The 72,089-nt window shown below is 46.1% G+C and overlaps 1 protein-coding gene, 1 long non-coding RNA gene and 3 pseudogenes across 2 annotated transcripts; 3 read left to right on the forward strand and 2 right to left on the reverse strand.

Annotated features, from left to right (window-relative positions):
• The first annotated feature begins 16,028 nt into the window (after window positions 1-16,028).
• LOC125524033 (cation transporter HKT2;1-like) lies at window positions 16,029-18,056 on the forward strand (annotated as a pseudogene).
• Window positions 18,057-18,971: 915 nt separating this feature from the next.
• Window positions 18,972-33,286, forward strand: LOC125519143 (putative cation transporter HKT2;3; annotated as a pseudogene).
• On the reverse strand, window positions 29,007-31,344 carry LOC147960692 (uncharacterized; annotated as a pseudogene).
• Window positions 33,287-61,272: 27,986 nt separating the features above from the next.
• LOC125523903 (uncharacterized) lies at window positions 61,273-63,369 on the reverse strand. The gene is made up of 3 exons (XR_015611303.1): window positions 62,906-63,369; window positions 62,146-62,795; window positions 61,273-61,347 (listed from the first exon to the last, which is right to left on the reverse strand). It is a non-coding gene; the product is annotated as an uncharacterized LOC125523903 (long non-coding RNA).
• Window positions 63,370-64,452: 1,083 nt separating this feature from the next.
• LOC147960693 (uncharacterized) lies at window positions 64,453-65,250 on the forward strand. The gene has a single exon (XM_087533496.1). It carries the CDS (start codon window positions 64,453-64,455, stop codon window positions 65,248-65,250), a length of 798 nt encoding a protein of 265 aa, XP_087389622.1.
• Window positions 65,251-72,089: the final 6,839 nt, after the last annotated feature.

Genomic DNA, 72,089 nt, shown 5'->3' on the forward strand with positions numbered 1-72,089 from the left:
GGTTCTGATTTGACTTGGCGATAGTCCATACTCAAGTCAAAGTTTTGACAAGGCAATAGATCCAACAACTGATCATGAGGACCAATCGATGGAGATATCATCTTTCTTCAACCCACACACACACACAAAAGATATCCCTTTGGAATGAACTAAGTTGGGCAAGCTTTTATCTTCCAACTCTCCAGGTTGTTGTTTAGCTTAACCAACTAGCTCAGGGGTATCCAACACGGATTCTTGGAGAAAGGGGTGGTTTATAAGAAACCAATTTGATCACGAACTCAACATAGCGGTCAGGTGACAACCTGGTAATACTTCCGAGAAGATATTCGGAATATCACGAACCACCGATATGTTATTAAGCTCGAAAACAATCTTGCTTTTCAGATCAAGATGATATGATCAAATAAGTAAGGGATTGAATAATCCTAACTCATTGATCGAAGAGTGCACTGTAAATAAGGACTAGGTAGCACAATCTATCTTAGAATGATGATTCAATAACCAACACGCTAAGAATGAGAATATTGTCCATTTACTACCAAGCAACTAGTTGCTAGGAGTATTGATTTCACACATCACGGTTCACTTGTCGGTATTCCAGTTACAACAACATGGAACCGAGGAATGAAAAATGATGGCAAGAAGTATCACTAAATCAAGAATTCATAGGAGGTGGTACAATTCTCATGACATTCTTGACATAAGATGGTAATACTCCAGGGTAGAACAGAACAAAAGCTGGATTGGCATTTTGATCTGCGGGATACAACTACTTTGACCCAATCCTAGAAATGGATGAGGTACTGGAGTTTGTTTCTCCTAGTCATTCCGGAATAGAATGGCTTGACGGATCACATGAATAATAGGCATCAATAACACCAATGCACAACTACTCTTGACTAACTATTGATGGACGAGGGTCAGAATACAACTAAAGAGGGACAACTCAAAGGAACATATAATCTTCTGAGTTATGGATGCATGGATTAGCATGTTATTTCTTCCGGACAACCCATGCAGAAATGTTGAACTGGCAGAGTCACAATATAGAATGGAGAACTCCTCAAGAGTACTCTGATTGTGATATTTTTGTTCAAGAGAACTCCTGCCCTATTGGTTCATGGTATTGGAAGAACATTGTACCATGGACCTCGAGGACTATTGCAAAGGTTACTAATATCCTAAAGTAACTATCAAACACTATCAACATGAGGTAAGTAGGGTGAATCTCGGGTTCAAGAACCCATGAATAGAACGCCTACCACTAAGTGGCATCACAGGATGCTTTCGAGAATGGTGGCCAGAATCATCACACCGGGAACACAAAGCATTTCTAGATTACTAGGTGATTCCCTAAAACACCTAGGGTCATAATAGTAGCTCCAACATATATGTCGAGGCAACAGAGTACCTCAACTCACCGATTAGTGTGGTTGAACTGGCCCAAAGGAACATCGGGAACGGAAAGAAGCGATTTGCAAATGCATCAGACTATTTAGAAACCCGGGATGACTCGGACAGCATAGCGGCTGTAAATGCTCAAAATGATTTGAGACATCCTGCAAAATGGTGGCATAACCACTTAACATCACAATATCAAAGTTCTAGGATGAACTGCCAACACACAGAAGTAGTAGGAACCGAACTCGGGCTTAAACTCAACAATCCTAGGCAACTACGGTTTAGTAACACGTCATCCTGATAGATAGATGAGAAGGCCTAGTTCTTAAGCCCTGTAGAAAAGAAGAGGTTGACTCAGATCAGAAGGAGAAAAGGTAAAGGAGTAAAAAGAGCCTTACATTCCCTTCCCCAATCAATTCCCTTATATAACTAAAGCATTTCTAGACTCAACTTCGACCAGTTTGGCTTGGTAATCCTACAGGCAGTCAGGCTCTGATACCAACGCTGTCAGGACCCCAATTCCAAGTCACATTGATCTAGCCGGTAACACCTCATATCACATTGCGGCCTCACGCACGGTATCCCCATGGGTGTCGCCTTACCATGGCCAGGGACCATTTGCGCCTTTTGGCTCACATATATTATAGTGTCGCTAGCATCCATATGACAGAGAACCCGGGCCGACATGGCTAGTCGTGAACCCAAAACGGCACAGACCTATGGGGACAGGCATACATGAATCACATCGAGCATGTCGGTCATCAGCGAGTGAATCCGGGCTGTAGCACCGGGCTAACATGACTCCGGGGAACCCGGGCTGTAGCAGGCTAGGCAGGACTCCGGAAGTCACGGCATGACATTTCCCCAAAGGGACAGACATATGAACGAAATGAAACACATGCCGGCCAGTCAAGTGTCCTGAGCAGTAGTGCTGGGCTAGCAGGACTCCGGTGAACCGGGCTGTAGCGGACTACTATGGCTCAAGGAGCACTAGACTACATTTCCCCATAAGAGAGGCTGCCAAGGATAAACAACTAGATTGTCGGATCCCACACATACCAAGCATTTCAATCATACACACAATATGCTCGATATGTGTAAGTACAACATGGCATCACAACATAACTCTACGACTCAAGTATTTATTCAGTAGGCTCCGAGGAGCAAGATATTACAAACATGGGTATCATGACCCAACAATCATAGCATACAAATCAAAACACATGCGGAAGCTTAACATGTCTGAGTACAGACATCTACAAATGAAAAAGGCTAAGAAGCCTGACTATCTACCAGATCCTGCCGAGGGCACAAGATCGTAGCTGAGGTAGCAAGCTAAACGATGAAGCCCACACAGAACTACTAGCGAGACTAACGTCTCTCTGCAAAACATAAATTAAGCAAACATGAGTACAATTGTACTCAGCAAGACTTACATCAGAACTAACTACATATGCATCGGTATCAACAAAGGGGTAGTGGAGTTTAACTGTAGCAAGCCAGCTTTGACTCAGTGGCTAACCTGAACTACGACAGCAAGCAACTCTTTTGAGGTGGCGCACACGAGTCCACGTATTCACCATATCAATACACCACTATGGATCCGCTCCCGTCTCCCTACGAGAAGGCCATCCATAGCACTCACGCTTATCCTGCGAGTTTTAGAGTATCCACTTTCACTTGTCTATGAACTATGCCAGGGGTCCAAGTTTCCATATCCGAGGAATCCGGCTATTCGAATAGATAATGATAACCCTGCAGGGGTGTACTTCTTCACACACGCTCCCACCACTTATCATCATATACACGTCATGTATCTCGGCAACCTTCAAGCGGAAGCCTGGCGAGGGTGTCGGCCACAGCCTACCTAAACACTCAAGTCTCTAGTCCAGGTTTATCGCCTATCTAGGTTCCATCCGCAGGGAGTCCGGCCGAGGTTTCCACATACGACCCCGAACGATGTGAACAGGGTTCCCGAGACACCAAACGGGCGCCCGGTACACCGTGCCACGATGTATCTACCGCATCATAGCCCACCCCTAGGGTCAGCGCTACGCATGGCCACAAACACATAACCTACAAACACCAGAAACTAGTTGCAACTCCTGGATAAGTACTAGGGTGATTAAGAAGCCGAGAGGGTCAATTAAGGATCCCAATGAGTGGTAGTAGCTGTTCATGGATCACAGACACAGAACTTAGTTCCTGAGGACGGTTTCAATGAGACAACCCACCATGTACTCCCACATGGCCTCTCACCGCTACCTTTACCAAATCGTGTTCACACACTTAGCTCACACACAGTAGGACATGTTTACACACCTCAGATTCATCCCCGATGAATCAGACCTGACTCAACTCTAAGCAATAGCAGGCATGACAAACAAACGTGAATGAGTAGGCACATCAGGGCTCAAACAACTCCTACTCATGCTACCGGGTTTCATCTATTTACTGTGGCAATGACAGGTCATGCAGAGGAAAGGGGTTCAACTACCGCAGCATGTAACAGTTGAATCGTTGTTGTCCTAATGCAGTAAAAGAGAGCAGGAGCGAGAGAGTGGGATTGTATCGGAATGAACAAGGGGGTTTTGCTTGCCTGACACTTCTGAATATAATATAGTTCTTCATCGGTGTCATCGATCACGTCGTTGGAACCACGTCTATCGAGAGGGGACAATTACCGGCAAGGGAACACAAACAACATTCAATTAATGCAATGCACAAGCGAATGAATGATATGACATATTAAGGTACTGAATTGACCTAATGCAATATCTAGCCAATTTAATTGAAGTGGAACTCAAACAAGATCAAATTCCAACTCCAAATGTTATTTCATAAGTTGCCCTAATCATAATTTGTCCTATTCAATGAGGTTAACTTGTTCAAACATGCATGATCATGGCATAAACAGATTCTTCATATTTTTCTGATCATTTTTCATATATAATTTATTTCATTTGGAGTTACGGTTTAATTTCTATGAATTTTGGAAGTTTTGGGCATTTTCTGGAATTTCCTGATTATTTCTAAAAACCAGAAAATCATTAATTGCGTCAGCACTGCGTCATGCCTGTGTCAGCAGTCAACTGGGTTAACCCAGGTCAAACCTGACATGTGGGGGCCACACTTCAGTGACACAGGGCTAATCCCGGTCAAACCCAGCGCTGACTGGGGTTTGACCAGGCCTGGGGCCCGCTGTCAGCGAGACGGGGGGGGGAGGGTTAATTAGGCGCTAAAAGAGCTGGTGCCACGTCAGGGAACGGCGTTTTGCCGCCGGTGGCCAAATCCCGCGGCGGTGGCTCGCCAGCGTTGGTCGGAACGGCGCTACAGGGCACCGTTTCGCGCGTGGTTTGCGGCTACAGGTAGCTGGGGGTGCGGCGCATCCAGAGGTGGCGGCGGCTGGAGTAGGGGTGGCCGGGGATTGCTGGAACGGAGCTCGCGGCGGTGGCCGGAGTTCGGGCGTCAGTGAGGACGACGCTAGGGTGCACAGAGGGAGGCTTGGGTGGTGGCGTTGGGTTTCTTGGGAGGTCCTGAGCATGTTCTAGTGCTTGGACGCAAGCGGCGACGGCTGTGGCCACGACGGCATCGAGGCTAGCGGCGAGGAGCTCACGGCTCCGGCGGCTAGGCGGGTTAGAGGACGAAAATGACAGCGGCGCTAGAGGGGAAAGGTTCGTGAGCTCACAGGGAGGCGGAGTAGTAGGTCAGCACGCTCGGGGGCGCCCGGGAGCCAGCGAATCGACAACGGGGAGGTCCGGTGACCGGTGGTGGAGAAGATGGCGATGGCGCCGCTACGGTGCCTCCGGGCTCGCCTGCTTCGTTATGGAGTAGCCTTGTGTCGTCGCGGAGCTCTGGTCACGGTCGAAGAAGCGAGGGGGAGGCGGTGGACGCGGCGGTGCATGTCGGTGCCCTCAGACGCGAGCGAGGAGAGCGGGGGAGAAAGGCGGAGGGAAGGAGAGGGACACGGGAGAGAGAAAGAGAGGGCCAGGGGTGCGTGGCAACGCCTAGGGAGACCCAACACGTCGAGGAGGCAACCAGGCAGGCAGGAGGTGGCCGGCGCGCGGCGACCAGGCGCCCTCGTGCCTTCTGGCACGAGGTTGAAGGAGGCGGTGCTGTGGCAGGGCCGCTACAGTGGTGGGCCGCAGCTGGGCTGGACAGGTAAGCCAGGTACAGTGCCCTCTCTTTTCTTTCTGTTTTTGTTTTTCTATTCTTGTTATTTTGTTTTGATTTAGTTTATAGCCCAAATCATTTTAATAAATTCTGTAGGTTATTATATGGCTTGCTAAAATATATACAAAGCCACTCACAAACTTCCAGAATTATTGAAGTTATATTTAATATATATTAAATATAAATCCAAAGCAAATAATTATTGGATTAATTCAAATGGCGAAAATAAATGTTTCTGAGCTCATAAAAATTGATGTAGGGTAGAGACCCTAATCGCCCGATCTTTCACGAAAGGAGCGGATCCCGGGGAAAACACGAAGAATACGGGGATGAACGGAAGGAAAACACAAGAGAAAAACACTATACTGACACGAATAAGTCACACATGGGCTAGATCCTCGAGTACATAGGACGATACATGAATCCACGGACAACTAGGGACGATACACGGTAACCGGTTCTTCTCTGTGAGGAGGTCTTGAATCCACAAGGGGATCTTCCCGTAAAGGGGTCTTGAATCCAAGGTGGATCTTCTCTGTAGAGGGGCCGCAGTCTCTCTCGTGGAGTAGATCCGATATGTATGAGCAATGCTCTATCTCTCAAATGAGCTAAACCAATGCTAACCCTAGAAAGTTGTACGGGATAGAGTATTTATAGTCTAGGTAACAAAAGGGTACACAGGCCTTGTCCCAAGTGACTGCGCGCAGGCAGGGCCGGCAATACCGGTCAAGGGGGCGGTTGTTCCGCTGGGAGCTCATGCATGGCGGAAGTACCGGTCCTGGAAGGCGGTAGTTCCGCTGGGAGGTCTGGCGCTGGCTTGCGGAGATGGACGTCGAAGGGGCCAGCGGTTGTACGGGTTGTCGGGGCGGCAGTACTGGTCTTTTGGTAGTTACCGGTACATCCGGTGTAGTGCCGGCCTTGCACCGCTCGATCATAGAAGGTAGACCGGTTGTTGGGCGGTAGTCGGCCGGTTGTTCCACCCGGGCGGTGGTCGGTCGGTTGTTCCGGTCCTTCAGGGCTGGGCAGAATGTCTCCATGTTCTTGATGTCCATCTTGCACCGTTCCATCTCCTTGGTTGCTTACATGGTACCTAAGCACACAAAGCAACTCCGATTGAGGTAGTAGCCATGTCTCACGTGGGTCAAAGGGAAGTTCAACAAGGAGAGAGTTAACCTCGTTCTCGATGGCTCTCGCACGGGCTCTTGTCATGGGTCCAAGTGGTGTCATGGGAGATGTAGGTAGGTCCATGGGGATGGCCTTGGGATGCCCCGCATCATCTCCCCTCCCTTGGGGAAGATCCGTCCTCGGATCAAATTCTTCATCACCATGGAAGGGAGAGAGATCTTTGACGTTGAAGATGTCGCTCACGTTGTACTTGTCGCGCGGGAGGTCAATCTTGTAAGCGTTGTCGTTGTAGCGTGCAAGCACCTTGAAGGGTCCATCCGCTCGTGGTCGAAGCTTGGACTTGCGTTCTTGTAGAAAGCGGTCCTTGCGAAGGTGTAGCCACACGAGATCACCAGTGTTGAAGACCATAGTTGCTTGTTGACGTTGAGCTTGGTCGCAAGGCGTTGTACTTGGCGCTCGATGGTGTTTCTTGTATCTTCATGCACCTTCTTGATATGGGTCGCTCGTGCACTTGCGTCCAAATTGATTCTCTCTTGGAGTGGTAGAGGTAGAATATCCAATGGTGACAAAGGGTTGAATCCGTATACGACCTCAAAAGGGGACTTGCCGGTTGTTGAGTGTCTTGCTCGGTTGTAGGCGAACTCGGCGATGGGTAGACACTCCTCCCACTCCTTGATGTTCTTCTTGATGAGTACTCGAAGTAGAGCGGAGAGTGTGCGGTTTGTCACCTCCGTTTGGCCGTCGGTTTGAGGATGGTATGCCGTGGAGAAGAGTAGCTTGATTTCGAGCTTGGCGCATAGGGTCTTCCAAAAGTAACTAAGGAACTTGACGTCGCGGTCCGAGACGATAGTCTTTGGCACACCATGTAGACGCAATATTTCCCTACAAAAGAGATTAGCCACATGTGAAGCATCGTCTATCTTGTTACAAGGAATAAAGTGTGCCATTTTTGAGAAACGGTCCACAACGACAAATATGGAATCTTTCCCATTGCGAGTCCTAGGCAAACCAAGTACGAAGTCCATGCTAATGTCTTCCCAAGGTTGGTATGGAATTGGTAAAGGCATATAGAGACCATGAGATTGAGCTTTGGACTTAGCTTTGCGACATGTAGAACACCGGTTGGTGAAGCGATTGACGTCCCGAAACATCTTTGGCCAAAAGTAGCTCTTTGAGAGCATGGCGAACGTCTTGTCGCGTCCGAAGTGTCCCATTAAGCCGCCTCCATGAGATTCCTGCAAAAGCAACAAACGAAGCGAGGACTCGGGAATGCAAAGTTTGTTAGCTCTCATAAGGTAGCCATCTTTGATGTAATAGCATTCCCAAGATGTATTCGACAAACACTTGGCATATGGAATGGCAAAATTCGTATCATGCTCATATAAGTCTTTGATATGCTCGAAGCCAATGACATCTAATTCAAGTTGCGTGACAAGCATGCAAATGCGGGAAAGCGCATCCGCCACAACATTTTCTTTACCCTTAATGTACTTTATGGCATAAGGAAAAGACTCAATAAATTCACTCCATTTAGCATGACGCTTGTTCAACTTAGTCTGTCCCTTAAGATACTTGAAAGTCTCATGATCGGTATGAATGATAAACTCATGGGGACGAAGGTAGTGTTCCCATTCATGCAAAACACGGACTAAAGCATATAGCTCTTTGTCATAGATGGGGTAATTGAGTTGCGCTCCAGAAAGTTTCTCACTAAAGTAAGCTACGGGGCGCTTCTCTTGCGTTAACACACCTCCTATGCCATTACCACTAGCATCGCAATGAATTTCAAAGGGTTTGTCGAAGTTGGGTAAAGCAAGCACGGGAGCATGAGTAAGCAAATTCTTAAGCTCATTGAATGCGGTATCTTGGGATGGTCCCCAAACAAAAGGCGCATTCTTCTTGCTCAAATCATGCAAAGGCGAAGCAATGGTGCTAAAATCCTTTACAAAGCGACGATATAAGCCCGCAAGGCCAAGGAAACTACGCACTTGATGCAAGTTGGTTGGTTGTGGCCAAGTCTTAATAGCATTGATCTTGGACTCATCTACATGAACACCCTTAGAAGAGACAACAAATCCTTAGAAAATGAGCTTATCAACACCAAAAAGGCATTTCTCCATATTAGCATAGAGACGCTCTTTCCTAAGAGTTTGCAAAACGGTGCGGACATGGGTGACATGCTCTTGTATAGATTTGCTAAAGACAAGAATGTCATCGAAGTAAACCACAACAAATATACCAATGTAAGGGCGAAAGACATGATTCATAAGGCGCATAAAAGTGCCCGGTGCTTCCGAGAGACCCATAGGCATGACTAACCACTCATACAAACCAAACTTGGTTTTGAAGGCGGTTTTCCATTCATCTCCCTCTTGTATGCGGATTTGATAGTAACCACTCTTAAGATCAATTTTGGAAAATATAGTGGCACCGCTAAGCTCATCTAGCATATCATCTAGGCGTGGAATGGGATATCTATAACGAACGGTGATAGCATTGATAGGTCTACAATCGGAGCACATGCGAAAGCTACCGTCACGTTTTGGCACAAGAATGACCGGTACGGCACAAGGACTCAAACTTTCACGCACATGACCATGGTCTATGAGATGCTTTACTTGCCTTTGAATTTCTTTGGTTTCTTTGGGGTTGACGTGGTAGGGAGCTTTGTTCGGAAGCGGTGCTCCGGGGATGAGGTCGATTTGGTGCTCAATGCCTCGGAGAGGAGGTAGTCCCGGAGGTAGCTCATCAGGAAAAACATCTTGAAATTCCTGCAAAAGAGAAGACAACACTAGAGGAAGAGTGTGAGAGGTGTTAGTTTGTGGTGCATTGTCCTTGCACACGAGGTCGTAGTGTAGGACACTAGATGGGTTCTCACACACTTCTCTCATCTCAAGTTTGGTGGCAAATAGAACGAAGTTCTTGTTTTCGCTCATCGTGGAGGCACTCAATTTGGGCTTGTGGCGCTCACTCTATTTTTGGTGGCTCACTCTCTCACCATTCTCTCCACGACGGGTGGTATGCATGTCGGCGATCATTTGACTTGGCGACATTGGACGGAGGACGTACTCCTTGCCCTTCATCTTGAAGATGTAGTGGTTCGTTCGACCATTGTGGGTGACTCCTCTATCAAATTGCCATGGCCGTCCAAGGAGAAGATGACAAACGGTCATTGGAACAACGTCACACTCCAAGGTGTCTTCGTATGCGCCGATCTTGAAGGAGACTTGTACTCGGTGCTCGACTTGGATGGTGCCGGAGTCACTAAGCCATTGCACTTTGTAAGGATGTGGATGCTTCGTCTTGGGCAATTGGAGCTTGGAGCAAAGTTCTTCACTTGCGAGACTGTGACAACTCCCTCCATCGATGATGACCTTGACGGATCGTCCATTGATGCCGGCCTTGGTGTGGAATATGTGGCATCGTTGGTCTTCTTCTTGGTGATGTTGGAGAGTCAAGACTTTGGAGACAACAAGTGCGGGACTCGAGTCTTCATCACAAAAGACTTGTTCTTCTTCATTGTTCACTTGGCGGTGCATGGCGACTTGCTCAAGTGCTTCCATTACACCTTCACTCATGGAGTCATAAGTGCCATCGTCGTTGAAGACCATGGTTCGCTTGTTGGTGCACTCGTAGGACTTGTGGCCTCGGCCTCCGCAAGTGAAACACTTGAAGGAACTTGTCTTGATGGTCTCATCGGTTGGGGTTGATGATGATGAAGCTCTCGGCTTGAAGTTGCTCGTAGGAGGATGACTTGTAGTTGACGAAGCTTTCTTGGAAGTTGGCTTGTCGGTGTTGGAAGTAGACGTTCTTGTAGTCGGTGTTGGAGTTGTTGAAGCTTGGTTATTGGAGAAGCCATAGGACTTGGATGAGAACTTGGCGTACTTGAAGTCATCTTGCACTTGGTGTTCCACTTTGGTAGCTTGGTGCACGAGCTCGATGAGATTTGAGTATGGTTGGAAGTCGGCGATCTTCTTGATAGGGTGATTGAGTCCATTCAAGAAACGTGCCATAGTTTGCTCATCATCTTCCGTCACATTGGCTCTTATCATTGCAATCTCCATCTCCTTGTAGTAATCTTCAACGCTCTTTGTTCCTTGCTTGAGTTGTTGGAGTTTCTTGAAGAGGTCGCGGTTGTAGTAGGTAGGCACGAAGCGTGCTCTCATGACATCCTTCATTTCTGCCCAAGTAGTGATGGGTGGATCACCTCTTGCCTCGCGGCGCTCAATGACTTGTTCCCACCAAATGAGGACATAGTCTTGGAACTCAAGGGATGCCATCGCGATCTTCTTCTCTTCTTCATAATTGTGCAAACGGAAGATCTTGCCAACTTTCAATGCCCATGAAAGGTATTCTTTGGGATCATTGCTTCCGTTGAACTTGGGCATGGTGAACTTGAGCTTGCCGTAGCGTTGCTCTTCATTGTGTTGGGGTCGGGGATGATGACGCCCATGTTGTAGATGATTGTTCAACTCGTGGTGCACTTGTCGCGGAGGGTTGTCAACCTCGTGTTGCTCTTGTCGCGGAGGGTTGTCAACCTCGTGTTGCTCTTGTCGCGGAGTATTCCCATTGTTTTCATGCTCTTGATGAACTTGATGGTCTTGGCGAGCTTGTGGAGGAGCGCGTCGAGCTCGAGGAGGAATTTGATGATTCATGCGAGCTTGAAGTCGTTGTTCGAGAATTTCTTCGCGAAGTGCTTCCTCTTCTTCACGGGCTTGACAGCCTCGGTCGGCAACGGCTCGACTCACATCGCGTAGAACTTGTTGCGCCTCAAGTGCTTGAGCGTCATGGAGTTGTTGTTCTTTACGTTGAGCCTTGACATCTTGTGCATTTTGGTGTAGACGCGCGCGTTCTTCCTCTTCATGTTGGCGTTGTTGTTGTCGTTCTCGAGCTAGCGCAAAGGCTTCTTCGGCTTGACGTCGTCGACTCTCTTGAGAGTTGGTGTCTCGAAGTGGATTGAGGTTTGCTTGACGGTCGGTGCGCGCGGCTCGACGAAGAGTGTTCGATGTCGGTGTACTTGAGCCAGAGAGGGTAAAGTCGGAATGGCGACTTGAACGGCTCCTTCTTGAAGTGGAGGAAGAGCGGTTGAGCAACAAAGCGCGAATTTCGTCCATCCTTGCGTCATTCTCTTGCTTGTGATCATCGAGCTTGTTGTCAAAGTAGTCCCTCGTATGTTGCTTGGAGAGTCGTAAGTCGGCGGCAAGGTTGTCAATGCGTTCACTCATAGCTTGTTGCTCTTGATGTAAAGCACGTTGTGCACCAAGGAGGTGACTCTTGGTGACGAAGGAGTTCATGTCGTCATCTTGATCCATGAAGAGTGGGTTGGTAGAATTAATTGGCCTATCCATCATTCCAAGACAAATGTGAGTGGTAGAAAGAGAAGAACGAATACCAAATGTACCTTGACCGAAGTTGAAAGTGAATCGATGATCACTCCAATGTAGGACAAGGAAATAGCCCAATTGGTACGAATTCTCGTCGGTTTCTCACACCTACACAAGTAAAAGCTTATGGTGGAGCTTGGTTAGGATGGTGGCACAAAAATTTGATGCAATTTGTAAGTGAGCTTCAATAATGTTGGAAAAGATTCGCAAGATGCAATGTAACAAGTAGACCAAGCATATAAGGTACACAGAAACACGCGCGCAAAAAGATAAGTGGGGTTGTGCAACCAAGGGTGAGCCAAAGTGTGGAATCCACAAAAATGCTCTTGTTGCACAACACTAGAGAGACGCTAGCATGATTGCACGATAGGCGGATACAAGAACTTGTGCACAACCTACTTAGCAAAAATGCAATGACTTCTATCCCAAATATTTTGTATGCAAGGTGTGGCTATGATACGATCCAAGATGATCGAGTATGACAATCTTAATGTTGTATGATGCTATGGTTCTTGCTTAAAAGCTCTTTGCTTATCTTTCCTCTTTGCTTAAAAGCATGTTTGGCTCTTTGATGTTTGAGCTCTTTTCTCATGCAATGCTTGACGAACCAAGATAGCAAGTTAGTATGCGATGACAATTTGGTGACACAAGAGATGATACCAATATAGGCAACAATGACATATGTATGCTATGGGAAGTATGATCACTAATGTGCACAAGTCTCGTTGCCGGCAATACTCAATGGCTAGTCTCGATGGGTAAGCAACGCAAATGAGTAAGGCTACGATGGCTATCAATGTAATGGCAAGAGTGATATGTCCAATAACAAGATGAGGTTACCGGTCTTGCTTCCGGTATGGTGTCAAAATGGTGGCAAGAATACCACGATGTAGTCGAGGTGGTCGTTGTTGATGACGCGTCCGTGGCGAAGATGAGCGGTAGTGGTGTCGATCTCGAACCGTACCTAAATAGCCGAAACACAAAAGGATACGGTACCACAACTCAAATTCTCAAACCTCGAAGTGGCAACATGTGTCGGAGTGTGAAACGGGCACAAAGGGGGTAGTATGCGGAAGTGGTGATGGTGTATAAGTGGTTGGCAAAGATGCCAGTTGGTTTCAACTGAAACTGGGTGGGGCGGTAGTACCGCTTGTGAAGGCGGTGGTACCGGTTGGTGCCTTAGCGGTAGTTCCGCTCGTGGGGGCGGTAGTACCGCTGGGGTCGGGAAAATCACAAGATCTGGATCGGGGATGGGTTTTTGGGACGGAAAGGGATGATTTTGTTGTCGAAATTCGAGCGATTTCAAGGATGGAATGTGGAGAGAAATGGGGAGATGCTAGATCCACTTGAAACCAAGCAAATCCACGGATCAGATCCAACAAAACATCAACACACCAAAAAATCACAAAAAAATTTGGGGCTATTTTTGGTGGGGATTTTCGAATTTAGGACGAAAAATAACAAAATAAGGCTAGCAACACAACGGGGAGGCTCCAAAATCGTGATCAACCTTGCTCATGATACCAAGATGATGTAGGGTAGAGACCCTAATCGCCCGATCTTTCACGAAAGGAGCGGATCCTGGGGAAAACACGAAGAACACGGGGATGAACGGAAGGAAAACACAAGAGGAAAACACTATACCGACACGAATAAGTCACACATGGGCTAGATCCTCAAGTACATAGGACGATACACGAATCCACGGACAACTAGGGACGATACACGGTAACCGGTTCTTCTCCGTGAGGAGGTCTTGAATCCACAAGGGGATCTTCCCGTAAAGGGGTCTTGAATCCAAGGTGGATCTTCTCCGTAGAGGGGCCGCGGTCTCTCTCGTGGAGTAGATCCGATATGGATGAGCAATGCTCTATCTCTCAAATGAGCTAAACCAATGCTAACCCTAGAAAGTTGTACGTGATAGAGTATTTATAGTCTAGGTAACAAAAGGGTACACGGGCCTTGGCCCAAGCGACTGCGCGCAGGCAGGGCCGGTAATACCGGTCAAGGGGGCGGTTGTTCCGCTGGGAGCTCATGCATGGCGGAAGTACCGGTCCTGGAAGGCGGTAGTTCCGCTGGGAGGTCTGGCGCTGGCTTGCGGAGATGGACGTCGAAGGGGCCATCGGTTGTACGGGTTGTCGGGGCGGCAGTACCGGTCTTTTGGTAGTTACCGGTACATCCGGTGTAGTGCCGGCCTTGCACCGCTCGATCATAGAAGGTAGACCGGTTGTTGGGCGGTAGTCGGCCGGTTGTTCCGCCCGGGCGGTGGTCGGGCGGTTGTTCCGGTCCTTCAGGGCTGGGCAGAATGTCTCCATGTTCTTGATGTCCATCTTGCACCGTTCCATCTCCTTGGTTGCTTACATGGTACCTAAGCACACAAAGCAACTCCGATTGAGGTAGTAGCCATGTCTCACGTGGGTCAAAGGGAAGTTCAACAAGGAGAGAGTTAACCTCGTTCTCGATGGCTCTCGCACGGGCTCTTGTTATGGGTCCAAGTGGTGTCGTGGGAGATGTAGGTAGGTCCATGGGGATGGCCTTGGGATGCTCCGCATCAAAAATATTTGTTTGAAATTTAGCTCTTGCCAATAATTCTATGGAATAACAGGAACATTTTATTGGACTCATTTGAGAAGATTTTTAAAATTGGTTATTTTTGAACTGATTTCTTAGGGTTTCAACAAACCTCAATTCAACTTTCAGAAATTAGACATGATGCATGGATGCTCTCTTATGCAACTATTGCAAACAATTCTAGGGCTGTGACAGTTTTTCTTGGGAAAAGAAAAAAAATTCGCTGTTGATTGACTGAGAGTGTCACATGATTCTATTGGGCTTGTTGTCTGATGATCAATTTTTAAATCAGAACTAGAATCATAGGATTAAATTGGTCTCCTCACTGCACCAAGTTAATGATGCAGCGCACTGTGGGGTGCAAGTGCAACCTTTCATCCACAGTTGCACACATCAGCCTGTACATGAATCACCCCCGAATCATTTGAAGGATGATCACAAATCCACCTTCAGAACAATTTCCTGATGACACATGTGTTTGCAGTACCTGCAGGATTTCCAACCAAGCAAGAAAAAAAAATAATCAGAAACTTGGCAGGTTGATGGCTCAAGTCCAAATATCGTAAAATGGTCAGATACCCATGTCCAGGTATTCAAGCTGCCTACTGAATCCTAACATTCAAAACCACGTACAGGCCAGCGGAAAGATATTTTGATAAGATAAACCGAAAAGAAAGCACATAATTGAGAAATAAAAAGGGCCGTAGTGGATAAATCTTTCGAGACTGGGCAGCGGCGAATTGGAAGCGGACAGGCCAGCGCACCGTACAAATAATCACTCACTGCCTCATCTGCCCTGAGCTCAACCGGCAAATGCAAGGAAGCAACTTGGCTTGTATTACTATATCTATCAGTCTCTTTGTACAGAATATTCTTTGATCCTAGATTCCCAGTCTGCTATAGTATGAAGCTGCTATCTTGCTAACATGTGAGCGTGTACGATGTAGCTTGACCATATGCAATTATTCGAAGACTCTCCCTCCTGATTGGCCCGTTTCTGCAGTTGCACATGGGACTGACTCTTTGAGATGCTACAATGGATATTACTCTTCGCCAACGTCCAACAAACATTGGTGCATTATTGTGATTATTAGCTGGTGTTCGCACCTCATGTGCCCTGATGACAAAAGAGAGTTTAATACTGCTAACTTAGTGCCTAAGACTCGCCTACCAAATGTTTTTCTTGGAAAAGAAATCAATGCTATTGATTGATTGAGAGTACATCGTGATTGTATTTGATTTGCTCTCCTATGATAGATTTTAAAACCAAGACTAGGATCAGAGGATTAAATTGATCTCCTCATGGTATCAAGCCAATGATGCAGTGCGCACATATAAGTAGCACCAGTATGAGACCTATCTTGACACGGATATATGCATTTGTTTCTCACACTCATACATAGCACCATGGGCCGGGTGAGAAGATTTTACCAGGATTTCATCCATATCAAGCTGCATAGCTTCTGCCGTATCAGTAGATATGTTGTCGATCCAATAGCTTTTGTCTACCGATTTGTTGCATTGCATGTTCACCCCTTCTTGATCCAACTGTCCTACTTCCTTGTCATTGCTGTACTTGGTTCGGTCCTCTTGATGTGCTGAAACCAAGCAATCCTGACTTCAGCCCTCCTTACATTGACATGTTATTCTTGTCAACTTCTTCTCTAACAATTTCTGGCCTCAGCACCATCACGATGGAGGATCTCTCAAGCTCTCAAATTGTGGTCTTGACGCTGTTCATGCTTGTAGGAGGGGAGATCTTTGTTTCACTCTTAGGCCTCATGCTTAGAGTGAACCATCAAGACATGCAAGATCTTCCGAATGTGAAGATCAGCTCGGTTCCCGTCGAGCTTGAAGAGATAGACTCGGCGAATAGCGCGGCACAAAGTGATGAGTCACAGCTTGAAGAAGCAGCTCGTGCAATTCCACCCAAGAAATGTACAGAGTTGAAGAGGAGTAGGACTGTCAAGTGCTTAGGATATGTGGTCTTTGGGTACTTTGCCGTGATCCATGTCTTGGGCTTTCTGCTGGTTTTTCTGTATATAACTCATGTGCCAAGTGCAAGTGCCCCACTGAACAAGAAAGGGATCAACATCGTGCTCTTCTCACTATCAGTCACCGTCGCCTCCTGTGCGAATGCAGGACTCGTGCCCACAAATGAGAACATGGTCATCTTCTCAAAGAATTCAGGCCTCTTGCTGCTGCTCAGTGGCCAGATTCTGGCAGGCAACACATTGTTCCCTCTCTTCCTGAGACTACTGGTATGGTTCCTGGAGAGGCTCACAGAGATGAAGGAGCTGCGGCACATGATCAAGAACCCCGAGGAGGTGCATTTTGCTAATCTGCTTCCTAGGTTGCCAACTGCATTTCTCTCCTCGACGGTCATTGGCCTTGTAGCAGCTAGGGTCACGATGTTCTGCGCTGTTGATTGTAATTCTTCAGTGTTTGATGGGCTCAGCTCTTATCAGAAGACTGTCAATGCATTCTTCATGGTGGTGAATGCGAGGCACTCAGGGGAGAATTCCATCGACTGCTCACTCATGTCACCCGCCATTGTAGTACTAATATTCATTGTCATGATGTAAGTTGATGACTGCATGACACTTCATTAATTGATGTTTCATTTCATATCATTTGATAAGTAGTAGTACTTACTTGCTTTAGAATCTCAAGATCCATGTGCGACAATTTACTTTTTGGTCTTAGGTATTTGCCATCAACAACAACACTTGCACCACCCAATGGAGATATTAAAACCACCGATGAGAACACGAAAGGCAAGAGAGGCAAGAGAGGGTCGTTGGTGCAGAAATTGGCATTTTCACCACTCGGGTTTAATGCGATCTTTGTGGTAATTGCCTGCATCACTGAAAGGAGAAGGCTCAGAAACGATCCACTTAACTTCTCAACCTTGAACATGATATTCGAGGTCATCAGGTGTGTTTTTCTTTGATATAACTGAAATATTTCATTATTCTGCCGGTTGGCAAAGATGGAGAAAAGACAACACGGCAATGGTTGCATAGACTAATGGTAAATAGCAGTTGCAGCATAGCAGAAGAGTGAAGTAAGTTCATAAACAAACCACTTTGTGTTTGCAAGAGCTAAACACGATATACTAAACTAAACTCTCTTAGGACACAAAATCTAACTCGTGAATGCCTTTAACTAAGGTGAATAATTTTGTATGCTTTGTTTTGCAGCGCATATGGTAATGCAGGGTCCACTGGTTACAGTTGTTCTAGGCTGCATCAGCTGCACCCAGAGATCATCTGCCAGGACAAGCCATACAGCTTTTCTGGATGGTGGAGTGACAGAGGAAAGTTTGTGCTAATCTTGGTCATGCTCTATGGAAGGCTTAAGGCCTTCGCAATGGCCACGGGTAAATCCTGGAAAGTATGATACAAGTGGCCAAGATTACTTGGAAAGGCAAATGTACCAAAATGGTATAGCTGTCGCTAGTGTACTGCCTACAGAATCGGGTTTCTAATTGGATTATAGTTTGTGCATGTTGTGCTTGCAAAGGACAAGCTTCGGTTCCCCTGATCAAGTCATCTTTGCATTTGGCAGTCATCATCAAGGTATCAATGCAACTGAAGAACTGAGCCATCTGTTGATGTGTTGCATGCTAGATGTAACCACATGAGTTCCCCGCAATTGCAATTGTAGCGAAAGAGAAAGCAAATATTATTTGCATTGTTGGAGTGGAGTTAATATTATTGCACACAATTTACAATACAGATAAATTTTGTGTTGCTTTGCCGCTTTGGCACCATGTTTATAGACACGAAATGATAGTGTTGCTTATCACTGTGCTACATAGAAGTTCAAGGAGAAACTAGAAAAAAGTTTGGTTAATTATCAAAATTCAAAGCCTAAAATTTGCATTCAAATAATGCCTCGGTATATTTGTTGAGGTCTTTGAATAGTGTTCCATAAAGTTAATTGACCTTACTGATGAGTTAATCAACAGGCTGGGCTAACATGGAAACCCAGCTAACAGGTCTGAGTTATACGCTAATGCTTAAGTGCTTTGTATATTTATTTGAAGAAATAACTCTACACGCAGATCACTTAAGGCCAGTAGGGAGGCCAGAGTCAAAACAAACACACAAATCATGCAAGTGGATAGAGCTATTGAGTTTGCTAAGCCTTCTCTGGTGTCTTTTTTGAAAGTAGTAATTCATTACCATCTTCATAACAGTAACAATTACTCGGTTTAGCTCGAGCTTTCAGTCGAGCAACGCCTTTCCATTTGAACAATCATCATGTTCGCATGTCGGCCCTAAGAGCAGTCCCAGTCGTATGCCTTAGCACATGCATGTTTCAACTGCAAGAGATGTTTTAACAAGGAAAGGTATCAACTCCATGATTTTCTTTATATCGGTCACTGTCTCTTGTTTCACCAATGGAGGACTGATGCGGCCGATGAACGAAAGCCTGGTGGTGTTCTCTTGGGACCAGGGCTTCACTGGCCAGATTCTTGTAGGAAAAATTGAAACACAGGGTTTAGGGTTTTGCGTGGGTGGTTGACATCCAGCCTCACGTCTCAATAGATAGATGATCACAATTACAATTACATACGTGTACAAGGACAATATACTAGACCCTATTTTACATGCCCCCTCAATCTGAACAACATACAAGATTCAGATTGGTTCTAAAACGGTCTAGCATCTGTCTAGTAGCGGGTTTAGTAAATACATCTGTTAACTGATCATCTGTAGAAATAAACCTGACTTCCAGTTCACAAGCAGCTACCCGTTCTCTCACAAAGTGAAACTCAATCTCAATGTGTTTAGTCCGAGCATGAAACACTGGATTCGCCGTCAGGTAAGTTGCCCCTAAGTTATCACACCACAATATAGGAGTGCGTGATGTCTACTACACAACCTTCTTCTTGTAGACGTTGTTGGGCCTCCAAGTGCAGAGGTTTGTAGGACAGTAGCAAATTTCCCTCAAGTGGATGACCTAAGGTTTATCAATCCGTAGGAGGCGTAGGATGAAGATGGTATCTCTCAAGCAACCCTGCAACCAAATAACAAAGAGTCTCTTGTGTCCCCAACACACCCAATACAATGGTAAATTGTATAGGTGCACTAGTTCGGCGAAGAGATGGTGATACAAGTGCAATATGGATGGTAGATAAAGGTATTTGTAATCTGAAAATATAAAAACAGCAAGGTAACTAATGATAAAAGTGAGCGTAAACGGTATTGCAATGATAGGAAATAAGGCCTAGGGTTCATACTTTCACTAGTGTAAGTCCTCTCAACAATACTAACATAATTGGATCATAAAATTATCCCTCAACATGCAACAAAGAGTCACTCCAAAGTCACTAATAGCGGAGAACGAATGAAGAGATTATGGTAGGGTACGAAACCACCTCAAAGTTATTCTTTCCAATTAATCCGTTGGGCTATTCCTATAAGTGTCACAAACAGCCCTAGAGTTCGTACTAGAATAACACCTTAAGATACAAATCAACCAAAACCCTAATGTCACCTAGATACTTCAATGTCACCTCAAGTATCCGTGGGCATGATTATACAATATGCATCACACAATCTCAATTCATCTATTCAACCAACACAAAGAACCTCAAAGAGTGCCCCAAAGTTTCTACCGGAGAATCACGACGAAAACGTGTGCCAACCCCTATGCATAGGTTCCCAATGTCACGAAACCCGCAAGTTGGTCACCAAAACGTACATCAAGTGGCACGTGGTATCCCATTGTCACCATAGATATCCACGGCAAGACATACATCAAGTGTTCTCAAGTCTTTAAAGACTCAATCCGATAAGATTGCTTCAAAGGGGAAACTCGATTCATTACAAGAGAGAAGAGGGGGGAAGAAACATCATAGGATCCAAATATAATAGCAAAGCTCGCGATACATCAAGATCGTATCATCTCAAGAACACGAGAGAGAGAGAGAGAGAGAGATCAAACACATAGCTATTGGTACATACCCTCAGCCCCGAGGGAGAACTACTCCCTCCTCGTCATGGAGAGCACCAGGATGATGAAGATGGCCACCGGAGAAGGATTGCCCCCTCCGGCAGGGTGCCGGAACGGGTCTAGATTGAGTTTCGGTGGCTACGGAGGCTTCTGGCGGCGGAACTCCCGATCTATGTTGCTCCCGGATGTTTTTAGGGTATATGGAGATATATAGGCGGAAGAAGTACGTCAGGGGGGCCACGAGGGGCTCACGAGGCAGGGGGCGCGCCCAGGGGGGCGCGCCCTCCACCCTCGTGACCTCCCCGGAAACTTCTTGGAGTAGGGTCCAAGTCTCCTGGATCACGTTCGGTGAGAAGATCACGTTCCCGAAGGTTTCATTCCGTTTGGACTCCGTTTGATATTCTGTTTCCTCGAAATACTGAAATAGGCAAAAAAACAACAATTCTGGGTTGGGCCTCCCGTTAATAGGTTAGTCCCAAAAATAATATAAAAGTGGAAAATAAAGCCCAATATAGTCCAAAACAGTAGATAAAGTAGCATGGAGCAATCAAAAATTATAGATACGTTGGAGACGTATCAGGCATCCCCAAGCTTAATTCCTGCTCGTCCTCGAGTAGGTAAATGATAAAAAGAGAATTTTTGATGCGGAGTGATACTTTGGCATAATTTCAATGTAAATCTTCTTAATCATGGTATGAATATTCAGATCCGAAAGGTTCAAGACAAAAGTTCATATTGACATAAAAAATGATAATACTTCAAGCATACTAATCAAACAATTATGTCATCTCAAAATAACATGGCCAAAGGAAGTTCATCCCTACAAAATCATATAGTTAGGCTATGCTTCATTTTCGTCACACAAAGATGTTCCCAACTTATATACCCCCGATGACAAGCCAAGCAATTGTTTCATACTCAAATAATCTCAAACTTTTTCAACCTTCACGCAATACATGAGCGCGAGCCATGGACATAGCACTATGGGTGGTATAGAATATGATGATGGGGATTGTGTGGAGAAGACAAAAAAGGAGAAAGTCTCACATCAACGAGGCTAATCAATGAGCTACGGAGATGCCCATCAATTGATGTTAATGCAAGGGGTAGGGATTGCCATGCAATGGATGCACTAGAGCTAAGAATGCTCAACAAAAGAAAACTAGTGGGTGTGCATCCAACTTGCTTGCTCATGAAGACCTAGGGCATTTTGAGGAAGCCCATCGTTGGAATATACAAGCGAAGTTCTATAATGAAAAATTCCCACTAGTATGAACAAGACAACTTATGAGACTCACTATATGAAAATCATGGTGCTACTTTGAAGCAAAATATATGAGACTCACTACATGAAGAACAAGGTGCTATTTTGAAGCACAACTGTGGAAAAAGAGATAGTAGCATTGCCCTTTTTATTTTCTCTTTTTTGGGCCTTTCTTTTTTTCTTTTTGGCCTTTGTTTTTTTTTGATTGGGCAATGCTCTAATAATGATGATCATCACACTTCTATTGATTACAACATAATGATTACAACTCGATACTAGAACAAGATATGACTCTATATGAATGCCTCCGGCGGTGTACCGGGATGGTGCAATGAATCAAGAGTGACATGTATGAAAAATAATGCATGGTGGCTTTGCCACAAATACGATGTCAACTACAAGATCATGCAATGGCAATATGACAAAAGTAAAGCATGTCATGATGATGATGATGATGGTGGAAGTTGCATGGCAATATATCTCGGAATGGCTATGGAAATGCCATGATAGGTAGGTATGGTGGCTGTTTTGAGGAAGATATAGAGAGGTTTATGTGTGAAAGAGCGTATCATATCACGGGGTTTGGATGCACCGGCGAAGTTTTCACCAACTCTCAATGTGAGAAAGGGCAATGCATGGTACCGAAGAGGCTAGCAAATGGCGGAAAGGTAAAAGTGCGTATAATCCATGGACTCAACATTAGTCAAAAGAACTCATATACTTATTGCAAAAATTTAGAAGTCATCAAAAATCAAGTACTACGCACATGCTCCTAGGGGGATAGATTGGTAGGAAAAGACCATCGCTCGTCCCCGACCGCCACTCATAAGGATGCACAAGCCAGGTACACTTCATGCTTCAAATTTGTTACACAACTTTAACCATACGTGCATGCTACGGGACTTGCTAACTTCAACACAAGTATTTCTCAAATTCACAACTACTCAACTAGCACGACTATGATATTATCACCTCCATATCTCAAAACAATTATCAAGCATCAAACTTATCTTAGTATTCAACCCACTAAAAAGAAAGTTTCACATATCTTGAATACCAAGTATATTAACATTAAGCAAATTACCATGCTATTAACGACTCTCAAAATAATCTAAGTGAAGCATGAGAGATCAAGTTTCTTTAAAACAAACCACCACCGTGCTCTAAAAGATCTAAGTGAAGCACTAGAGCAAAAATTATCACGCTCAAAAAGATATAAGTGAAGCACATAGAGTAAACTATCAAGCTCAAAAGATATAAGTGAAGCACATAGAGTATTCTAACAAATTTCAACTCATACATGGCTCTCTCAAAAGGTGTGTACAGCAAGGATGATTGTGGTAGACTAACAAGCAAAGACACAAATAATACAAGACGCTCCAAGCAAAACACATATCATGTGGTGAATAAAAATATAGCTCCAAGTAAATTACCGATGGAAGTGGACGAAAGAGGGGATGCCTTCCGGGGCATCCCCAAGCTTTGACTTTTTGGTGTCCTTGGATTATCTTGGGGGTGCCATGGGCATCCCAAAGCTTAGGCTCTTGCCACTCCTTGTTCCATAATCCATCAAAAGAATTCACCCAAAACTTGAAAACTTCACAACACAAAACTCAATAGAAATCTCGTGAGCTCCGTTAGAGATAGAAAACAAAAGACTACTTTAAGGTACTGTAGTGAACTTATTCTTTATTTGTATTGGTGTTAAACCTACTGTATTCCAACTTCTCTATGGTTTATAAACTATTTTACTAGCCATAGATTCATCAAAATAAGCAAACAACACACGCAAAACAGAATCTGTCAAAAACAGAACAGTCTGTAGTAATCTGTTACTAACGCAAACTTATGGAAACCAAAAAATTCTACCAAAATTATACGAACTGGGAAATTTGTTTATTGATCAGAAGCAATTGGAATCACTATTTTATCACGTTCTGGTGATTTTTGACAATTCGGGCACTGAGCGCAAAGATTCTGGAAATTACAGCAAGATCAAATAACTATCTCCCAAGAAGATCTAATAGGTTTAACTTGGCACAAACACTAATTAAACACACAAAACCACATCTAAACAGAGGCTGTATGAATTATTTATTACTAAACAGGAACAAAACTCAAGGAACAAAAATAAAATTGGGTTGCCTCCCAACAAGCGCTATCGTTTAACGCCCCTAGCAAGGCATGATGATTTCAATGATGCTCACATAAAAGATAAGAATTGTAACATAAAGAGAGCATCATGAAGAATATGACTAGCACATTTAAGTCTAACCCACTTCCTATGCATAGGTATTTTGTGAGAAAACAACTTGTGGGGACAAGAATCAACTTGCATAGGAAGGTAAAACAAGCATAACTTCAAAATTTTAAGCACATAGAGAGGAAACTTGATATTATTGCAATTCCTACAAGCATATGTTCCTCCCTCATAATAATTTTCAGTAGCATCATGAATGAATTCAACAATATAACCAGAACCTAAAGCATTCTTTTCATGATCTACAAGCATAGAAAATTTATTACTCTCCACATAGGCAAAATTCTTCTCATTCGGAATAGTGGGAGTATCATAGGAAAGTCGAATACTATAAATTGTTTCCATATTAAAAGAGTAATGTTCAGAGAAGGGGTAATCATAATCATGACAAGTTTTATAAATATAATCATCACTACTTTTTATAGCATAAGTTTCATCACAATAATCATCATAAGTAGCAACTTTGTTCTCATCATAATCACTTTGCATATCAAAACATGGAAGGCTAAAAATATCATCATTATTAAACATAGAATCCCCAAGCTTGGGACAGACATTAATTGCAGCAAATATATTCTCAAATATGTCATCCTCATCAAACATAGCTTCCCCAAGCTTGGGCCTTTTCGTATCATAAGCATAATCACTCTCATCATTAATAGCATGGATAGCACCAATAGTATAGCAATTATTATATTCTTCCAAGCATGTGCCAAAAAGATTTTCAAGATCATAAGAAGTATCATTATCTTCCCAATCATAATCATCACAACAAGCAATAGGCATAACGAGATCATCATCAAGTGTATCATCTTCATTTTCATGAGGCACAACAATAATAGGAGCAACTTTATTTGGGAGAGATACCTTTTTACCTCTCTTCCCTTTTCTTTTCTTCTTCTTTACCACATCGTGTGTGGGTTCAATCCTCTTTTTGGAGCTCCTTATTAATGAGATTGGTTGAATAGGAGGCTCCTCCTCGTTGCCTGATTCATCATAAGAGATAATAGGAGGATATTGGGAAGTCTCTTCCCTTTCATTAGTATTCTCTTCATCTTCTATTTGTTTCCTTTTCTTTATGTAGTTGGCAATATAAGGATTTTCAATGCAATTCACCGCACAATACATATAAATATTCTCTAGATCAAAATCAAGAACTCTATCAAGATTAAACTTTGGAATACCCTCAGTTATACGTTTCATTTCTTCATAACCCAAAAGAAGGCTAAGCTCTTTATGATGCTCAAGGGTAATCAAATTATCACAATGTTTGGACACGACTTGATCATGAAACAAATAGCATTGGAGCTTTAAATGACCATGTTCATTGCAAAGTTCACAAGGGGCACGAAAAATATTGAATCTTTCAGCACATTCATCTAGACTTTCTTGCAACAATTTAGTTTCTAAGTACTTATGCCTCTTACAATATCTATCTTCCCTATTCGGTGTGTACTTGCAAACCCAATCTACTCCACAAAAATTGACATGTTTATAGGAGGTATTTTCATCATAACTAGTGCAATCATCATTAGCATCATGGATATTCAAAGAATTTGTACTAACAACATTGTAATCATGCTCATCATTCAAAGATTTAGTGCCAAACATTTTGTAGATTTCTTCTTCTAGCACTTGAGCATAATTATCCTTTCCATCATACTCACGAAAGATATTAAAAAGGTGAAGCGTATGAGACAAACTCAATTCCATTTTTTTGTAATTTTCTTTTATAAACTAAATTAGTGATAAAACAAGAAACTAAAAGACTCGATTGAAAGATCTAAAGATATACCTTCAAGCACTCACCTCCCCGGCAACGGCGCCAGAAAAGAGCTTGATGTCTACTACACAACCTTCTTCTTGTAGACGTTGTTGGGCCTCCAAGTGCAGAGGTTTGTAGGACAGTAGCAAATTTCCCTCAAGTGGATGACCTAAGGTTTATCAATCCGTAGGAGGCGTAGGATTAAGATGGTCTCTCTCAAGCAACCCTGCAACCAAATAACAAAGAGTCTCTTGTGTCCCCAACACACGCAATACAATGGTAATTGTATAGGTGCACTAGTTTGGCGAAGAGATGGTGATACAAGTGCAATATGGATGGTAGATAAAGGTATTTGTAATCTGAAAATATAAAAACAGCAAGGTAACTAATGATAAAAGTGAGCGTAAACGGTATTGCAATGATAGGAAATAAGGCCTAGGGTTCATACTTTCACTAGTGTAAGTCCTCTCAACAATACTAACATAATTGGATCATAAAATTATCCCTCAACATGCAACAAAGAGTCACTCCAAAGTCACTAATAGCGGAGAACAAACGAAGAGATTATGGTAGGGTACGAAACCACCTCAAAGTTATTCTTTCCAATCAATCCGTTGGGCTATTCCTATAAGTGTCACAAACAGCCCTAGAGTTCGTACTAGAATAACACCTTAAGATACAAATCAACCAAAACCCTAATGTCACCTAGATACTTCAATGTCACCTCAAGTATCCATGGGCATGATTATACGATATGCATCACACAATCTCAATTCATCTATTCAACCAACACAAAGAACCTCAAAGAGTGCCCCAAAGTTTCTACCGGAGAATCACGACGAAAACGTGTGCCAACCCCTATGCATAGGTTCCCAATGTCACGAAACCCGCAAGTTGGTCACCAAAACGTACATCAAGTGGCATGTGGTATCCCATTGTCACCACAGATATCCACGGCAAGACATACATCAAGTGTTCTCAAGTCTTTAAAGACTCAATCTGATAAGATTACTTCAAAGGGGAAACTCGACTCATTACAAGAGAGAAGAGGGGGGAAGAAACATCATAGGATCCAAATATAATAGCAAAGCTCGCGATACATCAAGATCGTATCATCTCAAGAACACGAGAGAGAGAGAGAGAGAGAGATCAAACACATAGCTATTGGTACATACCCTCAGCCCCGAGGGAGAACTACTCCCTCCTCGTCATGGAGAGCACCGGGATGATGAAGATGGCCACCGGAGAAGGATTGCCCCCTCCGGTAGGGTGCCGAAACGGGTCTAGATTGAGTTTCGGTGGCTACGAAGGCTTCTAGCGGCGGAACTCCCGATCTATGTTTCTCCCGGATGTTTTTAGGGTATATGGAGATATATAGGCGGAAGAAGTACGTCAGGGGGGCCACGAGGGGCTCACGAGGCAGGGGGCGCGCCCTCCACCCTCGTGACCTCCCCGGAAACTTCTTGGAGTAGGGTCCAAGTCTCCTGGATCACGTTCAGTGAGAAGATCATGTTCCCGAAGGTTTCATTCCGTTTGGACTCCATTTGATATTCTGTTTCCTCGAAATACTGAAATAGGCAAAAAACAGCAATTCTGGGCCGGGCCTCCGGTTAATAGGTTAGTCCCAAAAATAATATAAAAGTGGAAAATAAAGCCCAATATAGTCCAAAACAGTAGATAAAGTAGCATGGAGCAATCAAAAATTATAGATACGTTGGAGACGTATCAGTGCGCTGCCGTGGGACTCCATGTTCTGTGAGAACTGAGTCTATCCAAATGGCTTCAGCTGCGCCATTAGCCAATGCCTTATACTCTGCCTCGGTGCTTGATCTCGAGACTGTGGGTTGCTTCTTCGAGCTCCAAGATACAAGGTTAGGTCCAACAAATATAGCAAAACCACCAGTGGAGCGCCTATCATCAACACAGCCTGCCCAGTCTGCATCGGTGAATATACTCACTCCAGTAAATCTGGACTTATGAATCCATAGTACCATGTCTAGTGTACCTTTGACATATCTCAGAATACGCTTGACTGCTTCCCAATGATCCTCCATCGGCTGAGACAGGAACTGACACACTTTGTTCACTGCGAAGGAGATATCAGGACGAGTGAGGGTCAAATACTGAAGTGCCCCAACCACACTGCGATACTGAAAGGAGTCATCTCTACCCAGTAGTGCACCACTATGATGTGAGAGACTCTCAGATGTAGCAAGCGGAGTGGAAGTGGCCTTGCAGTTCTCCATGTTGACGCGATGAAGAAGATCTAAAGCATACTTTTTCTGCGTCAAGGTCATGCCCCCTGAATGAAAGGACGCTTCCAAACCAAGAAAGTACTCGAGGCGACCCAAATCTTTGATGGGAAAGCTAGCAGACAACGACTGCACAAGACGATCCACCACGGCGGGGGTAGAGCCAGCAATCACAATATCATCAACGTACACCAGCATGTATATCTGTATAGTACCCTGGGAGAAGATGAACAGAGATGCATCTGATCTGGAAGCAACAAAACCGAGCTGCGAAAGGCGCTGACTCAAACGATCATACCAGGCACGGGGTGACTACTTGAGACCATAAATAGACCGTTGAAGTTTGCAGACATGAGACGGATAAGTGGCATCCTCGAACCCAGGTGGCTGCTGCATGTACACATCTTTGGCCAAGAACCCATGTAAAAAGGCATTGGTCACATCAATCTGTCGGAGGCTCCAGCCACGAGACACAGCAAGAGACAAAACCAAGCGAACCGTGGCAGGCTTCACCACCGGGCTAAAAGTATCTCCGTAGTCAATCCCGTGCTGTTGAGTGAAACCACGAGCAACAAGACGAGCTTTGTGCTTATCAACAGACCCATCCGGACGGTGCTTGGTTTTGAAAACCCACTTGCAGCTCACAATATTAACACCTGGTGGCCGAGGCACCAACACCCAGGTGTTAGTGTGACGGAGAGCAGCAAACTCCTCGGACATGGCGGCACGACAGGCAGGTTCACCCAGAGCATCACGATGGGAAACCGGCGCGGCGAAGAAGGCACGATGGCGAGAGTCGTACCGAACCTTGCCATCAGTGTAAGACTTCTCCTTGCGCGTATGATCACGATGGCGTGTAACCATAGCATGCGCCGGAGCTGCATCGCCAGTAAGCGAAGACGACGGCGACGAGGGCTCGGCCGAGGGTGTCGCGACTGAGGGGACCTCAGCAAGAGACGACACGGACCGAGAGACGATGGTGTGCTGGACCGGCCCAGGCGACGGGGGCGGCCCGGGCGACGGACCGAGCGAGGGTGGCGACCCAGCCGCATCCGCGGTCGCTCCATCAGGCGAGGTAGCCGCGCCCGTCTCGGGCAGCGGGACATGCACGTCGGGCGCATCGGGAGGCGTCGGAGCAGCAACATGTACCTGGGGGGAACTCAAAGCAATATCACCTGCAAAAGACAAGTTAGATGACAAATAGGACAGGTCATATTTATGCACATGGACATCCGGAACCGGTTCATCGGAGGGAAAAGTGAGTGCATGTTCAAGAGAAGCAGGATCAACCGAAACGCCGGGTTGAGAGTAAGGGAACACATTCTCGTCGAAAATAACATCACGAGAGATGTATATCCGACCGGAGATACGGTCAAGACACTTATAGCCCTTATGCAAAGGACTATAGCCAAGGAAAACACACATCTTGGACCGAAACTCAAGCTTGTGAGCATTGTACTTGCGGAGACTAGGCCAGCAAGCACACCCAAAAATCCGAAGGGAGGAGTAGTTGGGCTGAACATGAAACAGACGGAACAAAGGTGTGTCCTTGTGGAGAACCGGAGTGGGCATACGGTTGATGAGGTAACATGCCGTAAGAAAAGCCTCATCCCAAAACCGAAGTGGAAGAGAGGAGTGTGCAAGCAAGGCAAGACCGGTCTCGACCAAATGTCGGTGTTTGTGCTCGGCAATACCATTCTACTGAGAGGTATGCAGACATGACACTCGGTGAGAGATGCCCGTGCGTTGAAAGTAGCGATGGAGTTTGTGGTATTCACCACCCGGGTCGGACTAAACGGCTTTGATTTTATAATCCAGAAGGCGTTCGACATGATCCTGAAAGTTGTAGAAAACTTGCTCAACATCAGACTTGTGTTTAAGCAAATAAATCCATGTGAAGCGCGTGTAGTCATCAGTAAAACTAACATAATATTTGTACCCTCCCGATGAAGCAAGAGCGGGACCCCAAACATCTGAATGTATTAATTCAAGAGGTACAGTAGTGATGTGAAACGAAGTAGAATAAGGTAGTTGATGACTCTTAGCACGCTGACAGGCATCACAAACTAACGATGAATTATTTGAACTAGAACACGGAAGTTCATGACTCCGAACAATGGAAGTGACCACATTATTTGTAGGATGACCAAGACGTTGATGCCATTGCGACGACGAAACTCGAACACCAGAGGAGGCACGGTGAGACGATGAAGATGACGCACGAGCGAAGGGGACCGGATAGACCCCCCGTAACTTCTACCATGAAGGATGACGCGCCCGGTTTCTTTGTCCTTAACAAGGAAAAAATGACGGTGAAATTCAACAAACACGTCATTATCACAAAGAAGACGATAAACAGAGAGAAGATGTTGGCTGATGTGTGGAACATGAAGGATGTTACGCAGTTTAAGAGATGAACCGGGTAAACGCGAATGACCAATGTGTGAAATAGACAAACCTGCACCATTGGCCACCTGAACCTGATCCTTGCCGTCATACCGCTCATGAACCTGGAGGCGCTCAAGATCATTAGTCAAGTGATCCGTAGCCCCGGTATCCAACACCCAAGGAAAGTCGACGGTGTTGGTGGAGGCCGAGTTGGCGGAGCGGGAGTTGTGATCCTGATCATAGCGCTTGCGACAGTCGTCGGCTTCATGGCCCCAGTTCTTGCAAATTTGGCACCGGGGACGCCAGCGGTTGCGACGCCCACCGCCTCCGCCTTTGTTGCTGGTGTTGCCCCCTCCACCTTGCCGGCCATTGCCGGCATAACCAGCGTTGCAGTCACGGCCGCCGGTGTTGCCGCCATTACCGCCCTGGCGGCTCTGCCCGGGCTGGCCATGTCCATCAGCCGGGCGTCCCCCCCCCCCCCCCCCCCCGTGGGAGGGATAGGGATCGGAGTAGGGCGCGCGTCCGCCCGCGCCGTACGAACCCGAACGGGTCACGGCGTTCGCGGAGGGAGACCACCCCTCCACCGCACTCTATTGTGCATGCAGCGCCTCGAAGGACAGAACCAATGAGTAAAAACTGGAGTAGGGCATGGGTGCGTTACTCACGCCCAAGGAGGCGGCAATGGAGTTGTAGGCGGAGCCGAGGCTGGTAAGGATGTGATCGATAAGCTCATCATCACGGACCGGAGAGCCGGCGGCGGCCATAGTGTCGGCCAGGGCCTTCATCTTGTGCATGTATTCCGCGGCAGACAAATCGTCCTTCCTCAACGACTGAAGTTGCCGCCAGATGTGGCGGACATTGGCGCGGCTCTGGGCGCCGAACATGGCGGCGACGGCTGTCCACACCGCATGCGCCGACTCGCAGCCAATAAGTTGGCATGCAATATCCTCATCCATGGAGGTGAGAAGAAGCCCCTTGACGCGCTGATCTTGAACCCACCATTGGTGGTACTCCGGGTTGGCGACAGTGGTAGCAGCGTCACCGGTGCCGACAACGAGTGTTTTAGCCGGTGCCGCCTTGGTGCCATCGAGGTGTCCGTGGAGGTTGGCACCGGCAAGAACGGTGCTGGTGGTGCCTCCCCAAAGCATGAAATTGTGGCGACCGAGGCGGACGGAGATCGTCGGGACGGCGAGCGCGGCGGGGATCGAGGCGACGGGAGAAGAGACGATGGCGCTACTAGTTTGGGCGACGGACATAGCGGCGGACGACATCGCAGCGGCGGCGCGGAAGGGACAGCGCGCGGCGGCAGCGGAGCAAGTCGCGGAAGATGGCTCGCGTGGCAAGTGCGATCGGAAGCGGCGGCGCGGTTAGATGTCACGCGCGGCAACAGCAGCGGGTGGATGGATGCTGATTGATAGCTAGCTACGCGGCGCTGATAGATGGCTAGCTAGCTTGCAATCGGAAGCAGCGGCTGCGCGGAGAGAGGTTCGGGCGGCGGCGACCCGATCTGGCTGATACCAAATTGAAACACGGGGTTTAGGGTTTTGTATGGGTGGTTGACATCCAGTCTCACGTCTTAATATATAGATGATCATAATTATAATTACATATGTGTACAAGAACAATATACTAGACCCTATTTTACAGGCAACACGCTGTTTCCTGTGTTTCTAAGGTTGGCGATATGGGCACTGAGACTCTGAGAGGACTAAGAATAACTAGAGATGAACCTGACGAGTTTGAGTTCATGATGAACAATACAAAGGCAGTGGGTTTCAGCTACTTGCTGCCTAACCAGCAGACAGTATCCCTTGCAGCCACTGGTTGCTGCTCTTATAGCCGTGGCCATCACACTCTTGTGCTGCCTGAACTGGGATTATTCAGTGTATGCGGGGCTGACCCCCAATCAGAAGATCGCCAACGCCTTTTTCATGGCCGTGAACACAAGGAGGCAGGCAGGAGAGAATTCCATCGACTGCTCCCTAGTTGCTCCAGCAGATTTAATACTATTCATCACTATGATGTGTAAGTTCTGTGCCCTCTTAAGTTCTTGTTGCCAGGCAAACAACCGCAGAAACAATTAACGAAGTCTCTGTGCATTTTCAGGTGCATTCCGGCCTCGGCATCATTTCTCTCAATGTATGATGATGATGCGAGAGGCAGCGCACAACACAAGGATATAGCAAACAAGAGACACCTGTCACTAAATAGCATGTTGTTTTCTTTTCACCACTGGCCTGTAATGCTGCAGGCACCGAGAGGAGATCGCTTTCCACCGACCCTCTCAATTTCTCCACATTCAACATGATCTTCGAGGTCATAAGGTGATTAGCCAAACAAACAAAAATCCTCTGAAACTTTAGTACTCTCATAATTCTTCACGAACTGCTTCTGACTGAATCATTGTCTCTGCGTGTGCAGCGCAAACACGAACGTCGGGCTGTCAATGGGTTACAAAATTTTCTCCTTGTGTTCTTCCTCCGGGTGTAAACCTGCAAGAAAGTGATCCCAAATAATGCCTTTTAATGTGTAACTATATGCTTCTGTATCCTGCATCACAAAACAAAAGCCACAAATTACAGGGTGGCGGAGGTCACCAGCCGTGGCAGCAGCGGCGGCGACGGTGGCGCATGCCTCGGAGAAGAAGGCCGAATAACATCGCTGCCGGTGCCCTGCGGCACGCCGGAGCTCTCGCTTCGCCTCGCATCGGAGAAAATTATCATTTCCTTACCATGAGAAAGAGATTTGCAAACATTAAGTTACTAATTGAGTTGGGAAGCGGCTTTGACTTGACGTCATGTGGTGTTGGTGGAGAACTGGAGATCCCAGGGATTGCCCGGCTTTGGATCTGTCACTCGACCATGAACCGGATCCTGGAGGCACACTAGGCCAAAGTCGCCGGCGAGGAAATACGGGCTTTTGATGGTGAATATCGTGCCTTCAGGGAGCGAGGCGAAGGCAGGATGCCACACAACGTCACGACCAAGTCAAGTGTGCCAATCTGTATGACCTACTCTAGCATAGGCCGCCCCCCGATGGCCGGAGAAGATCCTGTCTGGATCGCAGCTCCATCATGTGCACCTGCATTGCACCCCCTACCCGTCACGCCAACTATCATGAGTATCTCTCAGCAATGTACTTATATTTTTATGGATCAGAGAATGCAAGAGGATGATTCAGATGGTTCCACACGAGGAATTTTACCCACGCTAAGTGTGTTCGCACACGAACACGTCACCGTGTACCTCCAACGCCGAGGGTGATGCACCGCAGCTCACGTCGAAGGAGACCCGTCCGAAAGCGCGATACGCAAGCAATCCGGCGGGTGCTTTTGAGAACCCGAAACCCCACACACCCGGGAGGGACCCCGTTAGGGTTTGCGGCGGCTATGGGCTGCCCTAAGTCAACCTGATCGCCCCTAGGGCCTCGAGGTTCGCCGCCCTGCTAACGAAGAACGAGGAAGAAGAAGAACAAGGGAGAGAGATAAAGGTAAAGGTAAAAAGATGCTATATTGATAGATCGATTGTGTGTTGTTTCAATCGGCCGTCACCCCCAACATATATACGAGGTGGCTGGACTTCCCGTACAAGCAAAGAATTTATCTAGGCTTTTCTTACAAGAAAATTACATCAATTCACGTCCAAAACCCTAGTCAAATTCGGACTGGTTTATCCAAACTTTCCAAAACTGTTCAGTTTAAACTGGTTGCACCTTGCGGGTCTTTTTTGCGGTGGTAAACGATCTCGGATGAAAACAAGCCCAAAAGCAATCTTGACCGTTTCGACGAGACGAACAACTTTCATGTTGAAGGTTTTTTTGATCAGGGATCATCTTGAGGGTCAGATCGGTCTCGCAACACAGGCTATTTCCTCGCGCTACCCGTCAGACATGTGTCTGGTGGGGCGCGCCACATCTCGCCTCGTGACAGGGCTGCACTCCGATTGCTCTAACTTTTGCATACGAACTCGGATTTGAACGAGTATCAAAATCGATCGTTTCGACGAGACGAAGACAACCCGTGTAGATCATTTTTCCATCCGAGATCATCTGAATAACCTTTTGAGCCCATCTTCAACTTCTCGTTCGATTGACTATCACAACCTCTAACCCGGCAAGTTTTCCATCCGAGTAAGCTTTCCACACCGGCAATGTTTCTACCCGGCAAGCTTTCACACCGGCAAGGTTTCACTCCGGCAAGGTTTGTACTCCGGCAAGGGTTCCTCCCTGACAAGGTTTCTCCCCCGGCAAGATTTCACACCGGCAAGCTTCCACACCGGCGATCTTTCTGTGCCGGCAAGCTTTCCACGCCGGCAAGCCTTCACACCGGCAAGCTTTCACACCGGCAAGATTTTACCCCGGCAAGGTTTTCGCCCCGGCATGCTGCTTTATGATCGCGCCACTTTTGAGCGTCAACACATGCCCCCCTGTTTTTCGGCAAAGCTAGCGTGCCGAAAAATACTTGTATCAAGTTTGTTCTAAGGACGATGTCAACACTCCATCGGCTATTTATATGTTCTTAGGACGATAAGTATATATCGGCCATGTCTTGTGTGAACTTTCTGATGCAAACTTGGGCGAAACCTTCTCAGCTTCATTAACAATCCGGTGATAAAGTTCCATAGATATGTATCTCAATGTCATCCTCCGAACCATATTGTTCACCCTTTTGCTAGGATTTTGTAGACAATCAACAATAAACTTTCTCCAATCCTTACTTTTGCCTGTATAAAAATTTCATTAGTGGCCGAAGTTGTGGACTTCGGTTCGGCCTTACCTATGTTGACGAGACTAAGCATCGGCTATTGAGAGAAATGCAATACAACATGATGGACATGGTAGCCGGATGCTTGCTATGCCAACTCTCTCCAATTGTCATGTCTAAATATATGAACAATTTTAATGCAACTCAAGGTAAATTCTTCATCTAGACATAACCCAAGATAAACTATAAGTGGTTCGTCAAAACACATTGATAACCCTTGGATATTTGTTGCACTACTCATAACGAATCACCAAAAGCCTCAATATGTATAGCACCTATAGCAAGTAAAAGAGTCAATCCGAATAACAATGCATATTCGGCCTTGATTAATCGTGCATAAAAATATTCTAAGCGGCACGAAGCTTAAAAAAATAGTACCATAAAGAAATATATAAACAACACCAACACTTTGGCCATTGCTATGAATTGAACCATCAAAACATAATCTCCATAGTACTAGAGAGACAAGGCTAATATTAATATTATGCATGACACTAATCCGATGTTCAGTAACAAAATCAACTATGATTTGGCCTCTTATAGATCTCAAAGATGCATAAGCCAAATCATATCCAAACAAAGTATAAGCCCACCAACCAATTCTGCAGCTATGAATTGGTCTATGCAACATATATTCAATGACATCAGTCATGATGTCTCAACTCCATTCAATCATAATATAGGCATACATATAAATTTTCATGAGCACGTACCTTGTCTCGCTCTCCAATCAAACTAAGGACGATATTAGAATACTACACCGGCCATGCATTGACATACTCTTAGGACGATAGATAAATATCATCGGCCATTACCATGTAAACTTCATTCAAAGCACATATAGCCAAAATAAACAAATGAAATGACAAATCAAGTATTTCGGCCCTTTGGATCAGCAACAAACTTGTAGCTAATCAAATGTATAGTGACTTGGTAATACTCTTTCATGACGTAAGAAATTATATTGCATCCATGGATTAAAATAAGCCCATTGAGGGTTACCAATCATACCTGATGACGAATTCCATGGCATATGCGTTAATGGCATAGTTGAAGAATATGGATAATGTGTAGACCAAAGATGTTGAAACCTTCGGCTTAGTCCTTCATAGTTTTTACTCTTTTCCTTCTTCACTTTTGCCGCACTTCTTGTAATGGAGGCTTGCACATAATTCTTATTTTGAGCACTTCCTTTGGGAACCCATGCCATGTTCCTTTCTTCAAGTTCTTGTGCACTAAGTTTGTGTAATTCTCTCTTTTGCCAATACGATAAGCCGAGTGGGCATCTCGGCTGTGATTCTGTTTTGACCAATGGCAATTCCTTTTTGGTCTTGTGCACTCTCAACTTCTTTTCTTCAGATTTGGTACTTTGACTCTCAATAATTGGTTGCTTCGTCTCATTGCCTTTTGTAGCCAATGTCAACACTTTAATTGGCTCTTTATTATTTGAGATCAAATCTGAAGTAGCACACTTACGACCATCTCTTTTCACGCGGTAGACTTGCTTGACCACCTCTTTTTTCATCCATGGTGTCCGGACCGATTCCTTATAATTGAAACGGTCTTTAACGTTTGACTGTTCAAATGTTGATCTTCTCGGAGCTGCATAATATTGGTGAGATGGTCTGAAATAAGATGGAGAATGTGCCCTTGTATCATACCTGTCCCATGATGAATATGGATCTACATGAGCATAGGGAGGCATCCACGACATTGGCATTGGCGGCCAAAAATAAGAATATGAATATGTTGCATTGAAACTCTCACTTTGCCAATACCGATCCTCATATTTGCGCCTTGGGGTGATCTTGATTTCTTTGCATGATTAGGCCGATAAGCATTCTTCTCTTCACTCTTCTTTTGATATTTCTCCAATAGTTCAGCGAAGGTGATTTTTGATCTTTTACACTTGCGCTTATTTCGGCCTTTGTTTTCTTTTGGTTTGCTTTCATCGATCGTTGGATTTGCTTGCTGCCCCCCAGTCCTTGGCGTCTCCATTGTAGCTTCGATGGAATTCTTGCCCTCAAGATTATGTTCATTATGCTCTTTGACAACTTCTTTACTTGAAAGCTTGATCCCATCACCTGCAGTTTTTACCTTCTCTTCAAATGGATTGGCTTGAAGCAGCCGATGCAAAAACTTTCTACCATCGGGACCAATCGGAATAGACTGGTCATCTCTTGGTGTCTCAACAAATTTCAATCGTCCTTTATCAATGGCCGATTTAACTATTTGACGAAACATGTTACAATCCTCAAAATTATGCTTGGACGAATCATGCAACTTACAATACATTCGTCCCTGGACAGATGGCTCAACATGGTGATCAAGAGTTCTAATATAATTATTCCTCAACAACAAATCAAAGATTTGATCACACATGTTTGAATTAAAGGTAAACCTTTCATTTTCTAGCCGATCTTGCTGTGAGAACGGCTTTGGAATTAAGCAAACGAATGGTTCAGATTTTGCACCACACCATTCGGCTATGCATTGTGTTTTGCACTCTATTTCTGATGTCTTTGGGTAAGATATTATACTAGCATCGGTTTTCTCAACAGAATTTAACCTTGGATTTAAATTTCTAAAACGAAAATAGTTAGAACATACATGTCTCAATTGAGACCAAGTGCAAGCCAAGTATGAAATAAGCAAAGCTACCCAAATAGATATGAACTTTAGATAAAGCAACGGGGAAAGCTTTGGCTGTAATAATAAGTCACTATCGGTCTTTATAAATGGCGCAATGGGTTGACCGATATGTTCCATAACAATTTTATTGCTAACAAGTAAATTACCCTTCTTCATTGGTCTTTCAAAATTACTTAAGAGGGTTTTTCTAATGGATGCATCAACAATAAAGTTTAGACAAAATCTGAAAATAGGTAAATTACTTGCTAAACATACCTCTTCAAATATGTTGGGAGAGCATGATAGTGGTGTGGCTTGAACAATATCTTGCTTCATCTTTGGGTGGCTCCCCAACACCTCTTCATCATCTTTTTCTTTATTCCGTGAATCATTACCTTGAAGATCCTTATCAGCCGAACTTTGTTTGGCTACCTGCTCTTTTCCTTAAGGCTTGTCAATTTCTATGGCACGGAACTCATAGGGCAGGAAGTAGGTTCCATTAACTTCAGAAAAATCAAGCACGGTTGTTTTGCTATGCTTTCCATGCCCTTTCTAAATAATGCTTGCCTCTTTGGATTTGATGGATTCGGAATATATGCTACTTGATTCGGCTTTTTCAACCGAAGCACTTTCAAGTTCCAAATCATCCTTCTTTTCATTGATAATACCAATTGGCAAACCTTCTTTTATCTGAGCCAATTCTTTTTCTATTTGTTTCTGACGGCGAGCGACAAAGTTGGCTTTAAGCTTTTTCTCAATTTCAGCCCACTCCGGATACGATTGCACCCCAATGCTTTTAGATTCTTTCGGCAATGACACACGGTTGTTGCCGAAATTATGAAATAGTGGGGGTGTATAATATGATGTAGTACTAGGTGAAGGCATATGCATTGTTGTAAAACCATATTTTTGCTCGCCAATTTTATCAATTGGCAAAGATTCATCTTCTTGCAAAACTCTAGCTTTTATTGCGACATAATCAGGAAATAGCCCCTTTTCATGTTGTTCAAGGCAAAGAGCACTAATCCTTTTATTTTGGGCTAAACTCTTCAATGCAGCCACCACTACCTCATCTTCTACAATATTTGGCACAACCGCTCCCGTAAAATTTATATTTATTCGGCTATGATCAGAAAGGTGTGAAGCCGAATTATGAGCATCTACAGTTATGTATGGTGCCGAAAAATTACTAACATGAGGTGTAGCATATGATGGTTGAGAGTAACTAGCCGAATAGCTAGTAGTAGCATGGCCAATTCTCCCATCCATCGGCAAGGTTGGATTCACATACTGCAAATTAGTTGCCGATGAATAAAAAGGTGAAACACTTTCTTCTATGCTATTGGAAATTTTAACATGAGGTGTTTCAAATTGATTAACCGAACCCATCATGTTGTTCATCGGCATATGGATTTGTGGGGTTGCCGATGCATGAGAGTTATGATACATAGGTTGTATGTTACTAGTATCATAAGAAGTTGAAACATATAAATTACTTTGAATCGGCCTATGCACGTAATTAGATGCATTATTGAAAAAACTAGGGCTGGCCGATAGAGTATAATCATTGAACGATCTAGTAACAACATATGAATTATTTGCATCTATAATAGGGAATTGGGTATTCATATTACCTTTGTAGATTGCAAACCCTAGATGGCGATCTCTTCGTAGCAAGAACGGGCCGGAGACCATTCAAAGTTTCGTCCCCAGCGGAGTCGCCAAAACGTGTGTTCACACACGAACACGTCACCGTGTACCTCCAACGCCGAGGGTGATGCACCGCAGCTCACGTTGAAGGAGACCCGTCCGGAAGCACGGTACGCAAGCAATCCGGCGGGTGCTTTTGAGGACCCGAAACCCCACACACCCGGGAGGGACCCCGTCAGGGCTTGCGGCGACTATGGGCTGCCCTAGGTCGACCTGATCGCCCCTAGGGCCTCGAGGTTCGCCGCCCTGCTAACGAAGAACGAACGAAGAACGAGGAAGAAGAAGAACAAGGGAGAGAGATAAAGGTAAAGGTAAAAAGATGATATATTGATAGATCGATTGTGTGTTGTTTCAATCGGCCGTCACCCCCAACATATATAAGAGGCGGCTGGACTTCCCGTACAAGAAAAGAATTTATATAGGCTTTCCTTACAAAAAAATTACATCAATTCACGTCCAAAACCCTAGTCAAATTTGGACTGGTTTATCCGAACTTTCCAAAACTGTTCGGTTTAAACTGGCTGCACATTGCGGGCCTTTTTTGCGGTGGTAAACGATCTTGGATGAAAACAAGCCCAAAAGCAATCTTGACCGTTTCGACGAGACGAAGAACTTTCATGTTGAAGGTTTTTTGATCAGAGATCATCTTGAGGGTCAGATCGGTCTCGCAACACAGGCTATTTCCTCGCGCTACCCGTCAGACATGTGTCTGGTGGGGCGCACCACATCTCGCCTCGTGACAAGGCTGCACTCCGATTGCTCTAACTTTTGCATACGAACTCGGATTTGAACGATTTTTATATCAAAATTGATCGTTTCGACGAGACGAAGACAACCCGTGTAGATCATTTTTCCATCCGAGATCATCTGAATAACCTTTTGAGCCAATCTTCAACTTCTCGTTCGATTGACTATCACAGCCTCCAACCCGGCAAGTTTTCCATCCGAGTAAGCTTTCCACACCGGCAATGTTTCTACCCGGCAAGCTTTCACACCGGCAAGGTTTCACTCCGGCAAGGGTTCCTCCCTGACAAGGTTTCTCCCCCGGCAAGATTTCACACCGGCAAGCTTCCACACCGGCGATCTTTCTGTGCCGGCAAGCTTTCCACGCCGGCAAGCCTTCACACCGGCAAGCTTTCACACCGGCAAGATTTTACCCCGGCAAGGTTTTCGCCCCGGCATGCTGCTTTATGATCGTGCCACTTTTGAGCGTCAACACTAAGGCTCTCTATTAAAGAGGTAATACGCTACTCATGTTGGATGTTTATCTGGCCTCATGTGAGGAATGTGAGAGTACAATGGAAAAGTAAGGAACGGGATCAAATTTTATGCCAGATGTCCTTGTGAAACAGCTTTCGCCCCGCTTAATTCAAAAATTGTTCGTAACACAAAATGTTTTATTGATTCATAAAATGTTTGCTGATTCCAAAAATGATCCTGCATTTTAAAAAATGTTCGTAAATTTCAAAATTTGTTCCACCAATTTCCAAAAAAATGTTCGTCGATTCTAGAAATGATCGCCTATTCAAGAAAAATATTTTTTTTCAAATTCCACATTTTTTTGCAAATAGTATAGAATGTTCAAGATTTTAGAAAATCTGTAAAATTGTTCACGAATTTGAAAAATGTTCACGAGATTAAAAAAATATTCATGATTTTCAAAAATTGTTGATGATTAAATGAAAATGAGAGTGATAGTGTATCTCGGTGATGCAACAAAATGTGGTCATGGCCATTGGAGATTATTATTTTTTTCACCCGTTGCAACACACGGGCCATTTTGCTAGATAGCTCAAGAGTGTTTGCTCCTTCAACAATGGTGAAATATTCTTAGGACTCTCTTGGTGTGACGGCATCCATTATCGTCTGGACAGACACAGGTGAGTATGTCACGGAGATGCTGGAACAAAATAACGAGAAAAAAAATGGCAACCTTTTTTTTAAATCGTTTTGTATTTTTCCTCTTCTTTTTTCCACTTTAAATAATTTGAGACTAAAACAAATCCGATTTTTTTAAAATGAGAATTTTAAAATACAATGTTTAATAATTCATACATTTTTCTGGAATCGGAAAATATTCGCATATTCAAAAAAAATGTTAATAATTTTTAAAACAAATGTTCTGAAATTTATAAAATGTTCATGTTTTTCTAATAAAGTTACTGTATTAAAATATTTTAATGAAATAGAACAAAAATAATCTAATAAAAAATATTCATGAATTGAAAAAATCCTACAAATTTGAAAACTGTTTGTGACTTACAAAAACGTTTATTTATTCATAAAATGTTCGATGATTGAAAAAATGATCATGTATTTCAAAAAGTATTCGTTAAAGCAAGAAAAATGTTCATAAATTTCAAAATGGTTCCACCAGTTTCCAAGAAAATGTTCGTCAATTCTAGAAATGTTCGTCTATTCAAGATTTTTTTTAAATGTTCATAGTTCTTAAAAAACGTTGCAATATTATAAAATGTTCATGAATCCGAAAAATGTCCATCATTGTAGAAAATGTCCGAAAATCTGTAAAAATGTCCATGAATTTGAAAATGTTAATGATTTCATATATTTTATGAGTTTTAAAAAATGTTCATGAATTTCAAAATTTGTTCATGATTTTCACAAAAATGATGATGCTTGTGTACCTTGGTGATGCATCAAAATATGGGCATGACCATCAGAGATTATGATTTTTTTTCTCCCGTTGCGACGCACGGGCCGTTTTGCTAGTATAAAGTAACACACCAAAGTACACGTGTGAACGATACAATGTGGTGAGGAGGCCCTCTTACCAAGCAGATCAAAAGATACAACACAAAAGCCTATACCTAGCCTAACACCTCGCCGAGGCCTAATTTGACGACACCTGAGCTCCACGACGACGCCCCTAGGAGGGTGACATCACGAAGCATCATCGCTGCCAATTTCGAGAAAACGGACAAATGCTTTCACCCGGAGCCCTCACACAAGGACGAGACCCTCGATGACGACTTCAGTAAGCAAGAGGAACCCATGGGCGCCACCGTCATGGGCGCCAAAGAGCACGAAGCTTCTGCTCAGAAACTTGCTTATACCACTAAGGGGTACCACGGTAACCACCACAATGAGGGCCAGCCCATCCACACCAGATTTGGGCACCACCAAAGCATGCTAGAACCTCCCTTCACTACACCCCTTGCGGCCAACAAGACCAAGAGATGGAGCCACCACCTCCACCATGGAGCCTGCCGAAAAGTCACCCATGCAGCCCGCCCTCCGATGCTGCCGCCCCGAGATCCTCACACGGTTGCCAGCAAACCAATCTATAAGACACTGCCTTGACGAGCGCAATGGGGGACAAGAGCACATGCGGGGAGCAACCAATCCCCGAGGGGAACAAGTCCAACCCCTCCATTGGTGGCCAACCCACACCACATGCCATCTACCAGTCAGCACTACCGAGAGGGCTGGGTGCCACCCCATTAGATCTGGCAACTCCAGATCCAGACGGGGCGATCCCTTGTGGTAGCCGGCACCTCCGGTCACCCGGTGATAGGTGGTACCTCCGATCCACCTCCGTCGGCAAGTGATGATGTACTCTGTGTAAATAGAGTAATTTTGTATTGTGAAATTTGTTCGTTCGTCATAGATTCTTGGAACAAAGTGTTGATGTATATTGTGGTGTGGTGTTCTCATTGTTGTGCTCTGCACTTGGACTATTGGTTCCGAATATCCAATTCTGTGCCCGGGCCCATCCGCACCCGGTCAAGAAACAATTCATAAAAAAATTAAAACAATTAAATAAATCCAATTTTTTATGGAAGGTAGATAATTTGGTGTGCGAGGTGCGCTCCATATTTCAGAGCATTTGGACATTTGAGTAGCTCTCAGCAAAAAGACAAATTAGGTCAGAACAATATATGAACAATACACTATTTAACAGACCCTAAATTTGTTTTTTTTGCCGAGAGCTACTCAGATGTCCAAATGATTTGAAATTTGGGGCGGACATCATGCACCGAATTATCTACAATACCAATTTTTTTGAAAGTTTTTGAATTTTTCTAGTATTTGTTTTGATTTTTTTACTCAGCACAGGTGCAGATGATCCTGGGAGCCAAAACGCCTCACTCTATTGGTTCAGGTTATTTTAATAAACAAAATTCTTTGTCGTCTGTGATTTTTGAGGATGACGGCAAAGACAAATTCTTGCTGACAACAACGACACTTTTCTTTGCCGTCTGTTATTTTTAAGGCAGACTGTAAATCTATAGTTGACTTACGGAAAAATCTTTGCTGTCTGCCCAATGAAAAGCTAATGACAAAGTATTCTTTGCCAATTAGGCTTTGCCGACACACTTTGCCGTCAACCATCTGGCGGCAAAATTTTTGTCGTCTGTAATACTGTCTTTGCCGTATGTAGAAGCCTAACAACAAACTAGTTGTTTTCCATAGTGGACGGGGCGATCCCTTGTGGTAGCCGGCACCTCCAGTCACCTGGTGATAGGCGGTACCTTCGATCCACCTCCGTCAGCTCCATGTGGCATGTTTCACCACTATCGCCCCACCACTGAGGCCAAAGCGCCAACCTGCAATGCCCCGCCGCGATGCACCGACGGAATAAGATTGTCACCGCGAACCCGACACTATTGTATAGGCACCGCCGCCGCCATGTTGTTGCCTCCTCCAGGTGGAAGCCATGGAGAATGCCACTCACACCGCAGCCCTAGTAGGAGTTGAAGCGCGTGTTGGGCACGCGCCCAGCCTACTGGCCTGAGTAAGTTTCTCTGTCTCTCTCGTTCTTTTATTTAATTCTTTCTGTTTTCTTTTTTCTAACTCTGTTTTTGATGTGATTTTCAAACCATATCAGATTTGTTGATTTTGAAAATTATTGTGTGGAATAAATGGAATATTCTAGAGCCCCACAAAAAAATTCATTTTTTGGAACAATAAAACTATTTATAGTCATTTATAGTTCCAATTCAAATATTTGGTGGTTAAATTAAATCCCTAAATAAATCCTTAAAAATATGTATCATTTTTGTTGTACTTTTCATCTTATGCCAAAAATGATGGATATAGATGAAGGGCATTTTGGGTTCATTGATAAAATTTGATGTTCGACCTAGTTGATCTGATTTAATGCTAGGGTTTGATCATTACCCATTTCAAGTTTAAGATAAATTTAAACATGATGCAACATGGAAATGCTAGCCTAGGTGCATTACCAGGCTAGGGATGTGACAAGAGGCGAGGAAGGTATTCATACAACAATAACGGTACAATATTGAAGTCTTCCTCAATTGGACTAAAGATGGGCGGGCAATCATCCAGAAGCATTGGCCTAAAGTTGCAAGGACCTTCAACATCCTTGAAGGCTCAACATTCGCCTTCCGCTTCAACAGTTTTCCAGATGAGACTCATCTGTCTATTTGCCCTCTATGATGCTACTTTCCAAAGATTTTAGATGTTGCATGTGAAACTTGCTGTTGTTGTTTAATTGGCGCTGAACTAACTATATGGTGTAACCGTGTAGAACTAGCTATATGATATTGTACCATGATGTATGTCAATACTGAAATCATGGTGACCATTATACGAGTATGAAATATATTGTGTGTTTGATATGAAATGTCAATTAGCTTACTAAAGGTATTACAAATAATAGGCTAATTAGTCCCCTTATTGGGTTTTTATATTGCAGACAGGTACTCACAAACCTTCATGGGTGATGTCCACAGACAACCCACGCAGTTTCTACAAAATACATGTGTGGGATCAAAGAACAACCACACACACAATGTTACCCTTACAACCGCTTGCTTTACGTCATCTTGCACAAATGTTTCCAACAAGTGTGGTGGATAGCCCTATGTTATACCACTTTCTTGTAAGCATCATGTGTGATATACTCGAATAACAAAAATGCTTAACTGAGGAAAAGCCTCTGTGATGGCTCTACCTATCACACTCGTGTTTTTGCCAAAAATTGTGTGTGATGCACTATACCAACGCAAAATTTTGTTTGGAAACCATTGTGTGGGATGTTAAGCACATCGCACACGACTTGCCCGTATAATTGTTTGTGATAACTTTCCTGAACGCACATGAGCACTTTTGCTCAGCGTGTGTGACCAATGGTGCTATCGCCGATGATATCTAGGTCATATGGTATGGACCCCCTATTGCATACGTTACAAGACCACGGTTTAAAATTGTGTCATCGAAAGGCGGTAAAAACAGTTTGCATAGGATGTGTCTACACTCTACACTAGTGTACTGAAGGCCTCATCATGCATCTAGTATGAACTATATTTTTTCGTTAAACAATTTTTTTTGGAGGGGGGGGGGGGGGGGGGGGGCTTCGGTTTAAACATTTTTTCAATACAGTGCAATCACGGAGGCAAAATGGCTACGCTGCGTCTGTTGGCAAAGAGGAAGCTTCCTCATGGCCTGTAGAACTTGATTCTGCCTTCTCTGTTTTCCCTTCCCTGCTGCATGCCTTTAGTTAAACTCAACGCAGTCAAACCTCATGGCATGTGTGATACAGTAGTTTCTTTTAGCATAACGTCAAATCAGATCAGATCGTATCCCATTCATTAGGTGAGTATTTTGCCTTGAGATGTGTACTTTCCTAGACAAACTAAATTTAATTTTGAGTGAGTCAACTATTCCACGTACGCATGCATGGTATGCAATGGTACTCAACTGCACAAGAGGTTGGTCCTTACATCTCACGCCTTTGGATCTCCACTTCTCAGGTTAAACACCTCCTAAAAGGGTGGGACTAGAACAGGGCGGGCGAGAGGAGCGGCTCCCCTAGGGTTTCCCGCGCCGCCGCCGCTTGCCCTCCCCGTCCCCCCCACCTCCTCCCCTCCCTCCCCCCTCCCTCCCCTGCAGTGGCGGATCTACAGGGTGGCCAGGGTGGGCCGCGGCCCATCCTGGGATTTTTGAGCTGCTTATGTACATATATGACTCTAAATGAGCTAGAGAGAAAAAAAGGGCCCAATAACGCAATCCAGGGAGGAACGACTGCAGGCATGGCCTATCCACATCGAGTAAAACGCTCGTCCCCCTCGCACATCTGCCCGACCCCGACACCCAGCCGCGCCGTTCTTCGCGTCCTCGCCGACCGGAGCCCAGAGCTCAGCCACCCATCAGGCTCCCGCATTCCTTTCCCGGCCTCCCGCGCGCCCCCTGCCCTGTGCGCTCGTCCTGCTGTGCCCCCGCCCCCGCCCGGCCGGCCGCCTGCGCTTAGCGCCCCTGCCCCCGCCCAACCGCACCGCTGCAAAGCCAGTGGCAGCCTCTGCTGGTCAGTCATCTTCCGATTAGCGTGACAACAAGTCAACCAATGAGCAACCAATTTGGTACCTTAAAATGCCCCAATTTTAGATTTAGGGTTTGCTTTTTTGCTCCAATTTTCTGCACATGAACACAGACATAATTTGTACATAATTTTTCTCATTGAGATTTAATTGAGAATTTTAATGCGTTTGTAAGATCATATTAATCTATTTCTTTTTGATATTGTTAATCAGTTAGAACTTTCACATATCATATTACTTATTAAAAAAATTAGGAGACCACCCTGTAATCAAATGCTAGCTCCGCCACTGCTCCCCTGTAACCCCCGCGTCGCCTCCCCGAGCGGGGCGACCAGGGGCCTCGACCCGTCTCTCCTCCGGGCTTCCCTCGCTCCTCCCTTCCCCCGCCGCCGCTGGGCCCTGCCCGCGTGGTGCTGCCGGCGGCGGCGGGCCCGTCCTTCCTCGCGCGTTGTCCCTTCTGCTCGGGCGGTGGTGGCCGGCGGCGGTGTGGCAAGGCGGCAGCGCTGCTGCATGCCACGGTGGCCCTCGACGCGGCGGCACGACCGTTGGTCGTGGGGCGGCACGGTGGCGCCCACCGAGCCCAGATCTGGGCCCGTTTGGGCCCCGTCTGGGTTGGGTCGGGCCGGTGGCATGGCGCTCGGCGGCGTCGCTTCCTGGTGATAGTGGCGAGGCGGCGGCGGTCTACGGGCGGCGAGTAGTTCGTTGGTTGGCGTGTTGCAGCGCGGTGACAGGGACTGTCCGGGCCCACGTGGGCCGGCCGGGCCGTAGGGCCCGGCAAGTCCTCGTCGCCGCGTCCGGTCGGCTTCGCTCTTGTGATGGAGGCTATTCCCTCCCACCGGTCGAGTAGTGCCCGCTCTCGTGACCGTTATCTCCTTTCCCTCTCCAGGCCTCGTGTTGGCAGCTCCAGAGAGACAGCGAGGGTGGTCCGGTAACCGTGGTGGCACATGCTGGTGGGCGGCTGCGTGGGTGGTGCACTACGAAGTGTCTGGAGTGGTGGTGGTGGTCGTGGATCGGGAGAAATCCCTGTCGGCCTGTCGACACCGATGCGATGACGCCTGCGGGCGTCGTCGGACCTTCCTGAGGGGCATCGGGTATATCCCTTCCTCACTATCCCTCGCGTACCGGGGAAACCCTTGAACTTGTTCGGGCGGCATCGTCGCATTCCTTCTTGAAGGTGTTGTTTGGTGCGCGGCGCTTCGGGATGCTGGAAGCGTGGTGGTACTTCTTCGGAGGGTGCAGCGGTTGCCGATCTTCCTTTCTTCGTTGATCTGCCGATGTTGGCATTTATTTCTCTTTTTTCTTCTTGTTTTTCTTTTGGGATTTTCTGTGCTGCGGCCCTAGCAAGCTGAATGTATCGAGTGTTTGCTTTATAATATAAAGTGAGGGAAACCCTTTTTTTAACACCTTCTAAAATCTCTATTGATTTCTCATGAATTCTAAACGAAATACCATGTAATTATATGTTTCCGTTCTTTCTCACAAAGTTCCTGACCTTTCCGTCTTCAGCGGCCGTAGCAGTATTAATTAACATAGTATGTATTCCACTGGATTTTTCATCATTTAATATTGTAAAATTATCCTACCATTGCAATAGTCGACATTCACTGGAGTATCACAACTGATAGTAACTTAGACTAGTAATATGCATAGGTTACTATCTATGTTACTACCTCTATAGTAGGGAGTAACATATACATGGTGTCATGCAACACTTCATTTATTAGGTTGTAGACTCATCTTGTCTTGATATGTGTGATGTTACAATAACTAGTATGTTACCACATGCCCCTCTTTCCTCATTAATTACTCGTCACATCATCTATTTTGCCTAAAGATGTGTGATGTTACCAGCTATGTTACTCCTACTGTGGGTAGTAACTTATACTAGTGTCATCATATGACACTAGTCTAAGTTATTACATTCATAATACAAAGTAACATAGTAATAGTGTCATACATGGCTTCATTTATTAGCTTGTAGACTCATCTTGTATTTGGAAGCGCTATGTTACAGTAACATGTTATGTTACTAGTTCTCATTAACTATTTGCCACATAAGCAAAAAAATTTGAAGTGCGATGTGTTACTCGCTAAGTTACTCCCACTATAACTAGCCTTATGGATACTACTAATATTATGAGTTAGGTTTGAAATTATTCAAACACTGTGCCATCTTGTAGATTTTGATTTTTCATCATTTAATGTTGTAAAATTATCCTACTATCGCTTTCGGATGCTTTTATTTTACGGGTACTGCTTTCGGGTGCTATACATTATAGTAGACAATGTCATCATACAGGTAGTATATATGGACTGTTTTTAATCGGTTACAGAGAGGTTACAGTACGTCTGTTGGGAAGAGAAAGCTTCCTCACGGCCTGCAGAACTTTTTTTTAGAAAAGGAGGATAACCCTCGGCCTCTGCATCTGGGTAATGCATACGACCACTTTATTAAAGCTTCCTCAAGACATTATAAAGTCATACAACAGCAAGATTAAAGCCAACGTCTAAGCAACAACTGTTGCTACACCTATTCAATTGATGAAGGGGCCCTGATAGTCTGTGCCTAATATCAAACAGACATCGCAGCCAAACTTAAACATCTAAGACCCGAGGTCCCAACCAGGACGCCTACCGGGTATGGGGCACCTACCAGTCCGGCGCACTCCTCAACCAGGACGCCTGCCGGTATGAGGCCGCCGCAGCCACCTGCCATCTTGAGAGCTGTACTGTTGCATCTACCTTGCACGGTCTAGCTACCGTCCATGCCACCACGATGCCAGAAAACTTCCTCCTCCTGCGTGAGTCCATCTCCGCACATCGGATGGCGAGACTCCACTACGCCATGCCGCCGAGACCCACCGTCGATGATACTGTTGATGCCACACCGCTCCACCTACATGCCATCTCGCGTCGACTTCGAACTACCAGCAAATCCACCACCCTGAGCAGTCCTCGGCCGACGCCTTCAGGAAGGAACACGACATCAAAGTGCCATCGTCGCCCAAACAGAGGAACAGAGGCTTTCGCCTGCGCTCATGGCAGAGGTGGGGGGCATATGATCCACACTGAAGCCTCCAGGAAGGTAATTGGCGCCGAGGGCATCGACTTTGGTTCGGCCGCCATGCCGGCCTGGAGTTTCCCCCGGATCCATGCCCACCCGCCAGATCCGTCTAGGCAATATTGCATCGACCGTAGTCGCTATCGTAGCCAGCACGAACCGGAGTAGGTCGAGTCGAAGACGACGCCTCCCATGAAACTCCGGGCGGCCATCGAGGAGCCACCGTAGCGCCGCCGCCTCCACGCCGCCCACGCAGCCGTGGGAAGCCCCCCATCTGCACCCGCAGGTGCCGCCCGCCAGGCAGGCCGCACCGCGCGGCACCAATCGAGGCCGCCGGCCCGAGATCCCCGCGTCGCCCGAGGCACCGGCGGTCAGATCTGAAACAGATCGACCACGGCCACCATAGGCGCGCCCCGAACGGCCCCTCGCGCGACCACCGGGGGAAGCAGCTCCTGTCATCGCCCCTTGAGCCCTCGCCGGCACGCCCCGTCGCCAACGCGCCTGAGCCCTCGCCGGCACGCCCCGTCGCCAACGCGCCTGAGCCCTCGCCGGCACGCCCCGTCGCCAACGCGCCTGAGCCCTCGCCGGCCCGCAGAACTTGATTCTGCCTTCTCTATTTTCTTCACCGTGCGTGTTGCACGCTTTTATTTTTATAATCAACGCAGTCAAACGTAATGGAATGCATGGATAGTTTTTTAGCGTGACAACGTATCAGATCAGATCGTACCCCGTTAGGCTAGGCGTGTATTTTGGCTCGAGAGATGTGCCACGCTATTACTTTCCTAGATAAACGAAGTTTAATTTAGAGTGAGTCAACTATTCATCGTGCTTGCACGCAGGGATGCATGGTATGCAATGGCACTCAATTGCTCATGAGGTCGGTCGTTAGATCTCACGGCAATTTTCCTTTGGATCTCCTCTTGTCAGGTTAAACACCTTCGAAAATCTCTATTGATTTCTCATCAATGCTAAACAAGATACCATAAAATATTTGTTTCCTTTCTCTTCTCACCATGTTCCTTTTCGTCCTCACCAGCCCTAGCATTATTAACACAGTACTTTGAGTTGGCTTTACATCATATCTAGTATAGTAGTAACTTAATTCTTAGAGCATCTCCGGCCGCGCCCCCAACAAGGCCCCTCAGAAGATTTTTCGGCCGCCGGCGCCGAAAAATCGGCCCAGTCGCGCCCCGAAGGGCTCAGTTTTCGCCGGCTCGGGCCGAAATTGGCGCCGGCGGACCCAGGCCGAACCCGGCGCGCTGGGGGGTGCCGGACGAATCGTTTTTGGCGCGAAAATAGGCGGGCCCTCCTTGGCAGCGACTCGGCTCTTCTCACCCCTTCGTCGTCCTCATCGCCTCGGTTCCCGTAGCGGAATCAATGCCAAAGCTGCCGCGCGCTGCCGCGCCGGTCAGCCTCCTCCATTGATGCCTCACAGGCGACGCAGTGAAGACGGGATGCCGCACGCCCCTCGCCCGCCATGCGTACACACGGCGACCACGCGTACGCGCGGCGCCTCCGCCTATATAAGCCGTCCCCCCAGCATGTCGATGAAGCACAGACTGTAACGCCCTCGATGCGGCTATATCTCCCACGTGTCGAAGCATGACTTAGAGGCATAACCGCATTGAAAGCAATGCCGCAAGTGAGGTAATCCTCACAACAACCCATGTAATAAATAAGTGAAAAAGATACATAGTTGACTTACAATCGCCACTTCACACAATACATGAATAAAGCATTACATCATCCAGATACAATCAAGGTCCGACTACGGAACCCAAAATAAAAGAAGACTACCCCAAAAGCTACACAGATCCCCGATCATCCCAACTGGGCTCCACTACTGATCATCTGGAAAACGGAACAACTTAACGAACACGATCTTCATCGAGCTCCTCCTTGAGCTCGGTTGCGTCACCTGCACGATATCATCGGCACCTGCAAGCTGGTTTTGGAAGTAACTGTGAGTCACGGGGACTCAGCAATCTCACACCCTCGCGATCAAGACTATTTAAGCTTATAGGAAGGGTAAAAATTATGAGGTGGAGCTGCAGCAAGCGACTAGCATATATGGTGGCTAACTTACGCAAAAGAGAGCGAGAAGAGACGGCAAAGCACGTTCAAGAATCTATGATCAAGAAGTGATCCTAGAACAACCTACGTCAAACATAACTCCAACACCATGTTCACTTCCCGGACCCCGCCGAGAAGAGACCATCACGGTTACACACGCGGTTGATACATTTTAATTAAGGTAAGATTTAGGTTTTCTACAACCGGACATTAACAAATTCCCATCTGCCCGTAACTGCGGGCACGACTTTTGAAAGTTCAAATCCCTGCAGGGGTGTCCCAACTTAGCCCATCACAAGCTCTCACGGCCAACGAAGGATATTCCTTCTCCCAAGACAATCCGATCAGACTCGGCATCCCTGTTACAAGACATCCTCGACAATGGTAAAACAAGTCCAGCAACACCGCCCGAATGTGCCGACAAATCCCGATAGGAGCTGCACATATCTCGTTCTCAGGGCACACTCAGATGAGCGCTCCATACAACTAAAACCAAACCTCGAGTTTCCCCGAGGGGGCGCTGCACAGGGCTCTAGTTTGGACCAACACTCAGAGGAGCACTGGCCCCGGGGGGGGGGGGGGGGTTAATAAAGATGACCCTTGAGTCTGCGTAACGCAAGGGAAAAAGAGGCTAGGTGGCGAATGGTAAAACCAATGTTGGGCATTGCTGGAGGAGTTTTATTCAAGGCGAACTGTCAAGGGGTTCCCATTATAACCCAACCATGTAAGGAACGCAAAATCCGGGAACATAACACTGATATGACAGAAACTAGGGCGGCAAGAGTGGAACAAAACACCAGGCATAAGGCCGAGCCTTCCACCCTTTACCAAGTATATAGATGCATTAATATAAATAAGATATATTGTGATATCCCAACAAATATCCATGTTCCAACAAGGAACAAACTCCAATCTTCACCTGCAACTAACAACGCTATAAGAGGGGCTGAGCAAAGCGGTAACATAGCCAAATAACGGTTTGCTAGGACAAGGTGGGTTAGAGGCTTGGCTTAACAATATGGGAGGCATGATAAGCAAGTGGTGGGTATCGCAGCATAGGCATAGCAATAGAGCGAGCAACTAGCAAGCAAAGATAGAAGTGATTTCGAGGGTATGGTCATCTTGCCTGAGATCCCGTAAGGAAGAAGAACGAGTCCATGAAGAACACAAAGCGGACGTAGTCGAACCAAAACTCACAACTCTGGAATGAAACCGAAGCGAACGCGAGAAGCAACCCGGAAAGAAGCAAACAACACAGTAAAAAACCATCACATAAACATGGCATGATGCACAACCAAGAATGATGCATGTCCGGTTTCAATATGCATGGCATGGCAAAGTGCACAAACAACTCTACAAGTTAAGTGGAGCTCAATATGCAACGAGTTGCATATTGACGAAACACCACATCAAATATTTAGTTCTCTCTCGGTTAGATACTCAACAAATTTAAATGTTGGTTAACATGGCAAGAGGTGAAGCATAGCAAAACTATACTATCTAAACAAATTAAATGGGGCCGTATATAACAAACAACAAATCCGATAAATCCCCATATGCGTTTAGCAAATTAATGCAAACAACAATTTAAACCATTCAAATGTTGTTATCATGATGCGGATGCCATGTGCAAGTTTTATGCAATTTTTGTTAAAAGTTGACATGAGCATATTTTGAAGCATTTGTCGCCATGTCGGAACAAAAGGGGGCCATGGCGGCGAAACGGGAATGGTGCCACGGTAACGAATCCGAAAATGATGCCACGACAACAAGTCGGTACCGGTGGCTCACGGAGATATCGGTGCAAAAGAAGCAAGTGTGCGGATGTGTGGAACACGCAAGAGATGGTGGGGGTGCTCCCGGTTACCGGGTTCCCATGGTTCGACGACGGTGTCAACAAGGGAACAACTAACGTTCACGGGCGGATACAACATCCAAACATGCATCTCATACAACACGTCACATGCATACGGTCCACGGCATCGTTCCAGCGGATATACCGTTCAAGGGTGCATTTTCGAAGTGAGTTGAGTTCGGTGCAATGAAGGGGAAGTAGACGTTCTCGGGACGGTCGTAGTGGAAGTAGTCGTTCATGTTCGGGAAGCGGTAGAGGTATGGGTCTTCGACAATGATCGTCGTACACGCTCCGAGGTCGTCGGTAGAGGTTCTCGCGATCTCGGCGATGGTACAGGTACACTTTTTCGTAGATGTTCGAGTCAATGGTAGCGGTACTTGGTGAATCCCGAAACGGTTTTGGCATCTTCGGGCGTAGGGGTACTTGGCGGTTCCATGTAGTCGAACTTGAGGGGCATCAACGTCGTGGTACTTGGCATACTCTCGGCCTTGGCAAAGATGAAACGGAATGCAACGGTTGGTACTTGCATCCATGTGTACTTGGTTATTTGTTACACGGTGTCCTTCGATGGATTTGGAGGAAGCCACGATGTGTGCAGGAGGCAAACGGCTCAAAAAGTCCATGGCTGAACGTGCTCACAGCGAGGAAAAACGAAGGGCCAACAGGCAGCATGATGAATGGGGCAAGGCAGAGGTCCGGCGAGAATTGCGGGCTCCGGGTCCAGCGCTGGGACGGCGAGGCACCAGGTCTGGTCGGGGAGGCGGCAACTTCTTCGAGCAGGGGCGCGCATAGTTCCCTGACAAGGCACAATGGAGGAGAGGTGAGGACCAACGGGGAAAAAGGAGAGAAGAGAGAGGGCAGGAGGCAAGGAAAAACGAGAGGAAGGAGAAAGCTAGGGAGAGGCACGACGACCTGCTGCTGGCCGGTGCAAGGTCGCGGGAACGGAGGCAGGGCTGCGCTATGGCGTCCATGGTGGCTACTGGGTCCTGAAGAAAAAAAACAGAGAGTAATTGAGAGAAGTAATCGGGGAACAGAAGCTGCAAGAGAGAGAGAGAGAGCAGGAAAGGAGAAGGGCGCGAGGGGTCCGTGGTGTTGCTGTTACTCCGGCAGGGTCACTTGCCAGTGCGAGGCGAGGGCATCGGGGAACCGAGTTGATCCGGCCGGGGTTAGAGATAGAGGAGCAGCGGGGCGAAGGAGAGCCGCTGGTGGAGGTCTGGCGCTGCAGAGGGAGGTGGTGGCGGCGCTAGGTGGAAGGAGGGGAAGGGGAGATCGAACGAGGAGGAAGATGGGGATCGAGCCGGAGGGACATGGCGGCACTGGAGGAAAAGGGTCGAGGGAAGGAGAGGGGTATCGGTCGGGCCTAGGGTTAAACAGCGGAGCCTGGCTGGGCCTTGGCCTTGGGCTGGCGCGGGAATGGATGGCCTCGAGTGGGCCGACGTGAGAGGCTGGGAGGCCCAGGAGGCTGGCGGCACAAACTCTCTCTCCCTCCCTTATAAACTTCTATTTGTAGCATGAACAGAATAGAGAGAAAAGTACCAAGGGTTGGGTGTTGAATTAGGGATGGAGGAACATATTTCTGGAAAATAAAAAATATGCCCGATTTAATCAAATTAGTTTGGGAATTTTTACAGACTATAAATTTAAACATGTTTGAATTTAATTCAAACTTGCATGAATTTATAACTTAACCAAATTGAAGCCAAATGGCCTTAAATTTTATAGGGTGACCCTACATAATAAATATGATTTACGGGCAAAAGATGAACATTTATTTGAGCAATTCTATTTGCAACTCGAATAAATAGAGAAAAGGGAAAGAAGGAAGTGGCATAGGGATTTGCAACTTGGGTGAAGCCAAGTTGGAAGTGAGCATGGGGGTGATGGAAGGATCAAGAGAAGAAAAGAAGTTACAATGCACATGAGCAACTAAACTAAACAAACACAACAATGGTATGGAGAAGATGCATGATGCAAAATAAAATAAAACAAACATCACAAGCGAGCAAGCACGCATGAACATGATGGATGCAAATGCACATGATGCAAAGATGAATGCAATCAAACCAACAACTCACACAACGAAACTCGGAAAACATGGAAGGCGTCTGAAGCTCCGGTCTTGGGGCGTCACAACACTCCACCACTACGAAAGGATCTCGTCCCGAGATCTAGAATGGCACCGGAGGGGAAAACGGAAGAGAAAGAGAAGAGGTAAAACTAAGTTGCTTCTTTGACAAACAAGTGAAACCAAAGAACCTTGAAAAGGTTAAGCCATTTCAAGAAAAGAATACAACGAAGATGAACGAAGTTGAGAACACTCCGTTAGAAAAGAGGGACAAGGAAGAACAACTTCGGGCAGCACTCCGATTGAAAAGAAAAGGAATTGAATAAGAACTTGATAAGATGAGAAGATACTTGATGAAATCACAACACACTGCCTCCGGAACTATTGAATGAATGGAACAAGGGGTACGAAAGATCTTAGACAACACTCTGATTGAAAATAGGTGCAAGGCTTGATAAGGCGAAAAGAACTTGAGAAAAAGGGCACAACACTCCGGTTAAATGGATAGGCATGAAATGAACATGATCTTTGACAAAACAAAATGATGGGTGAAAAGAACAATGTCGCAAAGCCTCCGGAACGAAAGAATATAAGATAGATAATTGAAATAGGAGAATGGAGAAGAAAATGTCAACTTCTGTCACGAAAGAGCTTGAAAAGGCATACTTAGGAGAAGGGTCGAACGGAGTAGTTGGAACACCAACAACGAAAACAGTAAGCTTGTAGTGGGCTTATGGAGAACAACTCAAAACTATGAGGTGAAATTCCGCCACTCACGGGAAAAGAATTGGATTGATATGAACAAGGAGACGAGAAAAATATTTTACCGGGAGGATAGATGAAGAACTTGGATCATATATTATCACCATTAATAGCAACAATCCTTAGGGAAAGCTTTAGGTGAAAATATTACCCAAGATAACTCGAATGGTGAGATTGATGGATTTAAAATATCTCATTCTTGATAACTTGTGAATCATGGAGCACGACGGGAAATTATCATGAATGACATAATACCACCTCCAATGATACGGTAGAAAGAATTGCACTCCGGATTGCAAGATGAAGAATGCATGAGCTCCTCCAAAAAGAATCTCGATGAACACTTCGAAAAGAAATTAAATCCTTGATGAACCATCATGTAGAGCCTCCATGACGAACTCCGTTAAACAAAAGAATGATCAAACGGAAAGAAAGAGAAGTTGAAAACACAAGGTGAATCCTTGTATCGATTTAGATGAATCTCCGTGGTGAAATAATTGAAAAGGTTGGAACTCCGGGAAAAAGAGAAGATGAAACAATTGAAATCAGGAATTTTGATGAACCTCCGGAATAGGGAATTAATCACTTGGATGAAACAAGAATAAGAATTATGTTATGCGTATCCTTCATCAATTAAATTGATGACAATCAACGGATTTGGCATACTACTTATTCTCGTAGAAAGGGTTAAGATAGATATAGCGTCAACTTGAGAAAGGTCTTCAACGAACCACCGATGGAATCGAACCAACGAATGAATTGACATGATAAACGAAGGAAGAGAAATCTTGAATGAACCACCGTAAGAATTAAAAATGAACAAAGAAAAGATAAGGAAAACACCGGGAAGAATTTAGCAAATGAACGAAGATGCTTGAGAGAATTTAGATACAAGAGAATGAAGAGATCATGAACTGATTAGAGAATATACTTGAATGATGCACCAGTAAGATTTGGAGAACGAGAGCTGAAAGCTGAGAATGAATAAATCTGAAATGATGACCTTCGGAGGCACAAACTGAAAAGACTCCTGAATTGCTCCGGATGGGTTAAAGAATTCTCACAATCGAATACAATTATGGGAGGATAACAACAAGCTAGAATCACGAATATTGAAGAGAATGGGGCAGATAGAGGAGAAAATCTTCTTCGGTCTTCAAAATCTGAGAATGACGACGAGAAACACCACCAATAATTGTAGAGGCACTCCGGAATTAAAATTGGAAAGGTTGAACCAACGATGATAAGAATTTGACAGATCTTGGAGAAAGGCATTTGACTGATGATAAGTCATTCTTACGTCAAACTTTGAAACGAATTTAGGATAGCTCCGGGAAAACTAGAAGAGTCAGGTAAGATCCTGGGAAAAGACCTGTGGGTTAGGGCCCACTCAAAAAAAACACACCGTAGAATGATTTAAAAGAGAGATAGCGCCGGTAGAATTAAAAGGCTTGAATGAGAGAACATCCTCGAAAGATCTTGAACGAATGTAGAGTGGAAACACGAATCTTCGAGATATCTTGAGCACTCCCGAACAATTGAATAGCGAGAAATGACTGAATATGAGGTGCACCGGCATGAGAAGGTATTTGCAATGAGGAAAGGATATAATTGACACAGCTTGAATTGAATTCATCGGATAAAAGGGAACGAAGAATGATGAACTAGAAGCTCCATTAGCATCTTCCTGAGAATCACCGGATACGAACATTGACGGAAAAGAATGGAGAGACTTCATATGAATAAAAAGGATACTTGATTAAGAATTCCGAGTCCTCGAAGAAAAAAGGGGTGGGTGGGCGGGAAAACAAAGGCAGCTTGGGACGAATGAAACAAACAACGTTGAGAAGAAATGATAATTGATCTTGCTGATGTTGAAATGAATGGACCCGCTTGAAAAGAAACACACCGGTTGAAAAGGATTGACACGACAATCTCGATGATCAAGAGGGATTAGTACTCCCACATAAATATGAGAACACCGCTTAAGAAAGGTATGGAATCAACATTTGACTTCGAAGCAACTCGAATACCACAACTCAAAACAAAACAAAAGATTGGCTTGCAGAATAAGCCGGAACAAACATATGATAGAGATTTTGTCCGAAGTTTTCGTGGTGGGGCCCACACAGGCTCGATCGTATAGCACCATCATGTACAAGGCATTGCACATGACATACGAAGCGTCCCCGAGTCAGCATAGCCAAGGAATCTTTAAGACACAACGAGACCACTGTAAAACCAACCATGGATAGGCGGACCACTAGACGTCGAACCCCAATTTCATATCATACATCTGTCGGAAAGATATCCTAAGATCTACTTGAATTCCCACTTATAAACTCCCAAAACTTTCCGGTTATGCAATCAGGTGTTGGGGATACAGGGGAAGCATAATATCTCACCCAAAACTAGCAAATCCTACATCCCGCTGTATCCATCCTTCAACACATAACCAAGAAACCTTCGGAAATTGTTTACCTCAACCTTAGAAAAGCATCCGTTATACGAGTTATGGCAATACTCCTGAACTCCCGCCCTAGTACTGGGGGGCGTCGAGGTTATCTCACCAACAACTGCATAAAAGAGATTTTCGATGTCGGCAAAACTCAGGTATTCCAGAATTGCAACGATAAAATTGTGACGACAACACCTCGGAGCTCAACTCCTCGGGACACTGCCACAACCCCTAAATGTCAGGAGGCAGCAAGAACAATGTTCTCGTCACAAAACCATCGGAAAGATTCCAAAATACCCGCGTGATCCTAAATTTTTTTAGTGAAATTTGAAAAGAGAAGAGTCAAAACTCTATGTCAAGATGCCTCACCAGAGTGACAAAGGGACTGAGGAGTAAAAAGAATTCCTAACTCTCTGATATATAATTCCTAAATGACTCAAAACATTTTTCTAGACTCAACAACGCCAACGATTCGATCAAGCAGGGGGCTCCTAAGGCCGGGGAAGGCTCTGATTACCAACTTGTAACTCCCTCGATGCGGCTATATCTCCCATGTGTCGAAGCATGACTTAGAGGCATAACCGCATTGAAAGCAATGTCGCAAGTGAGGTAATCTTTACAACAACCCATGTAATAAATAAGGGAAAGAGATACATAGTTGGCTTACAATCGCCACTTCACACAATACATGAATAAAGCATTACATCATCCAGATACAATCAAGGTCTGACTACGGAACCCAAAATAGAAGAAGACTACCCCAAAAGCTACACAGATCCCCGATCGTCCCAACTGGGCTCCACTACTGATCATCTGGAAAACGGAACAACTTAACGAACACGATCTTCATCGAGCTCCTCCTTGAGCTCGGTTGCGTCACCTACACGATATCATCGGCACCTGCAAGCTGGTTATGGAAGTAACTGTGAGTCATGGGGACTCAGCAATCTCACACCCTCGCGATCAAGACTATTTAAGCTTATAGGAAGGGTAAAAATTATGAGGTGGAGCTGCAGCAAGCGACTAGCATATATGGTGGCTAACTTATGCAAAAGAGAGCGAGAAGAGAGGGCAAAGCACGTTCGAGAATCTATGATCAAGAAGTGATCCTAGAACAACCTACGTCAAACATAACTCCAACACCATGTTCACTTCCCGGACCCCGCCGAGAAGAGACCATCACGGTTACACACGCGGTTGATGCATTTTAATTAAGGTATGATTCAGGTTCAACGAAGGATATTCCTTCTCCCAAGACAATCCGATCAGACTCGGCATCCCGGTTACAAGAGATCCTCGACAATGGTAAAACAAGTCCAACAACACCGCCCGAATGTGCCGACAAATCCCGATAGGAGCTGCACATATCTCGTTCTCAGGGCACACTTAGATGAGCGCTCCATACAACTAAAACCAAACCTCGAGTTTCCCCGAGGGGGCGCTGCACAGGGCTCTAGTTTGGACCAACACTCATAGGATCACTGCCCCCCCCCCCGGGGGGGGGGGTTAATAAAGATGACCCTTGAGTCCGCGGAACCCAAGGAAAAAAGAGGGTAGGTGTCGAATGGTAAAACCAATGTTGGGCATTGCTGGAGGAGTTTTATTCAAGGCGAACTGTCAAGGGGTTCCCATTATAACCCAACCGTGTAAGGAACGCAAAATCCAGGAACATAACACCGATATGACGGAAACTAGGGCGGCAAGAGTGGAACAAAACACCAGGCATAAGGCCGAGCCTTCAACCCTTCACCAAGTATATAGATGCATTAATATAAATAAGATATATTGTGATATCCCAACAAATATCCATGTTCCAACAAGGAACAAACTCCAATCTTCACCTGCAACTAACAACGCTATAAGAGGGGCTTAGCAAAGCGGTAACATAGCCAAATAACGGTTTGCTAGGACAAGGTGGGTTAGAGGCTTGGCTTAACAATATGGGAGGCATGATAAGCAAGTTGTGGGTATCGCAGCATAGGCATAGCAATAGAGCTAGCAAGCAAAGATAGAAGTGATTTTGAGGGTATGGTCATCTTGCCTGAGATCCCGCAAGGAAGAAGAACGAGTCCATGAAGAAGACAAAGCGGACGTAGTCGAACCAAAACTCACAACTCTGGAACGAAACCGAAGCGAACGCGAGAAGCAACCCGGAAAGAAGCAAACAACACGGTAAACAACCATCACATAAACATGGCATGATGCACAACCTAGAATGATGCATGTCCGGTTTCAATATGCATGGCATGGCAAAGTGCACAAACAACTCTACAAGTTAAGTGGAGCTCAATATGCAATGAGTTGCATATTGACGAAACACCACATCAAATATTTAGTTCTCTCTCGGTTAGATACTCAACAAATTTAAATGTTGGTTAACATGGCAAGAGGTGAAGCATAACAAAACTATACTATCTAAACAAATTAAATGCGGCCGGATATAACAAACAACAAATCCGGTAAATCGCCATATGCGTTTAGCAAATTAATGCAAACAACAATTTAAACCATTCAAATGTTGTTATCATGATGCGGATGCCATGTGCAAGTTTTATGCAATTTTTGTTAAAAGTTGACATGAGCATATCTTGAAGCATTTGTTGCCATGTCGGAACAAAAGGGGGCCATGGCGGTTAAACGGGAATGGTGCCACGGTAACAAATCCGAAAATGATGCCATGACAACAAATCGGTACCGGTGGCTCACGGAGATATCGGTGCAAAAGAAGCAAGTGTGCGGATGTGTGGAACACGCAAGAGATGGTGGGGTGCTCCCAGTTACCGGGTTCCCACGGTTCGACGACGGTGTCAATAAGGGAACAACTAACGTTCACGGGCAGATACAACATCCAAACATGCATCTCATACAACACGTCACATGCATACGGTCCACGACATCGTTCCGGCGGATATACCTTTCAAGGGTGCATTTTCGAAGCGAGTCGAGTTTGGTGCAATGAAGGGGAAGTAGACGTTCTCGGGACGGTCGTAGTGGAAGTAGTCATTCATGTTCTGGAAGCGGTAGAGGTATGGGTCTCCGACAATGATCGTCGTACACGCTTCGAGGTCATCGGTAGAGGTTCTCGCGATCTCGGCGACGGTAGAGGTACACTTTTTCGTAGATGTTCGAGTCAACGGTAGCAGTACTTTGTGAATCCCGAAATGGTCTTGGCATCTTCGGGCGTAGGGGTACTTGGCGGTTCCATGTAGTCGAACTTGAGGGGCATCAACGTCGTGGTACTTGGCATACTCTCGGCCTTGGCAAAGATGAAACGGAATGCAACGGTTGGTACTTGCATCCATGGGTACTTGGTTATTTGTTGCACGGTGTCCTTCGATGGATTTGGAGGAAGCCACGACGTGTGCAGGAGGCAAACGGCTCAAAAAGTCCATGGCCGAACGTGTCACAGCGAGGAAAAATGGAGGGCCAACAGGCAGCGTGATGAATGGGGCGCGGCAGAGGTCCGACGAGAATTGCGGCCTCCGGGTCCAGCACTGGGACGGCGAGGCACCAGGTCCGGTCGGGGAGGCGGCAACTTCTTCGAGCAGGGGCGCGCGTAGTTCCCTGACAAGGCACAATGGAGGAGAGGTGAGGACCAACGGGGAAAAAGGAGAGAAGAGAGAGGGCAGGAGGCAAGGAAAAACGAGAGGAAGGAGAAAGCTAGGGAGAGGCACCACGACATGCTGCTGGCTGGTGCATGGTCGCGGGAATGGAGGCAGGGCTGCGCTATGGCGTCCATGGTGGCTACTGGGTCCTGAAGAAAAAAACAGAGAGTAACTGAGAGAAGTAATCAGGGAACAGAAGCTGCGAGAGAGAGAGAGAGAGAGAGAGAGAGAGAGAGAGAGAAAGAGAGAGAGAGAGTAGGAAAGGAGAAGGGCGCGAGGGGTCCGTGGTGTTGCTGTTACTCTGGCAGTGCACTCCGGCAGGGTCACTTGCCAGTGCGAGGCGAGGGCATCGGGGAACCGAGTTGATCTGGCCGGGGTTAGAGACAGAGGAGCAGCGGGGCGAAGGAGAGCCGCTGGTGGAGGTCTGGCGCTGCAGAGGGAGGTGGTGGCGGCGCTAGGTGGAAGGAGGGGAAGGGGAGATCGAGCGAGGAGGAAGATGGGGATCGAGCCGGAGGGACATGGCGGCACTGGAGGAAAAGGGGCGAGGGAAGGAGAGGGGTATCGGTCGGGCCTAGGGTTAAACAGCGGAGGCAGGCTGGGCCTTGGCCTGGGGCCGGCGCGGGAATGGATGGCCTCGGGTGGGCCGGCGTGAGAGGTTGGGAGGCCCAGGAGGCCGTCGGCGCAAACTCTCTCTCCCTCCCTTATAAACTTCTATTTGTAGCATAAACAGAATAGAGAGAAAAGTACCGAGGGTTAGGTGTTGAAGTAGGGATGGAGGAACATATTTCTGGAAAACAAAAAATATGTCAGATTTAATCAAATTAGTTTAGGAATTTTTACAGACTATAAATTTAAACATGTTCGAATTTAATTCAAACTTGCATGAATTTATAACCTAACCAAACTGAAGCCAAATGGGCTTAAATTTTATAGGGTGACCCTACATAATAAATATGATTTATGGGAAAAAGATGAATATTTATTTGAGCAATTCTATTTGCAACTCAAATAAATAGAAAAAAGGGAAAGAAGGAAGTGGCATAGGGATTTGCAACTTGGGTGAAGCCAAGTTGGAAATGAGCATGGGGGTGATGGAAGGATCAAGAGAAGAAAAGAAGTTGCAATGCACATGAGCAACTAAATTAAACGAATACAACAATGGTATGGAGAAGATGCATGATGCAAAATAAAATAAAACAAACATCACAAGCGAGCAAGCACACATAAGCATGATGGATGCAAATGCACATGATGCAAAGATGAATGCAATCAAACCAACAACTCACACAACGAAACTCGGAAAACATGGAAGGCGTCTGAAGCTCCGGTCTTGGTGCGTCACACAGACTCTCCATAGCCGACGTCCCGTTCCACCGCCGTTCCTCCCCTCTCCTCTCACCTTCTCCAGTTCAACCATGGCCGAGCGCTTCCCAGGCGATGGCGCGGCGGCGAACGGCTTCGGCCGCCGACACCTTCACGAGGACGAAGCTCGGCTCCTCTACGAGGCCGAGTACCCGGTCCCGCCGGACATGCGGGTGCCCGGGGCGTGGAGGATCAGCGCCGGCGGGGTCCCGGTGCCACCTCCCCCACCCGGGGCAGCGCGGCGTGCGGAGATCATGCGTATCCGCGCCTCTCTGCCGCGGGTGGCGAGGGAAGGTCCATGGTACGTCCCCGATAGCCCACCGTGGGAGCCCTACTTCCGTCGGCCCAACACCGAGCAGCTCGAGGCCACCAATGGCGTCGTGCCCTCCGGGAGGCTCAACTCCGAAGGCCGCCGCCGATGGTGGGGCGTGCCCGGCCGCACGCTAGAGGTCGTCCTCGAGTACATCGAGGGCGGCAACACGCCCAGGCTGGAGTACCGCGCTCCCCCGTCCTTCTTTCGCCGACATGGGAGCTCATGGACGCCGAGGCGCATGGAACCGGGGGCGTTCTCCTCCTCGTCCGGCCGCTCGTCCGGCTCTCCCTGCCTCCGCCCCGTCAAGCCAGAGCCCCAGGACACGCCTGTCAGCCAGCGCACCCGCAGCTCTAGCGTCCGCATCGACGACTCCACCCCCACCTCTGGCCGCCTCGTCCTCGTCAGGCCGAAGCCGGAGCCCGGCCTCGTCGTGGAGTACGAAGAGATAGCCCGGCACGGCTTCTCCGACGAGGAGGCCCCACGATGGGCGCGGGACGACTACCTCCACGACGAGATGGTCCGGCAGCGCCGGGCCCTGGAGGAGATAGCCGCCCGCAAGCGTGGGCGCGAGGACGAGCACGGCGTGGTGATCCTCGACAGCGACGAGGACGCCCCCGGACCGTCCAACCCGCCACGCCAACCTGGGGAGGGGTGCAGCAGGGACGGCGGTCGCGGAGGAGGCGACGACGATGATGACGGCGGCGGCTATACGCAGTTCTACAGCCTCCTTGGCATATAGAGCTTGAAGGGCGGCGGGCGGCGAGGAGCGGCGAGGGAGACGGCGGGCCTAGTAGCGTTTTTTTTTCTTTTTTTGTAAAGTACTTTAAATATGTATGAACTCGCCGAAGTTTGGTTGAATTTGCGCCTTGTTTATGCCGGATTTTAGTTTTCAAAAAAAAAAAAACGTGGGCGCCGCGACTGGGGCGCATCACGCCCCCAGCGCGTTTGCGCCGGTGCGCCCCCGGAGGCAATTTTTAGCGCCTCCTGAGAGGCCAACGGCTGGAGATGCTCTTAGTGAATTGGAATCAACGCAAACAATCGATGGCCCAATTCATTATGTTTTTCTTTGGTATTGCCTGTCGTCTGTAAAATGGCCTTGAAATGCTCGGGTTGTACTCCTGTATCGCGGGAGATCTCGCCATTCATGGCTAAACTATCGTTGCAAATCTCTCTGACACGATTTCCTTTGTGCGGCCACTTTAATCAATGGACACATGGCCCAGGCAGGGCCGGCCCTGGGGGTATGGCGGCGGGGTGACGGCCCAGGGCCCAGGCGAGGAGGGGGCCCCATGACAGAGTATATATTTATATTATAGCCCAGCAAAAAATAGGTAAAAATAATACAAAAGAACTAGAGAAAAGAAATAAGATGGGCTAGACCCATCAGATAGCTAGCAAGCCATCGCTGAACGATTAACGAACGCGAAGTCGCGAAGCGACACCGTGACTCACGCCAATTGGCAGACACACGACTGCTCGTTTTCCTTTTCCTTCGTAGGTTAGGTTCGTCACGCGCCATGACGCCCGTCGGCCTCCTCGCTTCGTCGCTCGGCGCTTTGCCGTGTCATCCTCGCCTCGCCTGTCGCTGGCCCGCTGCCTGCTGGAGCTGCACGCACGGCGCGCCGCACGATAGTCCAGCAACCCAGCGGCCCGGCCATCCGGCATCCGGCAAGGCGGCACCGCGGCAATACGTATACAAGTATACATCCGACTGGCGACTACAAGTTTTGAAGTCTGCAACGCGGCCGTCCCCAATCCCTAAAGTACGTTTGAATGTTTCCATCCATGTTCCTCAGTTCCAGTCCATCCCCCAAACCCTAATTTGACAATTTCAGTACTTTATTTATTCTTTATTTAGTATTTAATTATGTATTCAACTATACATCCATGATCCATCCTCCAACTTCAGTATGCATGAAGTAAAATTTTCTAATTCAATCACTCATTTTTTTTGTCATTCTATGTACATGTCTAGGGTTCCAATCATCCGATGTATAAATTCCTAATTCTTTGTATCCTCTTTTGATCTTTTTTTCATGATTTTAGGACATTAGCCTGCCATGTTACCTAAGAAGAAGTAATTGTCGGGTGCTGAAACAAGAAGGAAAAAGAAAGAAAGTGATCCGAAAATTCTACCATTGAAGGATTCTTTGAATAAGTTCTTTACATCTTCAAGCAATGTTGATGTCATTGAAGAACAGGGGCAAGAAACTACTCCTGAAGAAACCTTTTTTGAAGCACTGAAGTATTATTGTTGTTGATGGAGTCAGTCTAATTTGGTTCTTATTTGAGGTAATTAATCATGTCATGTTAGTTTCATTTTGCGATTTTTTAGTATTATTGTTGTTGATGGAATCAGTTCGAATTTGGTTATTATTGTTCTTGATGAAGTCATTTGAATTATTATAATCAAATTTTAAACTAAAGATGTGTGACTAAAAGTTACTCTTAATAAGTCATATATATAACGCACACGCATACATATATATGGTCTTAGGACTTAGAACATAGAGGCCCATGTTGTCGAGTTCGCCTAGGGTCTCCCAAAACATAGGGCCGGCCCTGGGCCCAGGCCACCCGATGGGGGCTTGCTTGAGTTGTCCAAGAAATGCTTGGGCTGCATGGATGCATGCATGAGCCGTTGGGATACGTACGTACGTAGGTGCATCTATAAAAGGGAGGGTGGTGAGCCCCTTAGAAGACACCACCCAAAGCACACGAGATCAACCAACGCTAGTTCTCTCCTCTTTATACGCGCGCCAACGGTAATGGCCGCAGCTGCAGGCTTGGTATGGGCGACCTTGCTCATGTGCGTTGCGCTCGGCGCCGCGCAAACTGAACTTACGAGCTTCCAGAGACTACTCCTTGCCAACTTCTTTCCTCAAGGTTCCGTGCCATCGCCGGTGAGGATATACTACAGGGAGGACGCCGCGCTGAACGTGGCCATAGTCGGCGGCAAGGTTGTCCTTGCAAACGCCAACTGCAGTGACTGGTCACAGGCAAGGCTCCTTTAACCCGATTCATCTACGTATATGCTGCTGTTTTCTTTTTTTTTTCTTTTTTTGCGGGTGGTCCATCTACATTAATAGAAAAGAGGGTTTTGGTCCAGGCCGAGGTGGCCCATTAGTCCCGGTTCACTCACAAACCAGGACCCATGGGGGCATCTGTCCCGGTTCGTTGGGCACCCTGAACATTATTGAAGGCAGGGATGTTATGAAGCAAGGTATCATAAAGAGGATAGGCAATGGACAGTCTATCAGAATTTGGGAGGATAATTGGCTCCCCAGGAGTGAGATGCTGAAGCCATATGGATGTTTAATTCAAAATCCTCCGGAGCTAGTTTCAGAGCTAATTGATCCCACAACCGCAACATGGAATAGGCGCAGGGTGGAACAAATCTTCATGCCTATGGATGCAAGGGTTATTCTGTCAATCCCCTTGTGTACTCGGAATATGTCAGACTTCTGGGGATGGCACTTTGAGCGACGTGGGACGTTCTCTGTCAAATCTGCCTATAACATGCTGGTGGATACAAAAACCCGACGAGAAGCTTGGCTTAATGGAGACGCTGGCTCCTCCCGCGATAATGGAGAACAAAAGGCATGGACTTACCTATGGAAAACTGCGGTACCAGGGATGGTTAGAATGTTTTTGTGGAGATTGTCGAAGCAATCATTGCCAACGGAGGATGTTCGAGCTCACAGACACATGTCAGATACCTCTACATGCGGCCTGTGCGGCGCGCCAGATTCATGAAGACACTCCTTGCTGGACTGCAATATGTCACGGTGCACTTGGGCACTGGCGGATGAGGACCTCGTACATAAAATGTCAACAACAGCCGAGCTTAATGCTAAGTGTTGGCTGTTTAACATGATGGAGGAACTCCCACATAATCTCTTTGTCACTTTGTCAGTAACATTATGGGCACTATGGTCAGCAAGGAGGAAAGCAATTCATGAGGGAGTTTTCCAAAGCCCTCAATCAATCCATGCTTTCGTCGCCAGATTTATAAGTGAGCTCGAGATGATCAAGGAGAAGGCACCACAGCCGAGACAGCCAAATGGAGTAGTTCGGGCCCGTATGCTACGTCCCAAAGTGCCTCCAGCAGGTTTTGCAAAGGTACACGTCGATGCAGGAGTGCAGAGAGGAAGAGGTGGTGCTGCCGCGGCAGTTTGCCGAGACGATCGCGGTACCTACCTGGGCAGTTCCTCACTGGTTGTGATCGGAGTAGATGATCCGGCCGCCCTTGAAGCCATTGCATGCAGAGAAGCCCTTGCATTGGCGCAGGATCTAAATCTACACCAAGTGGTCATTGCTTCGGATGCTAAGCAGGTGGTGAATGATATCAATACGTCATCAAAAGGAGCGTATGGAGCAATCATTTCTGAGATCAAGGCCTATTCTAGTTTATTTCAGTGTAATTTTACTTTTGAGAGTCGTAAAGTGAACCTAGAAGCTCATAAGTTAGCCAAGCATTCTCTTTCATTAGGGCTGGGACGCCATGTCTGGTATGGCCAATCCCATAACCCAAACTGTATCCCACACTCTGTGGCTTATGAATGAATAAATCTTGGTTTGTCTCAAAAAAAAATCTGTCCCGGTTCGTGAGGCCAGGGGCTTGCCGGGCCTCGTGGGGGCATTGGTCCCGGTTCGTCATGCCCCTTTGGTCCCGGTTGGTGGGACGAACCGGGACCAATGAGCCTCGCTCCTGGCCTAGCACCATTAGTCCCGGTTGGTGGCTTGAACCGGGACCACAGGCTTCCCTTTAGTCCCGGTTCATGCCACGAACCGGGACCAATGAGGTGCCTATATATACCCCTCGCCCGCGAGCAGAGCACCCCAGTGCCCTGTTTTTCTCTGGACGGCGAGGGGAGGGCTTTGTGGTGCTCTAGCTCACCTCCTATACACATGAGGTGTTCGATGAAATGCCCGAGCCACACTAGTTAAGCTTTCTCCTCTCGAAACTCGACCTCAAAGCTCCATTTTCCTCGAGATTTGTCTAGGTTTAGCAGCCCGTCACGTCCCACTCCCGTCTTCACCGCCGTGGATCGCCCGCACCGATCTCGTCGCCGGCACCACCGTGGTGAGCCTCTTGTTCTTATCTTCTTTCTGAAAGAAAAAAATCTTACTTTAGCTAGATAGATACTTGTCTAATTTTCTTACTTTTATTATTGCTTGTTATTATATATTGCGATGGTTTTGGTATCCGCCCCCGCCGGCCCTCGTCCTGGCTATGATTCGGATGTGGTATATATTATCTTTTTATAACTATTTAGTTCATTTATTGTTTATGACAATTATGCCGACCAACGTGACATAGATTTTATTTATCTAGGAGGTAGTTGAACCGGAAATTCCAACCGACCCTATTGTCGAGAGGTTAAATTTAGTTGAAGAAGAAAACGATTACTTGAAGGAAAAAATAAAAAAAATTGAGGAGGAGAAGATGATATTGGAGTTGCATGTTGCGGATGTCGTCGATGATCACAAGATCAAGATGGATGCAATGCGGTTGAAGATGAGAAAGATTAGAAAATATGCCATTCATACCGAGGCTTGGTATCATTATGCCGTTGGATCAATTGTTACTTTGGTTGCCATTATGATCACATTTGTTTTCGCATTGAAATGTTTTACATAGTTTCAATGTATGGTTTAATTAATTAGATGCTCTGGAGAGCTATATGTTGTTAGATGAGAACTATGTATGTACTTTGGTTTTAATGTGATGATGAACTTCTATTAATTTGGTCACTTAATTATCTATTCATGATGTTCTGTAATGGTTTTTGACACACTTAATTATATATAATGCACGTAGATGAACCGGCAATGGATGTACGGTGACAGACACACCTTCGAGTACATTAAGGGCGTGCATGATTTTCTCGAAGTGGCTGAGGCAAACAAGTAGAATGGTTTTATGTGTTGTCCATGCCCTAAATGTGGGAATACGAAGTCTTACTCGGACCGGAAAATCCTTCACACCCACCTACTTTACAATGGTTTCATGCCACACTATAATGTTTGGACGAGGCACGGAGAAATAGGGGTTATGATGGAAGACGGTGAAGAAGAAGACGACGATGACAAATATGTGCCCCCTGAATACGGTGATGCTGTAACGGGGGAAGCTGCTGAAGATTAAGAGGAACCAGACGATGTGCCCAATGATGCTGCAACGGGGGAAGCTGCTGAAGATCATGAGGAACCAGACGATGTGCCCAATGATGATGATCTCCGCCGGGTCATTGTCGATGCAAGGACGCAATGCGAAAGTCAAAAGGAGAAGTTGAAGTTCGATCGCATGTTAGAGGATCACAAAAAAGGGCTGTACCCCAATTGCGAAGATGGCAACACAAAGCTCGGTACCGTACTGGAATTGCTGCAGTGGAAGGCAGAGAATACTGTGCCTGACAAAGGATTTGAGAAGCTACTGAAAATATTGAAGAAGAAGCTTCCAAAGGATAACGAATTGCCCGACAATACATACGCAGAAAAGAAGGTCGTATGCCCTCTAGGATTGGAGGTGCAGAAGATACATGCATGCCCTAATGACTGCATCCTCTACCGCGGTGCGTACAAAGATCTAAACACATGCCCGGTATGCGGTGCATTGCGGTATAAGATCAAACGAGATGACCCTGGTGATGTTGACGGCGAGCCCCCCCAGGAAGAGGGTTCCTGCCAAGGTGATGTGGTATGCTCCTATAATACCACGGTTGAAACGTATGTTTAGAAACGAAGAGCATGCCAAGTTGATGCGATGGCACAGTGAGGACTGTAAGAAAGACGGGAAGTTGAGAGCACCCGCTGATGGGTCGTAGTGGAGAAAAATTGAGAGAAAGTACTGGCCTGAGTCTGCAAGTGACCCAAGGAACGTATAGTCTGGTTTAAGCGCGGATGGCATTAATCCTTTCGGGGAGCAGAGCAGCAATCACAGCACCTGGCCCATTACTCTATGTATGTATAACCTTCCTCCTTAGATGTGCATGAAGCGGAAGTTCATTATGATGTCAATTCTCATCCAAGGCCCTAAGCAACCCGGCAACGACATTGATGTGTTCCTAAGGCCATTAGTTGAAGAACTCTTACAGCTGTGGAATGGAAACAGTGTACGTACGTGGGATGAGCACAAACTGGAGGAATTTAACCTGCACGCCTTGCTGCTTGTAACCATCAATGATTGGCCCGCTCTCAGTAACCTTTCAGGACAGAAAAACAAGGGATACCACGCATGCACGCACTGTTTAAAAGAAACTAAAAGTATATACCTGGACAAATGCAGGAAGAATGTGTACCTGGGCCATCGTCGATTTCTTCCGACCAACCATCAATGTTGAAAGAAATGCAAGCATTTCAAAGGCGAGGCAGATCACCAGAAGAAGCCCGCCATGCGTACCCGTGATCACGTACTTGCTATGGTCAATGATTTACACGTAATCTTTGGAAAGGGTCCCGGCGGACTAGCTGTTCCGAATGACGCTGAGGGACACGCACCCATGTGGAAGAAGAAATCTATATTTTGGGACCTACCCTACTGGAAAGACCTAGAGGTCCGCTCTTCAATCAACG

Source organism: Triticum urartu, chromosome 7A (assembly GCF_056163025.1).
Source record: "Triticum urartu cultivar PI428250 chromosome 7A, HENAU_Tu73, whole genome shotgun sequence".
In the NCBI taxonomy this organism is placed as follows: domain Eukaryota; kingdom Viridiplantae; phylum Streptophyta; class Magnoliopsida; order Poales; family Poaceae; genus Triticum; species Triticum urartu.

Bases quoted from the DNA above. Each gene is read 5' to 3' on its own strand.
- LOC147960693 (XM_087533496.1), top strand. From the start codon at position 64,453: ATGCGTATCCGCGCCTCTCTGCCGCGGGTGGCGAGGGAAGGTCCATGG.